This window comes from Cupressus sempervirens, chromosome 9 (assembly GCF_028749045.1).
Source record: "Cupressus sempervirens isolate cs-2001-9-10 chromosome 9, ASM2874904v1, whole genome shotgun sequence".
Classification (NCBI taxonomy): Eukaryota; Viridiplantae; Streptophyta; class Pinopsida; order Cupressales; family Cupressaceae; genus Cupressus; species Cupressus sempervirens.
Window position 1 is genome coordinate 631,690,362 of NC_143126.1, and position 72,089 is coordinate 631,762,450.

Sequence of the window (72,089 nt, forward strand, 5' to 3'; positions counted from 1 at the left end):
ATGCCCATTCTGCTTGTATTGTCTTTGCCGAATGGGCCCTGCTCTCTGAAACTATGATTTGTGGATCTAGTGACAAAAGAAAGGCCCAATTACAAGCTAAGATTGCTCTCAGCTAGAGCTTGCAACTATTGAAGATTTTTTGTTGCTGATAATCAAGAGTGATATCAGTATTGCATTCAGCCCTGGAATTGAAAACATGAGAAACATCTTTTCCATGGTCATTGCTCAAGAGTATATCAATTGTAAAATAGATGAATTTGTCGAGTAAGTTTGGCATCTGAGGAAGGAGTGGAAAAGAGCTCTAATAGTTATTGTAGCTTTAACAAGAACATAGTATCAATTGTTGCTAATATGTGGGATGAGTCTCTGGTTCACATAGAATTTGATGCAGGGTTAAGCCCAAGCAAATTTTTGGAGCTTGTAGCAATCAAGCTAGTATCTACTCGGTGTAGTCGTCATATGCTATATAAAGCTGTTCACACATATTTGATGGTAAGGAACTCTATCTGCCTCAATTATTTAAAAAATCCATTTGCAAATACCATTAGGAACACTAGTTTAATAATATTTTTTAGCAACAAGTGGAACCTAAAAACTCTCATGAGAAAGAGTCTCATGGAAAGTACCTTTAAGTCTATTGAGATATGTAATATATATCTATATGTCAAACTAATATGTTGGATAACCAGTTTTAAAGAGAAATTTTATTCCAAATATAAATCAATGAGTCCTTAGTCTATTAGTTTTTAATGAGTCTAACAGAAATCATGTTTTGTTTGGTACATGGCTCTAGCACTTATGATGAGACTATGATTGTGCTCCAAACAAATTTTAATCAAATGAATACGCCTTGATCCTTCATTCTTAAAAAAATTAAAATTAAAAAAAATCTCTCAACCTTCACAAAAAAAAAAAAATCAAACAAGTGCCACATAGTGGCTAGTACTTGTTATTATAGTTTTAGTTTTAATGATAATAACTAACATTGTCATATTTTATAAATAATTAAATAGTTGTGCAGTATCTTTTAAGAAAATTTCCCATCGCTCAAGATAAGTTTGGATTCATTTCTTCATATCAATTTCTTGTACATATCTTTTCTCTTTTAAGAAATTAATTGTCAATGTATATTCAATTTAATTAAAATATAAATTATTTTCTTGATTTAATGAATATGGTATTATTTAAATTTTAATTAAAAATTATATTGATATCACAAGAATATATTTCTAACTTTCAACTTTTTGAGTATTTTAGTATGGTAGTTGTTGAATGAAATTTTTGTAGTAAGAACTTAGTTAAATTAATATAACTTAGATAAAATTTAAAATTCCATGAGCCTTAGTAAAATCTAGTTACTTAAATAATTTAGGTAGATCATAATAATTAATAATCAAGTAATAATTATAATTATAATTATAAACATTTTCATCATATGAATCGATATCATTAAGATAGTATTTTGAACATTAAGATAGACTAAAATCTCAAAACAATATGGAGGATGTAGAAAAATTGAAGGCAATCAAGTAATATTATTTAATTTCAATATGTACATATCTTTATTTATACATAAATTTCCAATAATCTTACTGTAAAAAATGTAATATGGAGGGAGGTCCGAAAAAGGGGTCCTATAACACCTAATGAATTGAACCAATTATAATGAAGATAAATCATTTTTCATAATATATTTAATTGATATAAAAGATGTTAACTTAAGAAAAATTGAAATCAATTAACAATAATTGAATTTGATCGGTTATTATGTTCAAAACTAATCCAAAAATTGTTCAAACTGAATACAATAGTACATTGCCTATGACAAGTACAATAATAAGACATCCATACATTTATGTTTTTATTAGAAAAAATTAATTAGTATAGATATCTTAAATAAATCTATCTAAAGAAATGCTGATAGATATCCACTAAAAAATAATTATAATTTAATTTACTACAACTAAAATTATTTATATATATTTTTTATCTTTATTTATTTAGTTTTTTACTGACTTAATCTTTTTACTTTAATTGCTTAAAAAATGAATGATTTATATCTCCAAATATTATAATTTAAATGGATTGATATTTATTAAATTATATATATATATATATATAAGATTTAGACTTTTGACATGTAAATGGTTGTCAAATTGAACTTGGAAGAATAAAAGTTAACATTAACACATTCACACCATCCCACTCCCCTATTCTTCCATTGTAGAATGTCTATCGACATTAATTATTCTTTTATTCAATTAAAAATATAAATATTTAAAAAATTAATATTAACTAAGATAAAAATAAATATTACCGTCAAATCTCACATTGTCAAAAGCATGAATAAATGTGTGAAAGTGTCCATAATTCTTTCCTCTCCCGCTTTCACAAGCAATCCTTTCTTCACTTGTTCTTTGACCTCTTTACCTTGTAAATGTATATTTACCTTTGATTGTTTGTGAAGTGGAATATTATTGTGGATTTTTGAATGTTGTCTAACGATAGTTGTAGAAAAACATTTACCCTCCTCCAACTCCATAACATCATGCCATGTACCTGATCAATCACCAGCTAAATTCAATGAAGCCTTTGGATATTTGCAATGTACAAAAAATCATTAAAGAATGTGGTAGGTAGAGGATGACCATTCGAGGGATAATTGTCCGGAGTTGGTTTCCTGGTCAGCAAAGTAGAGATTAGAAAAGTCAAAGGAGTTAAGAAGTAAGGCCACTATTCTAACCATTATTGCTCTAATAGAAATTCCCTTATAAATTTAAAAATAATGAAATCAAAAAATTATGGAATCATTAAACTTCGTGGAAACAAGAATAAAACAAGGGGTGCATGTACCAAAGTTCCTGCCTTCGTGTTTTTATGGTTGACTAAAGTAGTATTGCATGAAGGGGAAATTAAGTTAGTTACAATTTTTAACAAAAACTTGTTGGCAATAAACTTTTTCAGCTACTTAAATAAAAATAAAAAATTGTCAGTTACTTAAATCCAAGTACCAAAATATGTAGTAAGTTTGAGGGGTAGTATTAATGGTATAAAACAATTGAGCAAAATTGTAAAATAGTAGCTAGTAAAACATAGTGTAAACTTTTTTTAAAAAAAAATTTACAATTGTCAAAAATAAACATCAATGCAAAGCTATTAAGAAATATATATATAATAAGAAATAAAAAATATTTAACTGTATATTTGAACTTGGTAAGATAGGTAGTAAAATATAGTGTAAACTTAAAGAAATAACATTTTACAAATTACAAAAATAAACATCAATGTAAAACTAATAGTAAATATATATAAAATAAGAAATATAAAAAATTTAAATCTATAAATTCATATGAATTAATAGTTTAAATAATAAATGTATTTAAAATAAGAAATATAAAACATTTAACTCTATATTTGATTAAAATATCTATATTTGAATAACATTTTACAAATTATAAAAATAAACATCAATGTAAAACTAATAATAAATATATCTAAAATAAGAAATGTAAAAGCTATATTTGAACTTGGTAAGGAAAATAGATAGGAATAATTATAGATTGACTAGACATTCACTTGTGAGGTGAAAGATAAAAATGTTTAAAAAAAAAAAAAAGTTAATCCACTTGTCACAAATGTGGAAAAGATAAAGTTGTAATTAATGCATTCATTAATAGAGTTGTTAGAAAATATTTTGTATTTTTGTTGGAAAAAATTGAATTATTACATTGCCCTTTTTATCATGGGCCAATACAATTTTCAAAAAATTGTATTTTTCAATTTCAAAAAAAATGCAAATTAATATAGCTTTTGCAAACATTAGTATATTTTCAAATTTTTAAATTTATATGGAATCTCATAATTCCATTTGTTTTCATTTGTTTCCTACCAAAGGCAAGAACTAATAAAGAATTGAAAACAAACTGTTTACAAAAATTGGTTGCGATTTTGATAAGTTCTAAATATGAAACATTTTTATGTTGTGCATCCCATAACCACCCACTATTCTACTTCATTGGCATCATTCAAAATTTGATGGAAATATATTGAATCTCTTAAAATTAGTGTGATTGACAACTACATTTGTTTAGATAGACATTCCCATACAAGTTCCATTTTCTTTCATTCAATTTTTAGTTTAAAATAATGTTTCTATTTCTTAAACTATTTTCTGTAAATTATTCTCCTACATTATATATGTCATTGTTGCATGCCGATGAGAAGAATGGAAAAAATCTTTTTCCAATTGTAACTACCTATTAAAATCTACCACAATGTAAGACATCTAAGGTGCACAGAATCACTTCCTGCAATAATCTTTGAGAGGATGATTATGCAAATTCAACTAACTATTTCAGAGATCTAAAGAAATGCAAAATGATATAGTCAAAATAACAATGAACATATAACACAGTGATTACCATGGGGAAACCCTTTCGAGAAGAAAAACCCCACCCTCCAAAACCCACACAAAGTTTCCTCAAATCAAGAAGATTACAATACACTTTCCATGCAAGTTCTTACAGGAGAACATTATCACAACTCGAACTCATACTTAGACTCAGCAAAATACTCCATCTAGAACAAGTCTTGCAAACTGAACTCAATGATTCAAACATTTCCTCAAGCCCTCCTTTTATAGTGATTTTCCACTTGGAAACTATTTGTGGTTGTACAAAACCATGGGCCAAAACCATGGACAAAACAACCATGCCACATGTTACCCACTTGTAATTTGTAATTCAAAGAATACCATTTTTGTCCATAATTTTGTCCTCTAGCTTAGACCCCCATAAAAGTTATATAATGAGTTGTTTACACTCTAAAAATATCCCTTCTACATTGTTCTTGAGACTAGACACATTTTTAACAACTCATACACCTTTTCCCAATTCATAAACATGTGGAAAACTACCACAAAGAAATTCTAGAAATTTTTTTAAAAAAAATCTAGAGTTTTTTCAAAAAATACTTGCACGATTAAGACACAATTCTCAACATTCTCCCACTTTTCAAACACCTTGCAAGAGTGAGGTGATCCACAGTTTCATGGACTTAATTGCCAGGGGCTAAGAGACCCATAGACTCTAAACACTATCTAAACTTTTTTGTATTCATGGGCTTAGTTAATGCATCTACAACATTCACCAAAGTCTCTACCTTCTCCAACTTCACCTTACTGTCCTCAACCATGTCTCTCACAAAATGATATTGTACATCAATGTACTTGGTCTTGACATAAAATGTCGAGTACTTCACTAGGCCAATTACACTCTGACTGTCCCTATAAATTGTCATTGCATTGTGTTGAACTCTATATCTAAACATAGTCTCTTTAACCAGATAGCTTCCTTATAGGCGTGACTAGCTACTATATACTCTACCTTTGTAGTGGACAAAGCAACCATAGCTTATCACTTGCTCATCCACTCAATTGCACCACTAAATAATGTAAACACATATGCACTAGTGGATCTTCTTCTATCGACATCATTGGCCCAAAATGAATCCACATAGCCTCGAATATCTAGGAAATTTTATTTCCCATTTCATGAAAACATATAGAGTACTCTGAGGTACCTTGCAAGTATCTAAAAACTCTTTTTACTACATCCCAATGTGCTCTTTCTAGATTAGATATATAATGTAAAGTACTCTTATTCCTTGGGAAATGTCTAGTCTTGTACATACCATAGCATACATCAAACTTCCAACAACACTCTGATATGGTACTTAACTCATCTCTTCCATCTTCAATGGGGATGAAGGACACTCTGAGCTTGAAAGCTTTGTTCCCATAGTAACAGGAATACTCTATAGTCTAGAATATAGTACCAACCTACTTACTTTGTCCTATCCAAAGCTTTCTATTTTTCCTATCTCTTATAATCTCCATTCCCAAAATGTACCTTGCTACAACAAGATCTTTAATTTCAAAATTTGCTGAGAGCTAAGATTTTAATTCTATAATCAAACCTTTTCCTTTTTCAATAAACAAAATGTCATAAACATATAAGGAAACAACCAAAAAGTAATCACCATCAGACTTTTAGTATATATAGTAATTAGATTTGAATTGGACAAATCTAAAACTCAATACATATGTATCAAACTTTTGGTACCACATCCTAGGACTTTGTTTTAGACCATATAACGATCTTTTTAATTTACAGACCAAATGAATTTTACCTTTAACCACAAAGTGCTCTAACTATATCATATAAATTGCTTCCTCCAAATCTCTATGAAGGAAAGTTATCTTCACATCCATCTGCTCAACTTCTAGATCATAAGCTACTGCAATAGAAAGTAAAAATTGAATGGATGTCATTTTTTCTATAGGAGAAAAAATTTCACCATAATCAATTCCTACAACCTAGGAGTAACATTTTGTAACCAAACATACTTTATACTTCTCAATGCTTCCATATAAACTCATGTTCCTTTTGAACACCCATTTACAACCAATAGGCTTCCATCCTTTGGGAAATACTACAAGGTCCCATGTGTCATTCCTCTTAGGAGATGCCATCTCTTCTTCCATTGCTATCTTCTAGGAATATGAATCATTCATACCAAGAGCCTCTTCTATAGGTTTTGGTTCATCAATATCACCATTCAAATAAAATATACACTTCCAATCATCAAGAGAATATCCATACTTTTCTAGTGATTTCCTTTGTCTACTAGACCTTCAAACAAGATCTGGTTTAGGTTCAAGTTTAGGATTAGGTCCTCCCTCTTCCTCTGATGATTCAAAACTCATAGAGCTCTCTTCAACAAATTATCTTTCTAAAGGCCTTGATTCAACTTTCTTAGGTGTAGCAGGAAGTTGAATCACATCATTCTTTTCTTTTATATATTCTGGCTATACTATAATAGGAGGCTCATTTTCTCTAAAAATAACACTTCTGCAATAAAATACCCTTTATGCAATAAGATCTCAAAAGCTTGTATCCTTTCACACCATAACTATATCTGATGAAGATACATTTGACAACTTTGTTGTCCAATTTTGTTTCCTTCTCCTTTGGCACATGAGCATATGTCTCACAACCAAAAACTCTCAAATGTCTAAGTAAAGGCTTGTCACCTGACAATGCTTCCATTGGTGTCTTATCAAAAAGATCTAATGTAGGAGACTTTTTTATCAAGTAGGAGGCAGTACAACTTTGGTCCAAAACATTTTTTTCAGTCTAGCTCCACTCAGTATACTCCTAGTCTTCTCCATCAAGGTCTTGTTCATTCTTTCTACAAATCCATTCTATTATGGAGAATACAGAGTTGTCTTCTCTCTTTTAATACCAAAATCTTTACAAAATGTGTGAAAAATATTGGAGCAATATTCACTAACATTATTAGTTCTCAAACACTTTATCTGTTTTCCATTCTGCAACTCAACCATTGCTTTAAATTCTTTGAAACAACTAAAAACTTCATCTTTACTTCTAAGAAAATAAACCCATGTTCTTTGACTAAAATCATCAATGAAAGAAACATAATAAACTGATCCACCAATAGAATCAATATCAACTAGGCCAAATACATCCAAATGGATTTGATCCAAAATACATGAGGACTTACGAGAAATTGAGTAAAACTAAAAGTGGTTTTTTTAACATAGATACAATGCTCACAAAACTCAAAATCAAGATTGAAGTCATTCAACTCATCAACAAGGTTTTTATTCTTTAAGGTTCATAGACCTTTCTCACCTATGCGGTGATGTCTCTACTGCCATAACATAGTCTTCTCTATAGGTAACGTTGATTCAGTAGATAGAGGACCCTTGGGTACCCAAAACCCACTACCATCTATTGAAAGATAAACCCTCTTGTTCTCTAACAAAGTAGTCATCTTCACAATCTTATTAGAAGTGCTATTACACTCAATTGTGCATGCATCAAGTTGGTACATTGTACCTAATCTACTTCCTCTTGCTATTATCATGGCACTTCTCACAATTTTCACACTTGCTTGAGAAAAGTATATATGCACACCCACATCTATTAGTTTGCTAATAGATAAAAAAAATTCCTCACTAGTCCTAGGATATGCAAGACACCATTAAATCTTCTAATTCTACCATCAAAAAATTTCACATGAATACTTCCATGACCAAAAATATCAAGAACTGAGTTGTCACCCAAACACACCTTACCACCATCAAATTTTTCATATTCACTAAACCAATTTCTATAAGGAGTCATCTGAAAAGATGCACCTGAGTCTATCAACCATGCGTTGTCACCTACACAAATGGCCAAGGATTTGATGAAAGCATCTCCATCTTCCTTCTTGGACTCAAAATCAAAATCTTGCTTCTTCTTCTTTTTTTCCTCTTTGTAGTCCTTTCGAAAGTGTCCATGTTTTCCAAAATTCCAATAGATCACCTTGGACTTACCACGAGATTTTGATCTCCCCTTTTCCATGGACTTATAATGGCCATGTTGCTTTTTATTCTTGCCTCTCTCCTTGGTCTTCCTCAAACACTCAAAGCCTTTTTGGCATTCATAGAGACCTTCCTTCTCATCTCTTCAAAAAGTAGAGAACCAACAATGTCCTCCATCTTCAAGACAACTAAAGTGTTCCCTATGGCCATGACAAGGCTATCCCATGAGTTTGGAAACAAACATAGAAATATATAGCACCTTTCTTCTTCATCCATCCACACTCCAACTAAGGTCAACTAAGTCACCAACATATTAAAACTTTTAACATGCTCAAATATCTATCCACCTTCTTCCATTCTCAAGGAATACAACTTCTTCCTCCAGAAAATCTTGTTCACAAGTGACTTTTCTTGATAGATCTCACTTGGCTTCTTCCAAAGATTCTTTGTAGTAGGTTCTTCATTGAAATTAATCAATATCAAGTTTTCTAGACACAATCTAATGAGAATTTTAGATTTTTTGTCTCTCACATCATGCTTTGTGGCTAAAGTTAGATCTGTGGGCCTTAGCTTCTTTTCACTGATTGCATCCCATAGATCCCAATCAATCAATAGATCTTCCATCTTTAGCTTCCACATTTCAAAGTTTGTGCCAAAAAACTTCTCTACATCAATCTTTCCTAATGTGCTTGTCATCTTTGCAATCTTGCAACACAGAAATAAAAACCTCTGCACAAGCTTCCACTCAAATCTTGATTAGCTCAAAAAATCCTATACCCAACAAATAGAACCAAAATCAGCCAGGCTCTAATACCACTTGTAAGGAAGAAAAGGTACATGGAATCACTTTCTACAGTAATCTTTGAGAAGATGATTAGGAAAATTCAACTAACTATTGTAGAGATCTTAAGAAATGAAAAATGATATAGTCAAAATAACAATAAACTTATAACACAATGATTACTGTGGAGAAACTCTTCCAGGAGAAAAACTTCACCCTCCAAAAATTGTACAATGTATTCTCAAATCAAGAAGATTACAATACACTTGCAATGTATTTTCTTATAGGAGTGCATCATCACAACTCAAACTTGAACTCGGACTAACAGAGATACTCCTTCTAGCACCAGTCTTGCAAACTGAACTCGATGACTCAAACATCTCCCCAAATCCTCCTTTTATAGTGGTTTTCCTCTTGGAAACTATTTATGGTTTTACAAAACCATGGGCCAAAACCATGGGAAAAATAACCATGTCACATGTTACCCACTTGTAATTTGTAACTTCAAGAATACCATTTTCATCCATAATTGTATTCTCTAGTTTAGACTCCCATAAAATTTATATGAGTTGTTTACACTCTAAAATTAGCCCTTTTACATTGTTCTCGAGACTAGACACATTTTTAATAACCCATAAACATTTTTCCAACTCATAAACATGTGGAAAACTACCACAAATAAATTCTAGAATTTTCTAAAAAAATTCTAGAGTTTTCCAAAAAAAATCTTGCAAGGTTGAGACATAATTCTCAACACGCAAAGTGTTCTCTAAAATTTTTTGTTTAAAATATGGCATGTGGGCCTTGTTTAGTTAGAACTTGCTGTACATTGTAGATAATTCAAAAATCAAAATTTTGTTATGGATTATCTGTTCAATTTTTAAATTGAAAGAAGACTATGACATCAATAATACTAGAGCCAAACTACTCATTAAAGTTTGTTCACAACCGGTAGTGATATCCAGGTGATTGTAGAAAATGGAAGATGAAGAATCAAATCAATGGGGATAATGAAGAAGGGTGTGGGAAATGGAAAAGGACATTGTTTGGAGTGGTCATGGAGGGGGGATACCATCCACATTCCAAAAGGAAAGGTCTATACTAAGCTTACTGATCAAGTGGAGATTGTACAAAATGGAAATAGAATAGAAATGTACTAGCTCCATGGGTTATTTTTCCCTAAAAATAATAATAAAATACAGTCTATAAAAGATTTGTATATTTAAGTGTTTTAATTTCAATATTGTTTATTTTCAATGAAGTTATTGAGAACATTAACAATTTGATTATCTATAAATGTGTATGTAATATATGAATTTTGTAGTTCATTCTAAATCATATTTCAAGAATTAAAGTTTTATATCTTATAGTTTTCCCCTCTATGTATATGCTATAAATAATAGAAAATTAAATTTACATACTAAAAAATGTCAAATCATTTTATCATATGTTATATAGTCCAGGCTTATCAAACTTCTAATTTAATTTCCCTTTCTTTCTCAAATATATTTAGATGAAATTTAAAAATCTCACTAATGGAGAATTTATGATTCCAATATAAAATTTAATAAAATTTAATCATTTATATTTTAAGATTTCAAAAAGATTATTTTATTTTTGTATATGTTTTAAAGTTATGATTAATAATTTTGATTTACTTTAAATGAACTTTAATTATATTTTATTTATTTAATTTTTAGTTAACGATTAATATAGTTAAATTAAAGTAATTGTGATATGAAATATATGAATATTTTATTACTTTCTATTATATAAATAAATATTTAAATTTAAAGAGTAATAAAATCTAATTGAATCCAAAAATGTTCACTATGCTATTTTTGACAAGTATCATTATACTTCATAAATATTAATAACACTGCTCGTTGAGAATTGATGTATTGACATAATATTTCATATTGCTTTTTTTTCATAGTAGTTCATACACTCACAATAATTATTAAGATTATTATAGAAGATTTAAGTATTTAAAATAATATGTGCTAGGTTAAATTGTATTGGGATGTTCTTTTAGCCGAGTTACTCATAATTTCACCAATGAATGGTATTAACATATATTTAAAATATTTGATTTAGAATCTACTGTTATTGCTTCGTGAATTAGTATTACAGTTAAGAGTGGGATTTGAACCAATTTTATATTCAAATTTTGGGGTATTTCATTACTATTAATATCCTTTTGATAATGATAAGTTAGTAATATGAGAGAACAATGTATTGCTAAGGATTTAAATAACAATTGTGTGATAAAATGTTGGGTAAATTGGATTAAAAAGAAATAACATGGATTGGAAAATTTATAGTTGCACTTATTACTTGGGTTTTGGTAAGAAGTTAAAAGTATTTTTCAACTTATCTATACTCTTTGAATTTGGAGGAAACAATATGGAAACCATCTTTATATGTGTTGATCACGTTTGTTAAAAATTCTCTAATGCCTTTTCACCAAAACTATTTTCTATGTAGCTTTAAATCATCCAATCTTATTTAGAGACATAGACCTATCTTTGCAATGATCTTCATCCTAGAAGATTATTCAAACTTGCTAAAAAAAGTGTAAAATATTTCTATTTGTAAAATTAGGGCACAACTCTACTTTATCATGGAAAACTTGAAGTCTATGTTTATAAAATAAGACAATAAAATTACTAAAATAATTCAATGTTCACTATTTCTTTCTTCCATTTTGAATTATAAGTATTTAATTTTATTCTCAAATTATGATTAAATTTATGTGTATTCTTAATATTTTAAATAAATATTTTTTTAATAATATGTATACTAGATTGCATCTCCTTTTTTGTTTGACTCATATATATTTTTTCTAAAAAGTATAAGAAAATGTATTAAAGAAATAAAATATTTTTAAAATAAAATCAACTAATTAAAATAATACAAGGCTCACCACTTCTTCCCTCTATGTTGAGTCATATACATTATATTACCTTATTTTTAAATAGTTACAAAATAATTAAGTATATTTTATAGGGAAAATAATATCTTGTACAAATCATCTAGGTAATATAAATCACTAATAGAAATATCCATTATCCACACAATGTGTACCTCCAAACTACCTTAAAACTATCTATACTTTATACTTTGCTTACATCAATATTATGTTATTACTACAAACATTTCCCATAACATTAAAAGATCTCTAGCATTGTTCATATCAATTTACATACATATCCACTATTAAACTTATTTAGAAATAACTTTTTAACTCTTCAATGTTAGAGATTTTAATTTAAAAAAATTAAGAGTGGAATTTGAGAAAACTTAATATTCAAATTTTAGGGTATTTTATTAGTATTAATATCGTTTTGATAATGATACCTGAGTAATATGGGAGAACAGGGTATTGCTAAGGACTTAAATAACAAACAATGTGATAAAATGTTCGGTAAAATGGATTAAAAAGAAATAACATGGACTAGAAAATTTATAGTTGCACCTATTACTTGGGTTTTGTTAAGAAGTTAAAAGTTTTTTTCAAATTATCCATACTCGTTGAATTTGGAGGAAACAATATGGAATCCATCTTTATATGTGTTGATCACATTTGTTAAAAATTATTTAATGTCTTTTCACCAAAACTATTTTCTATGTAGGTTTAAATCATTCGATCTCATTTAGAGACATAGACCTATCTTTGCAATCATCCTCAAAGATTATCCAAAATTTCTCAAAAACCCTAAAATATTTCTATTTGTAAAATTAGGGCACAACTCTACTTTATAATGGAGAACTTGAAGTTCATGCTTTTAAAATAAGATAATAAAATATTTTTACATAAGACAACAAAATGATTAATATATTTCAATGTTCACTTCCTTCCTTCCATGTTGAATTATAAGTATTTAATTTTATTCTCAAATTATATTAAATTTATATGTATTCTTAATACTTTAAATATAGTTTTTTTGTATAATATGTATACTAGACTACATCTCAAGTAGTATATTATAATGCACTGTTCTAATTTTTTGTTTGACTAATATAGAAATTTTTTTTTAAATTAAGTACATTTTATAGGAAAATGTATTTAAGAAATAAAATATTTTTAAAATAAAATCAACTAATTCAAATAATTCAAAGTTCACCAGTTCTTCCCTCTAAGTTTTTGAATTAAAAGCAGCCAAAACTAGGGGGCTGGCCCTTAAATAGTCAAACTAGTCAACTACCAACAGATAACCACCAAACAAAACTACCCCCTACCACTTAATAAGACAAAAACAAGGTTCAAAACCATAATTAAAAGAGTATCAGTAGGCCTAACATACATATTGTTTGTGTTAAAACTAGAAAAGCTATAGAAATATATAAACAAAGGCATAATAGCCTTGCATCACTCCAAGTCTAGCAACTAGTAGATTAACAACATGAAAAGAAAAAAGGAGGGAACCATTAAGGCTTCTTTGCCTCCTTCCTCCCTAGGAAGATGTTTGCCCAATCTTTCGCAAGGAAGTCAAACAGCATCTTTGAATCCTCCTTTGGCAGATTTCCCTCTATGTCCTTTAGTAGGTTCAATGTGGTAGCAGCTGCATGTGTCACTTTGAAAATGAACTTTGTCAATAGGTGCATTCTTTCCTCCTGTGCATAAATTCTTTCCAACACCTTACAACCATTCTTCTTTATGATTTCCATGTTGACCTCATGCATATCGCTAGGAAAACCATCCACCTAATTCATAGTAACTTCCTGCACAAGCAGGGGGTTAGAATTTTCATTAGAAAAAGCCATAATAGGGGAGGAAATCATTATGGGGGAGGGCACCCTATCCATCATATCAGGAAATTGATCCCTTGTTAAGTCCACACATCTTAACCCAATGGTTACTGAAACATGCAACACTTCCTTATTCTCCTTCATCCCCTCTCCTGAGCTAGAGCAAGAAGAGTCTAAAACCTTCTTTTCCACCTCCTCCATTCTTCCCACCCCAAAATTTGATTCTTTCTCTTTCATCCTCCATTTGGGGCAGCATGTATCTTCTGAATCTATCTCCTCCTCTTGCGCAACCCCCACTTTTAGTTTCCTCTTAACATTTAGCTTAGCTAACCTTCCTAACCTCCTCCTACCTCCTCTCCCCTCCTCATCTAAATCCTTTGATCCATTCTCTTTCCCTTTATCCTATCTCCCTCTTTTCCCCAAGGAGATGGGCTTCAATTCCTCTGGGGACCTGCTAGCCAAAGGTCGTGGGGTGGGGGCTCTAGGACCTGTAATCATAAGAGGAATCAATTGGGGCTAGGTTTTAGGATGAGCAAGAATGTCTATCTCCACAATCCTAGGGAAACCAAGGTGAGGTGAAATTGATACAACCTAAATATAAACCCTTGATGTAAAATGGTAAAATTAACCCCCTTTCTCATTTTTTCTTTTACATCAGTAACTCTATCCACAAACTCATGCAATAGAAAGAATGGTTTGGAAATAAAATCATGGTGACAAAAATGATTAAGGAGAGGAAAGTGATAGTAATAAAAAACACCATACCTCCCTTCCAGAGTTAGGTACTTCATTAGCATCAAATAGACCTCATTTCATGGATCAAGGAGCTTCTCCCACATAAAACCACCTCTTGGTCGAGTAGTTTCCTCCTATCCAAGAAGAAGCATTGTAGACTCACTTCATTGGCCACCCTTGTTACCTTCTGCCATTTCCTACCCTTCATGGCCAAACTCGTCGCTAGAGAAATCACTTCCTCTGAGATATGGAATGAAATTCCATTTATCATAACTCTGTGGTCCTCCTAGGAATTGTCAAATTGCATGGAACAATTTTTGTCCCTCCATAAATGAAACAAAATTGACTTCCTTCATCAAATACCACACTAAAGGCTTCCTTGTATTCTCCTCAATCTCGAATAGCTCAATGCACATATGCTCACCACATATCTTTGCAATTTTCTCACTCCTCTCTTCTCCTTTGGGTCCTAGAAACACTTGCCAAGAATGACTTCACACTTAGGTAGAAAAACCCGAAGGAAAAAATAATGACCATAGTTAATAGTAATTATAGTAGTGTCCTTATTAGCAATTGAAATCACATGTTGACTGCCTCTATATTTTTCCCAATCATTTCCATCATTCCCAATACACACTAAGAATTTAAAATTTAAACCTTTTCTCTTCTCAGTGTACGAGAACACACATAGGAAAATCATTAAAAAACCTTTCTTCTCAAAATTCAAAATTCTTTCTTTTTTGGGCCATGCGAATTTATTTTTACCTATACCATTTCCATCACTCCTTGCCATTTGTACTTCATGGGCTTGTCCTTTTTTCCAACTCAACAACATGATACAAAAAATTAAAAAGTATCTCCAACTAGGATTCATCATTCTTAACTTCTTGGTTCACTAACTCTCTTACCAAATTTGGCAAGGCATTAAATTCCCTCCAACATCTTAGTCCCTTCACCTTTAGACCTAACACTGCCATACCATCTGCCAACTATTTCCCTCCTGAAATATGTGATTTAGATCAAACCTATATAAAATAGTTAATAGGTGTCTGATGTATTATTTCCCATGTTTGATGGCCCATGAGTACCTTTAACAGTTTCTATGATGATTTTAGAATCTCTTTTAATTTTCACATTCTCCATCCCATGCTTATCACCAAATTTTAAACCCCAATAAAGAACCATCACCTCCACGAAATTTTTTGACACTTTCCCTAGTTGTCCAAAATACGCCAACAACATCCTACCCTTACTATCCCTAACCATTCCTCCCCCTCCTGAGCCCTCCTTTTTGGCAGCACCATCAAAATTGAGCTTAACCCAATTGGCAGGTTGGGGTTCCCATAGTGTCATTTTCCTAGCCAATAGATTGTAATTATTAGTCTCCATTATCCCCTCCTCCAAGTTTCATTCCTTGGCCACTCTAACCTCTAGCATAGAAGGGGGGAAAGCCATTTTTCTCCACTTTTTGCAACTCATATTCTCAACCATAAGTTTGCAAATCTTTTCTACCACAAATTTCTCATCTCTCTCTTCATTCTTGAACACCCTGTTGTTTCTCTCCTTCCAAATACCACAATATGCATGGGGGAGGATAACCTTCAATAAACTGACAAGGAAGGGATGAGTAAAGGGACCTTGCCAATTCTTTATGAACTGCACTAGATCCATGTTAAACAATAAGTTCATCTCTAGCTTCTATAAAAGCCTCCCCCACAACATTAGAAGCATAAATATAGTGCAAGAACAAATGGGTAATACTCTCTCCCTCCTTACACATGTAGCATCTATTGGATAATTGAAAACCGTATTGCATAATGTTATCTATAGTGAGAATTTTTCCATGAATGGTGGTCCGCCAAAAAATATTAATGTTTAGGATTAAATAATTAAACCATATATTCCCCTAGTCATTAGGTTCTAAAATTTTATCAAACATTAATTTATAAGTATATTTAGTAGAGAACTACCCCATTGAAGTTGCCTTCCATATGAATTCATCATTCTAGTCCCTTCTCAAGATTTTGTATGCTTCTAGTAGAGTCTTTAGCTCTTCTATCAGGTCCCCTCTAGCCATAGCATTCTATTGTAGCTCTTCCTTTTTCCACTTCCTCCCTAGACAAATAAAATCAGCAACCATTCCTCCCTCTTGCTCTTAGATGTGGTTCCAAAGAGACCTAAACTTCATTTTTACTAAAGATTTATTTGTAAGCCACAGATCCTCCCAAAAATTAATCCCAGAAATTAATCAGATCATTTCTACAAGTGCAATGTGAGAACTTCAGATTTCCAAGGTAGTTTGCTTTCATAATATTGCACCAATTGGATTTCTCCTTCATCAGGTTCCACCGGATCTTGGTTAGAAGAACATTTTTCAAATCATTTATCTTCCTTACTCCCAAGCCTCCTCTACTTTTAGGTTTACAAACCATATCCCAGTTTACCAAACTTAGCCTTATCTTCTCACTTCCTCCCAACCAAAGGAAGTTACATTTTATTTTCTCCAATTTATTAGACATACACTAAGTAATTTTAAAATTTTATAAGAAGTAAATAGGTAACCGCTATAGGAAGGGAATCAAAAGTTTCATCTTACCCACACTACTCAGAGTTTTACCTTTCCACCCAATCAGCTTTTTTTCCCATCCTCTCCAAAATGCAATTCCAAAAGTTGTTACATCTTTCACCGTCAAAGAGAGGCCCAGATAAGTATCAATTAACTCAACAGTATTACACCCTAAAATATTTACAATCCTTCATTGTATATAAGGGGGTTGTTAAAGAAGAACACTTTACTTTTGTCCAAATTATTTTTTTGTCCCACATTAACCACATATATCTCTAGCACTGACTTCCAAGCTCTAGCTTCTCCCACTGAAGACTCCTCACTTAGGAAGGTCTCATCCAAAAATTGTTGTATCACTTCGGGTGGAAGCATGGATGTAGGTTTAATACCTTTAATTAGCCCCCTTCCATCTTAATCAACAATGCCCTCCCCAGGATGATAATGACCATGATAAATAGATAGGGAGAGTTAGGGTCACCCTGCCTTAGTTCGCTCTCCCTGCTAAAATTACCCAAGATGAACCATTCAACATCACCAAATAGTTGATAGTTTCTACCATTGATTTCACCATTCTTATAATTTTTTGACTAAAACCAATTTTACCCATAACTTCATACAAGAAAATCCAATTAATCCTATCATAAGCTTTAGAGATGTTGAGTTTCAACGCCATACCTAGATTACTACTATTCTTCATTGAGTGCAAAACTTCATGAGTTGTTATGGAAGCATCTAGGATTTGGTATCCCAAGACAAACCCATTCTGGGTTTTCCTAATGAATTTATGGGGCACAAGTTTTAATCTAATCACAAAATTTTGAGAGAAAACATTATAACTAGTGTTACAAAGGCTAATCAGCCTAAAGTTGGAAAGGACATCTGGGTCTTTAACCTTCAGAACCAAGGAAATAAACATTTTATTAAGTTGTTTGAGAAGTTTCCCAATTCTAAAAATGTCACGGGCTACCCGAAAGAGATCCAATATAATAACATCGCAAAAGTGCTAGAAGAATGTGAGGGGGAAACCATAAGGTCCCAGGGATTTATATGCTTTCATAGAGAAGAGAGCTATATAGACTTCCTTCTCAGTGACCACTTGAGCAGGTTCCTCATTCTCTTCAACCGAGATTAGTGTAGGCATGGAATTAATCAGCCATCACCTATCCTCTTCACTGATATTTCTTTGCTCTTCCAAATAAGAGCTCTTGAAATAAGAAGTTGCCCAATTTTACATCTCTTCAGTTTTTGTAAGCTTCACGTTATCATCATCTTTGATATTGTCAATATTATTTATCCTTTTATGAATTGAGGCTTATCTATGAAAAACTACAGTACTCCTATCGCCCATCCTGATCCATTACACCTTGGATCTCTACTTCTAGAAGGTCTCCTCTCTAATCATTGTATCCTTCTAGACCTTTCTACACTTATCCTCCTCATGAATAATATTTTCTATGGCAAGGCCTTCCCCCATTGCTTTCTAAAGTTCTTCTAACTTTCCTTCCACCTCTGCCTTAGGCTTAAAGATATCGCCAAAATATCTTCTCGTCCAGGGTTGCACATTTATTCTAACATTCTCCAATTTAACAAAAAGTCTATACATAGTAGTCCCTTTGACATAAATCCCCCACCACTCCACTACCCTAGTACTAAAATCAGAATGGGATTGCCACATAATTTCATATATAAAAGGTCTTGGCCCCCCCTGGCATTCTTCTTTCCAATAAAAAAAAGATGGGAGCATGATCTAAGACTATCCTAGGTAATCCTATGAGAGAGGAGGAAGTTAAGCCCTCCTAACCAGCCAAAACCAAAATTCTATCTAGTTTGACTTGGATAAGGTCAAATCCCTCCCTATTGTTTGACCATGTGAACTTCACTCCATGCATCTCCATATCCATTAAATCATTATTATTAATGAATTTAGCCAAATCCTTTATGTTGTCATTAAAATCTACCACTTCTCCAACTTTCTCGGACGGGTATAGAGACAAGTTGAGATCTCCCATACAAAATGTATTATTATTTTTAGAGAGAAAAATAGACAGCTCCTCCTAAAGACAATATATTCCTTGTCTAGTAGTAGAAGCATACACATTAACAATATTACATATCTTATCACCCTTCTTGTGTTCTATTATAAGATAGTATTTACAACATTGAATTAAATTTCCTTTACCAACACTTGGGTTCCAAAAAGTAGCCACACCTCCTGATGCCCCCTCTGCTTCACTATAAAAAAAATTAGCCACTGGCCAAACATAACTATCTATACTCTTCAAATTAAACATTATCATTTTAACTTCCTTTATTTGAAGGATATAAATTTTTAGGTTAGATAGATACTACTTGAGAGTAAACTACTTTTGAGGGCTATTCAACCCCCTCATATTCCATGATATAATGATCATTTTGTACCCTATTTCAGGGAATCCAAAGTGGGCTTCTTGCCACTTGCCACCTCCCTTACCATCTGCTTCATTCTTCTGCTCTATTTCCCAAACTTCCCTACATCCATCTTTAATTCCACTACCACCTCAAATTTCTTTGACACCCTTGTTTGTCTTCTTTGAGTTTGAAACTTCCCTTCCTCTTCCTCCAGCAAGGCCAAAAAATCCACCTTTTTAGGAATTGGCAGCTCCTCTTCAATCCAGAAAAGATCTCTAGCAACCTCCCCCTCTACTATGTCTTTTTCTTCTCCTCTCTCAAAAAGCCTTATAAACATCCTCCCTAAAAACCTCCTTAATCACCAAGTTTCTTGAAGGGTTACTAAGGAGGTCTTCGATTCCTTACAGAAATGGTAGAGACTCTTCACAAAGGAAATTTCCCCTTCGTCCAACCCTCCTAGCTACCCTTTTAGTTCACAAGACTTCTTAGAAACCTTTTCCATATAAGACTCCCCCATACTCTAGTGGGACTCCAACTCTTCTATCCTAAGCCTCATCATCTCTACATGAGGGAAAACATTCTTATCTTCTAGCTCCTTCCTAGGTAAGGAAGTCACCCCTTTCACTATCTCTACTTGAAGGTCAACATTATTATCTACTAGCAACTTCCTAGGTAAGGAAGTCACCCCCTTTCCTTCCAATTCTCTATCTCCTTTAATTAGTAGCCCAACTCTCTCTTCCCCTGAGTCCAAAGGAGAAACCACCACTTCGATCTCCCCATATGCCTCTTCCTTAGCCTTCTTATTTATCTTCTTGCAATCTACAATCAAATGCCCAAATGCCCAAATGACAAGCATTTATGAAAAAATAGCCTTGCATTTTCATAAATGATGGGTTGTACTTTTTTACCCCACTTCGATATCAGAGTAATTGACTCAAGTAAGGAAGTACCCACAACCAGATTCACACTAAATCTCACAAACACCAACCTAGACCTTTGTAAGATAATCATATCCATAGTAACAAAATAACCAAAGGATTTACCAATAGATTTCAGGATCCTGTCATCTGAAAACTCGAGTGGGAGTCCCAGAAGCTTGACCCAAACTAGTGCCATCCTGTTTAGTTCTTTCACTGGATCTAATGTTAGGTGCCACTTAGCCACAACTAGGCTATGTTTTACAAATGACCAAGATGTAAACATCACCATTTCCATAGCTCCATCTATTTAAATTTAAAGTAGAATTGGCCCCACAAAATGGTCAAAACCATCACACTCCCCTTCAACTTCAATCTCTAACTTACCCACTACTTGACCATCTCAATTGATGGGAAAAAGTAAACAAATCTACCAATCAAGTAGAGCTTTAGGTTGGTAGACACACTGTCAACCAAGTTGTCTAGGACAAAAATTTGTACCCCCTCATCCCTATTGATCACCCTAGGAGCTTCCAATGGGATATGAGTCACCTTCTCTCCAAGGACCACTTCCTTCCATCCAAGAGCCACTATATGACTCTTTTGATCCTCTTGGTCCACCAATGGTGCCACTATTTACTCCACTGGCACCCTCCCATCAGAATGATCAACATCAACACTTCCCTGGGTTACTCCAAATGCTGTCAAAATAAGTTGCAAGTCTGGGCAGGTATCTAAGACTAGGCCCAACCCCTCAGGGCCATCCCAAAACTTCCAAATTTAAATTACCAAATGAGCAAGAACATTCCAAAAGTTGTAGAGCCAAATCTTGTTTTTCTACCAGTGTAAAATATAATTGATTTATATTGAGTCATATACATTATTTTACTTTATTTTTTAAATAGTGAATAAAATAATTAAGTATATTTTATAGGGAAAATAATATCTTGTAGAAACCATCTAGGTAATATAAATCACCTATAGAAATTTCCATTATCCAGACAATGTGTACCTCCAAACTACCTTAAAACCATATATACTTTAAATACTTTGCTTACATCAATATTATGTTATTACTACACATGTTTCTCATAGTATTAAAAGATCTCTAACATTGTTCATCTCGATTTACATACATATCCACTATTAAACCTATTTAGAAATTACTTTTTTACTCTTCAATGTTAGAGTTTTTAATTTTAAAAAATTGAGAGTGCAATTTGAGAAAATTTTATACTCAAATTTTAGGATATTTTATTAGTATTAATATCTTTTTGATAATGATAGTGTATTGCTAAGGATTTAAATAACAATCACTGTGATAAAATGTTGGGTAAAATGGATTAAAAACAAATAACATGGACTAGAAAATTTATAGTTGCATCTATTACTTATCCATACTATTTGAAATTGGAGGAAAAAATATGTAAACAATCTTTATATGTGTTGATCATAACTGTTAAAAATTCTCTAACTCCTTTCCACCAAAACTATTTTCTATGTAGCTTTATATCATTCAATCTCATTTAGAGACATGGACCTATCTTTGCAATGATCTTCATCCTGGTAGATTATCTAAACTTGCTCAAAAACCCTAAAATATTTATATTTGTAAAATTAGGGCACAACTCTACTTTATCATGGAGAACTTGAAGTCTATGTTTTTAAAAAAAGACAATAAAAAAATTTTACATAAGAAAATAAAATGATTAAAATAATTCAATATTCACTACTTCTTCCTTCCATGTTGAATTATAAGTATTTTATTTTACTCTCAAATTATGATTAAATTTATATGTATTCTTAATATTTTAATTATAGATTTTATGTAATATGTATACTAGATTACATCTCCAATACTATATTATAATGGATTGTCCTCATTTTTATTTTGACTAATATTTTTTTAAAATGTAAGTACATTTTATAGGAAAATATCTTTAATAAATAAAAAAAATTTAAAATAAATTCAACTAATTCAAACAATTCAAAGCTCACCACTTCGTCCCTCTATGTTGAGTCATATATATCATGTTACTTTACTTAAGTACATTTTATAGGGAAAATAATATCTTGTAGGAATCCTCTAGGTACTATAAATCACCTATAGAAATTTCTATTATCCAGACAATGTATACCTCCAAACTACCTTAAAACCATCTATACTTTATACTTTGCCTACATCAATATTATGTTATTACTGCACACATTTTCCATAGTATTAAAAAATCTCTAACATTGGTCATCTCAATTTACATACATATCCAATATTAAAATTATTTAGAAATTACTTTATTACTCTTCAATGTTAGAGATTTTAATTTTTAGAAAAATCATTCAACTCCAATATTACTCTTTGTACCCTTTAGATGAAATGGTGTTAGATAAACAAAGGGGTGGTTTTGGCCTCCATGATCTTGCAATCCGTAATAAAGCATATCGAGGTAAGTTGGCTTGGAACATGATTAAAAAGCCAAATACTATTTGGTGTAGGATTATGCAAATGAAGTATTTGGATACCATGGAACCTATCCACATTATTTCTACATCTACTCTTCCAGATGGTTCTGAGGTGTGCAATTTTATTGTTGATTTGAGAGAAATTATTGATCACTTTGTATCTTGGAAAATTAGTAATGGTTAGAGGGCCTAGTTTTGGTAAGACCCTTGGAATGGCTTCCCCCCACTTATAAGATCCCTAACCAGCTAGGAGGAATTTTTTTATTATGTTGATCATGTGGAGCCTCACTCTCAACTAGTCATATGGAAAGATCTTGGATTTCTCCCTATCCCTATGTCCATTGCTAAACTCTTTAAGGAAATTATGAAAGATAGACTAGTCTTCTTCCAAAATAAGGAGAACAATGTATTTTGGGCCCCAATACATTATGGAAAATATTCAATCAAGGTAGGGTTCATTGCCCTTAGTAGAATGGTGGATTTTAGGATGAAAAGGAGAGCCTTTTTGTTTTTCTAGAGTAATTACACACTGCCTAAAGTTTGTTTTTTTTCATGGCTTGCCCTTAGAAAGAGATTGTTGACAAGTGATAGGCTAGAAATTTTTAATATTTCCAAAAGATTTAAGTTCTTTCTTTGTCAACAATTTATTGAGGATGTTGATCGTTTGTTCCTTCAATGTGATTTTGCACAGTTGTGTTGGAAGTTTGTTCTAAGAAAGTTGAACTTTGTTATGTCACTTCCGAACTTGTTGTGGGACCTCTTCAAGTCATGGAGAATTTTGTACTCAAATTACCTCCTAGCCTCTATTTGGAAATGCTCACCATCTATTATTGTTTGGGCAATTTGATGGGAAAGAAATGAGCACATTTTTAGACAACCCTCCTCTTCAGTGGATGCTATTGTTGTAAACATTGAAAAGTCAATTTAAGAATTGGTTTTAGTTAATATTAAGAATAACTCTCCACATATCCTATTTTCTAGTAGGGATGATTCTATGCTTAAGGAATGGAAATTTATTTCTATCCCAACCTTCATTCATCTCAGTGGTAATGTGCAACCTACAGATAGGACTAAGATCAAATGGCTACCCCCTAAAGCATAGAGTTATTCAAATTAATTTTGATGGAGCTTTGAGAGAAAATCCAGGGAAATATGGTATTGGTATTTGTTTTAGAAATCATTTTGGGATTCCAATTTCTTTGGAATCCTTAACTATTTCACTAGGCACAAATAATATTGTTGAAGCCACTACTTTATTGCATGGGTTAATCTTGGTCGGCTCCTTGAAGATCTCCCAAGTTCATGTCGAGGGTGACTCGTTGGTTATTATTCAAGCATGTATTAAGAGGATAACTTCTAATTGTAAGCTGACATATATTTTTGTCCAAATATGGAGACTTTTGGATACTTTGGACATCTATACAATATCTCATACATATCGAGAAGGCAATTGTGTTGTTGATTTCCTTTCAAATTTGGGGTGTGATTGTATTAATTTGGAAGCCCATTCTATAAAAATTATTTTAGTTTGAATAAGGGCCTCATTGATCTTCTAAAAAGTTAGTAATATTTAGGTGAGAAAAGATGATCTTGTTGTTCAATAATGGTGATTATTTGGATTCATCATTTTTATAATTGGGCAGCGAAATGAGGCTTTCTTCCTAGTTCTTTCCATGTGGATCCCTTGAACTAGGTTTTTATTTTATATATTTATATATGGTAGCTTTGACTACATTTTCCCCCAAATTTTTTTTTATTACAAGTAAAACATTTTAGGTTAACAAAGAAATGAAAAACCTTCACTAGCTTAGACACTAATTATATGTATAGTTAGCGATTTAAATAGAAAATAATTTGGGATAGAAAGATAATTAGGTAGAAAAATTAATAATTAGGGAATCAAATAGATAGAGATATAATGTAAGGAGGGGGGTAGAGAGAGAGGGGGGAGGGTTAAGTTTCATATATATATATATATATATATATATATATATATATATATATATATAGAGAGAGAGAGAGAGAGAGAGAGATTTTATTTAAGATAAAAGTGGAATTTGAGCAATTTTTTATATTCAAATATTAGGTTATTTTATTAGTATTAATATCCTTTTGATTATTATACATTAGTAATATGGGAGAACAATGTATTGCTAAGGATTTATATAACAATAAATGTGATAAAAGGTTGGGTAAAATGGATTTAAAAGAAATATTTTTTTTTGTTTTACTAATATTTTTAAAATAAATTCAACTAATTAAACTTCTTCCCTCTATGTTGAATCATATACATTATTTTACTGTATTTTGTAAATAATGAATAAAATAATTAAGTACATTTTATAGGGAAAATAATATCTTTTAGAAACCATCTAGGTAATATTAATGACATATACTATTAAAAGATCTCTAGCATTGTTCATCTCAATTTACATACATATCTACTGTTAAACTTATTTAGAGATTTTTTTTTACTCTTCATTAGAGATTTTAATTTTTAGAAAAATCATTTAAATGAAATATTAATCCTTGTACATTTTACATTTAATTATTATTATTACAAGTGAAGCATTTTAGGTTAACAAAGAAATGGAAATCCCTAACTAGCTTAGAAACTAATTATATGTATAGTTCTAGTGTTTTAAATAGAAAATAAGCTGGGGTAGAAAGAAAAAAAAAAGGGAATCAAATAGATAGGTATATATTGTAGAGGGAGGGGTGGGGGGTGGCGGGGGTGGGTGGTGTGGGGGGTGTAAATATGTTGGGTAAATAAGGTAAGAGATAGTGAGATGAGGTAGAGGAGAGAATGAGAGATAGTGATTACTTGGAAGAGAGACAAACACACATGAGATTTAGTGGGAAAATAAATAGTGACAATCTATAGGGGACAAATTGTTAGAGGGAAATTACAAAAATGAGAATATAGATGAGGTATAGTGAAAAAGAAAAAGAAAATGTTATAGAATTAGATAGGCATGGTGATGTGTGTGTGTGTGTGTGTGTGTGTGTGTGTGTGTGTGTGTGCATATGTGTGTGTGTGTGTGTGTGTGTGTGTGTGAGAGAGAGAGAGGGGGGGGGGGGGGGGGGGGTGGTGTTAAATAAGGGATAAGAGATAGTGAGATGACATAGAGGATAGAATGAGAGATAGTGATTAGTTCAAAGAGAGAGACACACATGAGATTAAATGGGAAAAGAAATAGTGACAACCTTTAGGGAAAAAGTGATAAAGGGTAGTTATGAAAACACAAGGTATCATAAGATATAATATCACTAATGGGAAGATAGATGAAGTATAGTGAAAAATAAATTGAATATGACATAAAATAGATAGACATGGTAATATGGAGAGAGGGGGTGGGGTAGGCTGAGCTTGAGACGTAAGTTAGATACTAAAAGAGGGGGTTAGAAATAAAGATACATGAGAGAGAGGTAGAGAGAGTATGTGATAATATCGAGAGAGAGAGAGAGGGGGGGGGGGGGATTATGCTGGGTAAATAAGGCGTAAGAGATACAAAGATGAGGTAGAGGAGCGAATGAGAGATAGTGATTAGTTGGAAGAGAGAGAGAGAGACACACACACATGAGATTTAATGGGAGAAGAAATAGTGACAATCTGTAGGGGACAAAGTGTCAGAGAGTAATTAGTAATACACAAGGTATCATAAGATAAAATATCACTAATGGCAAGATATATGAGGTATAGAAAAAAAAAATGTATATGACATAAAATAGATAGTCATGGGAGAGGGAGGGAGGGAGGCAGGGAGGCAGGGAGAGGGGGGGAGGGGAGACGGGGGAGAGGGAGGGGGGGGCAAGGTGGTCCAAGCTTGACACACAAGTTAGATACTAAAAGAGGAAGTTAGAAATAAACATAAATAAGAGAGAGGTACAGTGAGTATGTGATAATATGGAGGGAGGGAGGGAGAGGGAGAGAGGGAGGGAGATTATGTTGGGTAAATAAGGGGTAAGAGATACAAAGATGAGGTAGAGGAGAGAATGAGAGATAGTGATTAGTTGGAAGAATAAATAGTGACAATCTGTAGGGGACAAAGTGTAGAAGGGTAATTAGGAATACATAAGGTATCATAAGATAAAATATCACTAATGACAAGATATATGAGGTATAGAAAAAAGAAAATGTATATGACATAAAATAGATAGTCATGGAGAGAGGGAGGGATGGAAGGAGGGAGGGAGGGAGGGAGAGAGAGAGAGAGAGAGAGAGAGAGAGAGAGAGAGAGGAGAGAGAGAGAGAGAGAGAGAGAGAGAGAGAGAGAGAGAGAGAGAGGGCGGGGGGGGGGGGTCTAAGCTTGACACACAAGTTAGATACTAAAAGAGGAAGAGGGAAATAAAGATAAATGAGAGAGAGGTAGAGTGAGTATGTAATAATATGGATGGAGGGAGGAGGGAGAGAGAGAGAGAGAGAGAGAGAGAGAGAGAGAGAGAGAGAGAGAGAGAGGAGAGAGAGAGAGAGAGAGAGAGAGGGGCAAGGGAGAGTGAGGGGGGGGGGGGGAGAGAGAGAGAGAGAGAGAGAGAGAGAGAGAGAGAGAGAGAGAGAGAGAGAGAGAGAGAGAGAGATGAGGTTAAACAAGAGGTAAGAGATAGTGAGATGAGGTAGAGGAGAGAATGAGAGGTACTGATTAGTTCAAAGAGAGACACACACATGAGATTAAATGGGAGAAGACATAGTGACAATCTATAGGGTACAAAGTGGCAGAGGGTAGTTAGGAAGACACAATGTATCTTAAGATAAAATATCACTAATGGGATATCACTAATGGGAAGATAGATGAGGTATACTGAAAAATAAATTGAATATTACATAAAATAGATAGACATGATGATATGGAGAGGGGGGTGGGGTGGGGCGGAGCTTGAGACATGAATTAGATACTAAAAGAGGGGGTTAGAAATAAAGATACATGAGAGAGAGGTAGAGAGAGAGAGAGAGGGAGACGGAGAGGGAGAGAGAGAGAGAGAGAGAGAGAGAGAGAGAGAGAGAGAGAGAGAGAGAGAGAGAGAGAGAGAGAGAGAGAGAGAGAGAGAGAGAGAGATTATGTTGGGAAAATAAGGGGTGAGAGATACTAGAGAGATACTGAGATGGGGTAGAGGAGAGAATGAGAGATAGTGATTAGTTGGAAGAGAGAGACACAGGCATGAGATTTCATGGGAAAATAAATAGTGACAATAGATAGGGGACAATGTATCAGAGGGCAATTAGGAAAACACAAGGTATCATAACATAAAATATCACCAATAGGAAGATATATGAGGTATAGCAAAAAAAATGTATATCACATAAAATAGATAGGCATGAGAGAGGGAGAGAGACGGGGGGGGGGGGCTGATCTTGACACACAAGTTAGATACTAAAAGAGGGGGTTAGAAATAAAGATAAATGAGAGAGGGGTAGAGTGAGTATGTGATAATATCAAGGGAGGAGGGAGAGAGAGAGAGAGAGAGAGAGAGAGAGAGAGAGAGAGAGAGCAGGGAGGAGGGGGGGTAATATATGGCAATAGGGGAGGGGAGGGAGAGTGTGAAAGTCATTAGAAGGAAGACATATTAGTAGATATTTAGTTGGGGGAAGGGAGAGAGAAGATGAGATGAAAACCTAAAAAATGAAGAGAAAGAGAGAGAATATAATAAAATAGAATAAAAGAGGGGGTGTGTGTGTGTGTGTGTGTGTGTGTATGGATCAAGGAGGAGAGGGGGGACAAGAGATGGGCAGAGGGTATGATAATATTTATGGTTTGCTTATGTTGAAGTTGATAAACTATCAACCCCACAACTCCCATGAATCACCTACATTCAAACACATGTCACAGAAGAGATAGGCAAGAAGCTATGGAAGCAAGAATTGTCAAATCCATAGCTGAGACATTCTTGATGAGAAAAAAAAATGAAATTCTATATAAAAATGAATTATCTCAAGTTCATGTTTACAATGAGACTTCGTCCTTATAAAGAAGATCAAAACCTAAAAAGGTAACATAAAACTCTTTAGGGTATTTAATAATTACAAGATAATTATTAAATACATGAAGAGTATTTAATCTAGGTATTTAATAATTACAAGATAATTATTGAATATATGGAAAAGTATTTAATCTAGGTAGTTAATGATTACAAGATAATTATAAAACATAGGAAGATTATTTAATCTAGGGTTTTAATAATTATAAGATAATTACTAAATACAAGAAGAGAATTTAATCTAGTTTGTATCATAATAATTAATAAAAATATATTATTTATTAGATACCTAAAGTTTATCTTAAGAAAACTAGAGTTAATTAGAAAATATCTAATTACTCTAACACCCCCCCTTAAGATAAACTTTAGGAAGTAACTAAAAACCTAGAAACTACTACTAAAAGTAGATTTGGATCCCAACAAATAAGGCCTGATGAGGACCCAAGCACAACCAAATCTCTGAAACGAGAAGAAATAGAGAAAACCACACGGGAGAAACCCTACTCCAAAATGAGATGGAAAAAATGTTGAAAAACTAGTGAAGGATTGAAGATGCCTCCAAACTAGTGAATGTCCCAAAAGATAGGAACAAGAGATGATCATGAAGAATATCACTGAAGCATGAAGAAGCTACAAAAACTGTCAAAAGGAAACTATTGATCTATAGAAACTCCTCTAAAATAGAAGGCTACAACCAAAGTAGGAACGAAAATAAGAGTGTTTATATGGTAAATGATCAATCTCACCAAAACGCATAGGTATCTAGCCACTGCAATTACATAGTACATAGGATCAAATACTAAATACATAGCTCACTCCATCAAACCAAGGAAGCATTAGAAATAATAGAAGAACCCCCCCCCCCCCCCCCCCCTAATGTAGATAGGGTGAGGTGATAGACAACTTAGAAAGTGGGCCAAAATTCTCCTACAAAAAGAACCAAGAACATCAACAGTGAGCAAGAGGTACAAACACTTATAAAGGTACGTGTCATCAACACATCATGGGGCTAATGTCATGGAAGGTACACTCACTTGACAAATGAAGAGAGCACCAAAAAATAAACAACTACCCCTCCATGGCACTTTATAATGTAGTGAGAGTATAATAAGTCACAATGATGAAAAAGATCTCGAAAAGTAAGGAGTGGCACTTTATCTCAATGTATTTGCATTAAAAATGCTTATAAATGATATCAACAATGATCATAAAGGGAAAGAGCTAATAGAATAGATAGTACAACCTAGAAGAAGAGATCCCATGCCATGAAAATGATCCCTAGACCTAAAACACTCAAGATATCCACCATAGTGAAAAAAAGAGAAAAATACAATAGAAAGTGCATGGAGTAGAATCTAGAAGAAGTTACAAGATTTCTGAAAAGTAGATAGAACCAGCTTTCCAAAAATATAACATTTTCAAAAAATGGAGAAGGGATGCTCAAGATATGCCCATTAGAGTGAAAAATAGAACATCTAGCTTTGACTACCGAAACAGGCAACCAAACTACATCAAATTTTTAAAAAACTCCTACACCATTGTCTCCATATTGGAACCAACCTTTTGGTGATTATTTTTGGATCGAAAAATTTGTCGCTATGCTCAAGTTATGACCGAAAAACCAACAATAGGTTAAAAAAGGACCTAAAGGGCTCACAAGAGGGTTGATGTACCACTAAAAGCACAGATATAAAAATGAATGTTAGATTTGATGCCAAATCTCTCATGAATAGAATGAGGGCATGAAGATGTGAAGCTTTGACAACCCATAGCTCCCAAGAATCACCTACATGCAAACACCTATCACAGAAGAGAGAGGTAAAAAGCTATGGAGGCAGAAATTGCCAGATCCATAGATGAGACTTTCTTGATGAGCAAAAAAAATGAATTGTTACATAAAAATAAATTATCTCAAGTTCATACTTACAATGAGAGATCATCCTTATAAAGGAGATCAAAACCTAAAAAGGTAACATAAAACTCTTTAAGGTATTCAATAATTACAAGATAATTCTTAAATATAGGAAGATTATTTAATCTAGGTATTTAATAATTACAAGATAATTATTAAATATAGGAAGAGTATTTAATAATTATAAGATAATTATTAAATACAGGAAGAGTATTTAATCAAGGTATTTAATAATTACAAGATAATTATTAAATACAAGAAGAGAATTTAATGTAGATTGTATCATAATAATTAATAAAAGATATTAATTATTAGATACCTAAAGTTTAGCTTAAGTGAACTAGAGTTAATTAGAAAATATCTAATTACTCTAACAACTTATTCAAATCATGCATTCAATCTAAATAGATCCCTAACATTAATAGGAATAATTATAATAATAACCAAAGCTTAGTATAACATTCAAACAAATTAAATCCAATTCACTTTATGTGCAAATCCAATTACTCTTAAGTACAAAAATGAAACCTTTCTCTAAATTTAATTAAAAATCAACCATAACCCTAGACTAAGCTTTATTGAATACAAAACTAATAAAACAAAAATAAAAATCATAACACCAAACAAAATTAAAACCTACTCATAAAGCATATAAAACCTAACTTTCTAAAAAATAACTATTAGTATTAACATTGATACTAGACTAGATTCAATAAGAGTCCATAGCATTAAATAAATTTGAAATCTAGCCTTAAACCCAAGCATATCCTAATTCAAAAATTAATTTAACATATTCTATAGGGGACAAAGTGTTAGAGGGTAATTACAAAAAATGAGAAGATAGATGAGGTATAGTGAAAAAGAAATGGAATATGACACAGAATAGATAGGCATGGTGATGTGTGTGTGTGTGTGTGAGAGAGAGAGAGAGAGAGATTATGTGGGGTAAATAAGGGTTAAGAGATATTGAGATGAGGTAGAGGAGAGAATGAGATATAGTGATTAGTTCGAAGAGAGAGACATGCGCATGAGATTTGATGGGAGAAGAAATAGTGATAATCTATTGGGGACAAAGTATTAGAGATTAATTAGGAAAACACAAGGTATCATAAGATAACATATCACTATTGGGAAGAAATATGAGGCATAGAGCAAAAAAGAAAATGTATATGACATAAAATAGATAGGCATGGAGAGAGTGGGGGTGGGGTTAATAGATATTTAGTTGGGGGAAAAGATGGTAGAGAGAGAGAGCGTGAGATGAAAACCTAAAAATTAAAAGAAAGAGAGAGGACATAATTACATAGATAAACAAAGAAGGAATGCCAATAGAACGCATTATATATAATGCGCTCTATTGGCATTCCTTCTTTGTTTATGATTCAAGGTTTGGGCTCACTATGATAAATTGAAAAGTTTTATTGGTACATCTGTGCCTTGAATAACTGATTCACCCCCCCTCTTAGTTATTCTAAATAATTCTAACACACCTAGCCTGATATAAGTGAACTTTGGGAACTATATGAAAACACTCCCATACTTTTTTACTTTTGATGTTGCTTCTAGTGAAATTATGAGTCCCATATTTCCCTAAATTTATCTTACAGTAAACATTGTGAATGCATCATTTACTCTTCTTAAAAGGTTCAAGCTATTATCATACTATAGCTATGAAAGATGATTGTAAATAACAGTCACATCATCATATATATCTTGTCAGTTAAGCCCTAGCCAACTTTTGGTGCTTGTAATAGCATAGAAAAAAAAAGAAGTCATGTAGAAATAATCATTTGCTTGGAGTTCTATGAGTTTCCTATGCAGTGAGTCACTGATAATTTTAGCCCAGTCAATGTGTTGCTTCCATTTGCAAACCGTGTTAATAAATAACAACATCCAACCTTTGAACTCATGTGAATCCCATTGTCCTATTATCCTACTTAATAGAGTTACTAAATTTTCTTTATCTTCTTTTAACAATGATCTGTGGATGGACTTGGCTAGTTGAGATTACCCTTTCCTTGGTTGCAAAGCCATGATCTGGCAACAGTGTTCAAACATTGAGTCTAATTTTTCATATAGTACTCCTTGGTAGTTGTTAAATTGATGTTGGCATATTGCACTCTAGTAGGTAATCAAAAAGTAATGGCAATAGAAATAGGATCCAGATGAAAAATCACTTCATTATTTGATGAAATGACTTCTTTGGTATTTCGATGATAGGCTTTCATGCATTCCAACATTAGATCAGGGTACTCTTCTAAGATGGGCTTTCCTCCTACTCGAGCTATGTTGCTTTCCAATACATTTTTGGCTAAAGGGGTCCTATCTTTGCTCTCAAGAGATGACCAAAAATCTTGAAGGAAAACACTTCCTAAGATAGTATGACCAATGTCAGGAAGTGTATCTTTTAAAATGGGAGCTCTAGCCTTTGATATTTATCCTTCATACTTTGACTATTTATCATTCCCTTGATCACATTGAATGTCTTCAACTCCCGCACTGCTTTATCTTGGGAATGATATCCAATATCAAAAGATGTTAATGAAAAATCAATGCAAAGAGATTTCAAAGATTCAGTGTGATGATTTTTAGACAAACATAGGTTATTTTATATGCTCATAAAGATTTTGTTATAGATTTTATAGTGGCATTTTGTCAAGCAACACATATTCCCATTATTGCATATATAAGATATATGTGTGCTCAAGCTTTCTTCTTGTTTTGGCACTATCAAAAATTAGGGTGTGTTTACAAAGAGGTTGTATTTAGACATCCATATCCACCACCTTTCTATATATATCAGACATTCTATCAAATAGTTAGGAGACCCTCATGTTCCATACTATCTTTTCAATGATTGTATATATAACCATTAACTTGTTGAAATGGAAGTAAACACCATCAATTGAATGTTGACTTGTCATTTGCAAAGAGCTCCATGTTTGGGAATTCCCTTCAATGTATCATTGCATGTGACAGTATCAGTGTGAGAGCATATAGTCAAAAACTTTATACCCAATACCGTGGCTGTGTATCTTGAGAATGCATATGTAATCCACACCTAGGCTATATGGATTAACCACTTAATGCTTGAGACAGCTTGTTTTTTCATGTGATTCTCCCTTTTTTTTGAAGGAATTATGTCAAATAGCTCATGTGTCTATGTTAGGGTCTTTCCAATTGCTGAGTTAAATCACAAAGCCACAAGTTGAGGGAGTCTAGTATTTGGTCAAACAAATGATAGTATCACTAAGTAGATACCATGTCGCACCCTTCCTTTGGGTGACGTTAGATTTTATCTTTGAGGAATTCAGTGTAGACCTATCATGGGTTGAGAAGAGATATTTTGCCAAATAGTTCACATTGTTAGGCATGTTCTAGTTGAGGGTGAAAACTTGGATCAAACTTGTTCCTATGACTTGTTTATTACCATGAATCCATACACCTGGACAATATGATCTTCAAGTGGGTAGGCTAGAGACTAAAATCATGATTCCTGCATCATCTTCTACCATTTCAAAATCTCCACATTGACTACCATAATGCAGGACCTTTACCAAACAACTCCCATGCATTGCCTATCTACTCGCAGGATAGAATATGGAGAGAAGGTAGTAAAACAAATAATGTGCTTTGTTTATGCTCAAACTGTAGTGTGATAAGCAAGTGTTTTGAGAGTTTCTTCCACTGGGTATGTGCTTTCAAAGGAGTTGCTACTTTAACCACTCAAACAATTGTCATTGTAGATAGAAATCACAAAGGATGGTCACCTTATCATCAAGATCGAGTTCCCCTCATATTTTTTGCTGCCTTGTCAAATTCGTTCCTTATTTGAAAATATATCAACCTATGACATAAAATTAAATGGTTGGAGACATTTTATCAACTATTTTGTATGCATTCTCCATATAGTGTAGCCTCTCACTTTGGCATTCTGTCAAATGATAGGTAGTGACCATTATGAAAATCCTTTGAGTATCTTGTAATCAACAATTTTCATGGAGAGGAATCTCTACAATATATCTATAGTAAGTGAATTGAGAACTTGTCGAACCCAGATGCCTTGTCTTTGACTCCATACTTTACCCATTGTCTCTACCTTTCATTTCCTTTACTTTTATCAACTAAAAGGTTAATAACCATCTCAAACATATGTGTTTTGAGCTTCTACCCTTAACCTTTTTGGACAAGAGGTTAAGGTTACTAGTTTGAAATAGGTGTTTTGGAAATTTATCTTAACCAACTTTTGATGGAGACATTAAGATTTCAAAGTGAAACACACATTTTGAAGCTTGAACCTTAACCTTTTTAAAGATTAATGGTTCAGAATACATGTTTTGGCTCCCGAACCTTAACCTTTTTAAAGGTTAATGGTTAATTATTTGATTGAAAATATGTATTTCAGTGTCTTTCATTATCCATTGATAATTTGAGAATCAAGAAGTAGAATTCAAAAATTTGAAATGTGGAACGGAGATGGGAACAAGCCAAAGATATTGTGATGTCCCCATTTTGGTCATTAATTTAAATAATAATAAATACTTTATATAAAATAATATCGATAAATAATATTAAAATAATAATATTATGCTATAAGTAATATTATAATTATATTATGTATGTCGTATTATAATAGTAATACGAATGAAATAATAAATAATGATAAAGATATGTTTTAATATAGCAATACTATATTAGTAAAGTATTATAATAATAATAATATTAAAATAATATTTATAAGTAATACTATTATAATCCTATAATACTTTATAATCATATTATATTATATTATAATCATATAATAATATCATATTATGTATAACGTATTATAATATAATCAATGAAATAATAATAATCTAATATAATGATATTATGATTTTTAATATATATTTTAATGTAACAATACTATATTAATAATGTATTATAATAATGTATAGTTGATATATTATTAAATTAATATATATTACAATATAATTATTAATATAATATATTAACTAAGCTTATTAATATAATAATATTATTATTATTATTAGGAAAAGACGTGTCTCTTACTATTAATATGTATGTATGTGGAATAATAACATTGAAAGGAGATATTAGATGAAAATATTAAAAAGCTCATACAAATAAAATAAAAACAAATAAATGTTTTCAAAAGGAACATTACAAGTGGTATCAAAGCATGATCCTGCCATCTTGATAGATTTAATAATTATTCAACATCAACTACGTAATCAAGAACAATAAAAGTTTTAATGGAATTTAAAACATCAAGATTGAAAAAGGTTTCATAAAATGGAATCACTGCATCAATATACACTGAGAAATAATCAAAGGAAAAACTAGTCATCTTTAAATATATTGAAAAAATTATGGACAATAGACTGACGACTATGCCAAAGTATAAAATAATAAAGGATATAAGCATATCGTCCAAAATGCAGGCAATACCAAAAGCACGTTATCCAGGGCCAATCTTACATAGTTAGCGTCAATGGTAAATGCAAGTAAAAAGTCAAGATAAGGAGTTAAAAACATATCCATACAATGGAGAAGCTATTTTTACTATCGAAAAACTCCCTTGTCTACTCAGTTTCATTAATAACAATCAAACATATAATGTCAATATTTAAAGATTATTACGCCGACAGGCGTTCTATACAATGGCAGCACAAATGCCCAGCACAGGAATATGCCAAGATTCCTTGTCAATAAAAAAGAATTGGGAGCAGTTACAAACTTCCAAATTAAATATTAAAAGAGAATTCCCGAAATAATAGCTGGCCGAAATAATAGGAAGCCAAATGGAGGCCGAAATAATAGGCTCGAAAAAGTAGGCCCCGAAATAATAGGGCCTGAAAAAATAGGGGCGAAATAATTTCAATATGATTTTTTTTTTTGTTAAATATAATTTTGCATGCACATTCATGCTTTTTTTTTGCGGGGAGTGGGGGAATTTGAAACAAATTCGTGGAATGTGAAGAGACGTTTGTTGGGGGATATGAGGAGCCTCTCAGAAGTTATAAAACCAAGGCTCCTCATTTCATTTTCATTTTATGTTTTTGCAGGAAGGAAGAAGTGGAGGTTATTGGAGGATTAGATTGGAGTTTTTGAATAGGAGTAAATTGAAGTTTTGGAGTAACATTTTTGCAGGTGAGATTTCTATTTTTTATTTACATTTTCATTTAGATTTAGATGTAGAAGTAAATTGAAATTCAAAATTAGTTATAATATTCTACTTTGATTTATATTTCAATTTTAATTAATTTCATTTAGATTTAGAATTCTATTCATATGACCGAAATTGAGGCCACTAGAGGACCTGTGCAGAGTTTTTCGTGGAGATAAGCATGTGGATACTGAATCAAGGCACATTAGGCCTCTTGGAGATGTAATTGCGGTGACTTCCATGGCTTTTTGAATCGAATAGGGCAATCTAAACAATCTCAGATCTGAAATTCTTTTTTTCCTTTTCAGCCGAAGACAGAACAAAGATTGCTTGCAAGAAATTTTGCAGAGTTTAAGATTTGATTGCTTATGGCTGACCATTCTTGGTAACTGATATTTCTATTGTATATTCTCGTGCCCAGCACAGGAAGTTTTAATCTATACAATTTATTTTGTGCATTTAGTGCACAAACTAAAGAATGCATATGCAATCAATTTTTTTATCAATCTTTATGATAGCTTTTTTTTTAAATAGAAAATAGAAATTATTCTTTTATGTATGTAGAAAAAAATTAGAAAGATTTTATGTATGTAAAAAATTAAAAGAATTCTATATACATCTAGATTTATTGAAAAGAATTCTATTTACATCTAGATATTTTGATTGAAATAACCATAATGTAAAAACAAAATATAAAATAGAAATGTTAATATATGTATGTAGAAAAAATTAGAAAGATTGCATGCATCTAAAAAAATTCTATTTACATCTAGATTTTTTTAGAATGGAAAAAAATGGATAATAGAAATATCAGTTGTATGTTTGTAGAAATAAATTAGAAAAACATGTATCTAGAAATTAAAAAGATTCTATATGTGTCTAATTTTTAGATTTTACTTTATTCTAAACTAATTATTGATGGATATATATTTTAAAAATATTTATGTAGTTTAAAGTTTAGATTTTAATTAATTTGTATGCAAATAGGAAAAAGAATAAATATTTTATATATATGTAGATTAATTTCTATTTTTAAAATTTACAAGTAAATGAGTACTTTATTCATTTAAAGTAAACAAGTTTTTAAGTAATATTTTTATTTTAGAAATATATTAATCATAATGTTCATTTATTATTACTTATTTAATATACTTACTCTCAAATCTAAGACAATAGAAATGATATTTTATTAACTTTGAAATAGGGAAGTGTTGAGCAAGTTCATTTACAAAAATACCAAAAATATATTTGGTCTTTGATCAAATTGGAGTTAATATTAGAAATATAAATATGATCATTAACAATTAAGCTAAATTCAGTTCAAAACAATAATGTTATTTAAATTTAAATAATTTTTTTTGAAAAGAATTCTATTTACATCTACATATTTTGATTGAAATAACCATAATGTAAAAACAAAATATAAAATAGAAATGCTAATATATGTATGTAGAAAAAATTAGAAAGATTGCATGCATCTAAAAAAATTCTATTTACATCTAGATTTTTTTAGAATGGAAAAAAATGGATAATAGAAATATCAGTTGCATGTTTGTAGAAATAAATTAGAAAAACATGTATATAGAAATTAAAAAGATTCTATATGTGTCTAATTTTTAGATTTTACTTTATTCTAAACTATTTATTGATGCATATATATTTTAAAAATATTTATGTAGTTTAAAGTTTAGATTTTAATTAATTTGTATGCAAATAGGAAAAAGAATAAATATTTTATATATATGTAGATTAATTTCTATTTTTAAAATTTACAAGTAAATGAGTACTTTATTCATTTAAAGTAAACAAGTTTTTAAGTAATATATTTTTATTTTAGAAATATATTAATCATAATGTTCATTTATTATTACTTATTTAATATACTTACTCTCAAATCTAAGACAATAGAAATGATATTTTATTAACTTTGAAATAGGGAAGTGTTAAGCAAGTTCGTTTACAAAAATACCAAAAATATATTTGGTCTTTGATCAAATTGGAGTTAATATTAGAAATATAAATATGATCATTAACAATTAAGCTAAATTCAATTCAAAACAATAATATTATTTAAATTTAAATAAAATAAGCCATGTTTACTTTGAAACATCAAACAACTAATTAACTAATACAATAATTAAAATAAATGAATCTATTATGACATAGAAAAATATTTTCAAAGTATAATTTCTTTGTTTTTGAATCAATATGAGTTTTTTTTTCTACTTGAAAAGATAAACCATCCTAATTGTCATCCTTAGTTAACCCTAACAACAACCCCTACCTTAGCCCTAGCCCCAACAATGATGTACAATATAACTATAATCCAACATTAAACTATAATTATAGCACTAAAACATATCCCTATTGATATAACGAAAATCTCAGTCCAAATAATAATCTAAACCAAAAACCTACACACTAATATTGGTTATAGTCCTAACCCTAAAATCTAACCCTTAACCATAATGTAAAAAAAAACTCCAAAATATTGATCAAAATCTTAAACCTACCTATATGGATAACCATGATATTACACGCTAAATCCAGTCCCAAGGTCCTAACCATGGTGTAAACCTATAACCGAACTCTTAAAAAATTTACTAATCCTTGATCCTAATCACATTCCCAACTTTAAACTTGAACCATAAACCATAGTTGTAACCATAATCATAAACTTAAACAAAACCCTAACCCTAAAGGTACAATCATAAAATTAATCATAGCTTAGACCCTAATCCTAGCACAAACCACAATCATGACCAAATATAAACCTTCACCTTACCCCTAATCATAATTTCAATGTTAACCCTAACATTAGTTTCAATCCTACCATGATATGAACCCTAATATAGACTTCACCTTGATCCTCACCCTAATCTTAAGTCTAATTAAACCCTGACTAAAACCTAATCTAAATGATATATCTAACTATAATCCTAACTGTAATTATCATACAACCCAATGCTAACCCTCATGTATATTTAATCCCTAATCTTAACTCTAAATATTCTATAAACTCTAGAATTGACCTTGATTCTAACCATAACCCTAAAATCTAAATTGTAACCATAGCACGAAAGGTGGGGACCCCCGCTACATGGCACAATTCTAGGTCTTGGAGCCTTGCAAAAGCACTACAGAGTGAGGAAATGTCATAAAGGTGACATGTAGTAGCATGATGCAATTTTGGGCTTTAGAGCATTGCAGAAACAATGCAGCTTAAGGAGGCGCTAGAATGGAGACTCATGGAAAGAAGAGGAAAGACATTCATGTCGCTGGCAAAAAACTATGAAAAGAGATAACATGATGTCTTAACCTCCCACAAAAAATGCAAGGTTGATCCCAAGGGGGAATTTGGTTTCCCCAAAAATGAATGATGGTCATCGATGAAGGTCTTCCTCTCGAAATAGACGGCATAGATGCATCGTGAATCCTCACCAATGAAGGATTAAGTCGCAACCGTCGATGTAGATTCTCCCCTCAAAAAGGATGACTAAGATGCAACGAGGAAACTCCTCCCAATGAAGGATTAAGTCACATTCATCGATCAAGATTGGCTTTATTTCCAATGGATGACTAAGATGTAGTGAAGAGATTCCTCCCAACAAATGAAGCAGATAGCATAAAAGGTGTGAACCCCCTCCATGTGGCACAATTTTGGGTCTTAAAGACTCATGAAAGCATTGTGGAGTGAGGAAATGTTGGAAAGGCAATGCGTGGTAGCATGATGCAATTTTGGGCTTCAGAGAATTGAAGAAACAATGTAGCATGACGATGCATCAAAATGGAGATGCATGGCAGCATCTTGTGCAATTCTAGGCTTTAGAGTGTTTCAAAGACACTAGCATATAAAGAAACGTTAGAATGGGAATGCATGGCGACATCTTGCACTTTTGGGAAGATGGGAAGATAGCTCGCAAAGAAATAAGAGTTATCGAATCTCGCAGCATGAATCAACCCGACCAAGAAAAAATGATCCAGCATGGTCAATGAAGAAATCGAGCCAACACAAAATGTTAGCCGCCAACTTTAGCGATGTTAACCCTCTGCAAAGAACCTATCCCATTTAAGGTCTCTCAGATCAGACATCAGTGATGGGTTGAATAGGGGGAAAAAATAGCACACAATGCCCTCCTAAATGAAATTCTAAATGTAACACTAATAACCACAGTCCTACTTCTTTCCCTAACCTTATCCATGAGTGTGGAAATATACATATTATTATATAGGGCACCTTATATAATAATAAATATAATCTAAAATCTCAACCCTTACTCCCCTCCTAACTATAATTGTGACCATAAGAAAACTTCTAAATATAACCCTTCCTCTAACTCTAACCCTAACCCTAACCCTAACTATAATTGTAACCCTATCCCTACCACTAACTGTAACCCTGAATCTAACTCTACCATAATTGGACTTTAACCCTAACTATAACTATAACCCTAAACCTAACTCTAACCTTAACCGTAACCATAACCGTAACCCAAAACCTAATCCTAATCGTAGCTAGGATTCTAATACTCTGTCTACCCCTAACTCAAACTATAGCCCTAACTATACCTCAAACTCTAATCGTAACTCATATTCTAACCCTAAACCTAACCCTAACCTTGACCCTAACCCTAACCCTAAGCCTAAGCCTAACCCTTTGTCTACCCCTAACCCTAACCCTAACCCTACCCCTAACTCTAACCCTAAATCTAACTCTTTCTGTAATCTAACTCTACCATAATTAGACTCTAACCCTAACCCTAACTTTAATCATGACTGAAATCGTAACCCTAACCCTAACTCTAACCTTAACCCTGACTCAATCCCCTTACCCTAACCTTAACATTGATATAACTCTCTCTATATATAACCCTAACTCTAAATATAAACCTAACCCTAACCCTAACCCTAACCCTAAATCTAACTCTAACCCTAACTGTAAGCGTAACCCTACCCCTACCCATAACTCTAACTGTAAATCTAACTCTACCATAATTGGATTTTAATTTTAACCCTAACCCTAACTCTAACCCTAACCTTGACTCAAAACTCTAACCCTAACCCTAACTCTAACATTAACCCAACTGTAAAATTAACTCTATTGGTAACTCAAACCCTAAAACTAACCCTAATTCTAACCCTAACTCTAACTCTAGCTCTAGCTCTAACCCTAACTCTAACCATAACTCAAACTCAAACCCTAAACCTAACCCTAATCCTAACCCAAATTATAATGCTCTGTCTACCCCTAACTCAAACTATAACCCTAACCCTAACTCTAACTCTAACCCTAACTCATACTCTAACCCTAAACCTTACCCTAGCCCTAACCCTAACCTAGAACCTTACCCTAACCCTAACCCTATCTATAACCCTAATCCTAACCCTAACTCTAATCCTAATCTTAACCCTAATTCTAATCCTAACACTAACCTTAACCCTACCCCTAACTCTAACCATAAATCTAACTCTACCATAATTAGAATCTAACCCTACCCTAACCTTAACCCTAGCTCAAACCCTTACCCTAACTTTGTCCCTAACCATATATCTACGTATGACTATAACATTTTACATTACAATATCCCAAAAATAAAATATATATTTTTATCTAAATTAAACTCCTTATATTAAATTTAAAATAATATTTGACTCAAACCTTAACCGTAACCCTAACCTTAACCATGAGCATTACTCTAACCCTAACCTTAACCATAAACATAACTCTACACCTAACTCTAACCCTAATTCTAACTCTACCATAATTGGACTCTAATCCTATCCCTAACCCTAACTATAAGCATAACTCTAACCCTAGCCTTAACCATGAGCATAACTCTAACGTTAGCCTTACTATAACCCTAACACTAACCCTAATCATAACCATAACCATAACTCTAACCCTAACCTTAACCATGACCATAACATTAACCCTAACCTTAACCATAAACATAACTCTAATCTAAACCATAACCATAACTCTAACAATAACCATAACCATAACTCTATCCCTAACCTTAACCATAGCTCAAACCCTAACCCTAACTCCAACCCTAACTCTAATGCTAACCCTAACCCTAATTCTATCCCTAAGGTTAACATTAACTATAATGGTAACTTTGTCCCTAACCATATATCTATGTATGACTATAACATTTTACATTACAATATCCCAAAAATAAAAAATATATTTTTAATCTATATTAAACTCCTTATATTAAATTTTTAAAAATATTTTGAAGCATAATTTTATACTAACTTCATACAACTCTAATTAAAAATTAATTAACAATTTTATAGTAACCTTATCAAAATAAAAAATAAAAAGTAAATATTTTTCCTATTGCGCCGCGACTGCCACTAGCTATATATACCTCTATATATATTACGCCGAGAGTAATCGTTCTCGAGGCGCCTATTTTTATTTTCATTAATCCCAACTTCGATTAAAATAACTTTGGGATTAAATAAAAATAGGCGCCTCGAGAACGATTACTCTCGGCGTAATATATATAGAGGTATATATTATTAATAATATCATATTATGTATAACGTATTATAATATAATCAATGAAATAATAATAATCTAATATAATGATATTATGATTTTTAAGATATATTTTAATGTAACAATACTATATTAATAATGTATTATAATAATGTATAGTTGATATATTATTAAATTAATATATATTACAATATAATTATTAATATAATATATTAACTAAGCTTATTAATATAATATTATTATTATTATTAGGAAAAGTCTCTTACTATTAATATGTATGTATGTGGAATAATAACATTGAAAGGAGATATTAGATGAAAATATTAAAAAGTTCATACAAATAAAATAAAAACAAATAAATGTTTTCAAAAGGAACATTACAAGTGGTATCAAAGCATGATCCTGCCATCTTGATAGATTTAATAATTATTCAACATCAACTACATAATCAAAAACAATAAAAGTTTCAATGGAATTTAAAACATCAAGATTGAAAAAGGTTTCATAAAATGGAATCACAGCATCAATATACACTGAGAAATAATCAAAGGAAAAACTAGTCATCTTTAAATATATTGAAAAAATTATGGACAATAGACTGACGACTATGCCAAAGTATAAAATAATAAAGGATATAAGCATATCGTCCAAAATGCAGGCAATACCAAAAGCACGTTATCCAGGGCCAATCTTACATAGTTAGCGTCGATGGTAAATGCAAGTAAAAAGTCAAGATAAGGAGTTAAAAACATATCCATACAATGGAGAAGCTATTTTTACTATCGAAAAACTCCCTTGTCTACTCAGTTTCATTAATAACAATCAAACATATAATGTCAATATTTAAAGATTATATAGTTGCAAATGGAAGCTATATAAATCCCCTATTTGAGTCCCTGTCGTTTTTCAGTACTTGTATCTCTCGATTAGTGGCTGCAAAGATAACACAAAGTTTGATAGAGTCCCCTCCTTGACATTCAATAGTTCAACTATAATATATAAACTTCAACTACAAAATCTTATCTTCATTTACAAACCATATGGGAACCAATTCTAATGGAAAATTAATAGTATGTATAAACTAGTATCAAATATATTTGAAACTTGCTTGTGAGTGACATTGCAAGTATGAATCCCTTATTGTGAGAGGCATGTGTCAAATAATTATTCACTACACGAAAAGATTTTACAATCATTTAATTCTGAGGCACTTAATTGTTCAAAAATAAAGATGTAACTACAAAGTACAAAGGTGAGATAAGACTACCAAGGCACCGTGTAAATCATCAATGATAACTAAATAATCAGAACAAATATAAAGATTGATAGAAGCAAAATAAAATAAAATAAACAAATGCCTGACGTGGAGTACGTAAGGAAAGTTCAATACAATAAGACTGAAAACATAGGGAAAAAAAAAGTTTCAACCTTATTTTAAATGTGTTAAGGAAAAAAGGGTAAAGACCACGAATATGCAGCCTTCAAACCCGAAATTATAGGGAGTATGACATGAAAGGTATTTTATTCTAAGGTAAGTAATTTTATTACTTAAAAGTGTTCCTTTTATTCATTAAAGAATTTTACTATATGAATTTGCTTTTATATTGTTATATACATTTATAAATATGAATATATTTATGCATAGAAATTTATAAAACATATTATGTGTTGATCTTGTTAATGCTAAAAACACATTATTTTTTGATGATTAAAGATGTGATATTATAAGAATAATTAATATAATTTTTATGGAGAGATAATTGATCAAGTTCTATAGCACCAGTGTAGGAACCACACTCATCGCTATATGAATGCTTACATTTCACTATAAAGGTAATGAGGTAAGTGTTGTCACTTAGGTTTGCACCTTTGTCCAAGGCCTATGCGCGAGGACAACCTAGTGAAACATGGAAACAACCTCCAAGCTGTGGGACTTGAACTGCGAGGTTGAGTCTCTGGAGAAAGCCAGCTTCCTCTTACTGTCAGGGCGCACCTATCTATTCTTAGAAGGAAAAGGGAGAAAGAGAGCACTAAAGAAAATCTACCTAGTCTAATCGAAGGCGGTGATGCACCAAAACAGAGTGTTCAGACTCATTTCTGCCCATATATGCACTACAGAACTACGGTAACATCCAAAGTCATACATTCATTCAAACTTATATCGATCAACAACCACATACAGATCAGGAGACCAACTGAATAACACCAGGAACAGAAGATTTCACTTGTATATTATTCAATAGGCCAAAGATAGATACAGTATGCAGACCACTGATCTCAACAATACATCAATAAGAGGCAAAACGATACACATACACGTTGATGGCTGAAAGAGATGATACAGGATGCTTATCTAGCTCGGAGACAAAGGGATTTTACACTGCAAGTCTACAAGCAGTAGCAGAGAAAATCAGGGAGAGTCGACCCTAAGAACAGATCACCAAACTGCCTTTATAGATTAGGCATAACTGAAGATTTCTGCATTACATTCACTTCTCACCTACTGGCATTAACTTTCCATCCTGAGAATCCAATCAAAGATTTGATTGAGCATGGCCTGCATACCAAGAAATCTGATATCCCTCTGAGAAAGAGCTTGGAGAAGACAGGAATGGTGCCACAACATTCCCTGACATGGTAGATGGATCGACCGGATGGATGGAGTGTCTTCCTGCACTTGGCATTCATTCCGAGTTGGTGGCAATTAATCCCACCATCGAATTTGTGGCAAAACCCTGATTTCTCATCATTCATGATTCGTGCATCCATCGAATCGATCAATCAACAGGCTCGGTGAACCAACTGGGTCATGCAGGCCAATCACACCTTCGATCTCGCCACCCTGGCAGTCCCTTTACGTTTGACTGGGCCCTTACCACCCTTTTCGTGCAACTGGGCGCTATGTCACTATCGGAAAAGTCTTTGAAGATCGCGATAGCGCCATAGCGCCTAAGGGTTTCAACTTGACTGCGCCACCTTTCATCATCTTGCCATAACCTCACGTTAACTGCCACATCGACTGCGACGATCACAATGACTGCCAACCGCCAACCGTCCTACTTACTGCACTTCAAAAACTGGACCCATGAGGACACGTGGCGCAAGGGCACCAAGTCGCTATGCTAAAAACCCTGTAGCTTCACCATGGCGAGATGGCGCCTGCCGCCGATCCATTTCCAATCCGATGGTCACAAAACTTGACCTCCTGCGACCCTCCTTCTCTATTGATTTGTTGGGCTCACTGATATGTGACGTCTCCTCGTTGGTCTGTTGGTTACTTAAATCTAACTACACCGGTGGCACGAAATGTGGCCCCACCAGGACACGTGGCGCATGGGCGCTATGTCGTTGATGCTAACTCTCGAGCAGTTCTCGATAGCGAGACAACACCAGTTGTAGATCCTTGCGGATTTGATGATCGTGAAGACTCGCCATTCCTTCTGAGACTACTGGGCCCGCTGTACACTATGCACTGACTCATACACACATGGCACTTCCCTATTTGGTTCGATGAAACATCAGCTGGCAACCCAAGACCTAATCCACAGAGTGACCACGTGTCGGCTAGGTGCCATGTCGCTATGCAAAAATTGAGAACAAGTTCTCATAGCGCCATAGCGCCCACTGATAGCGTGCCTTGAGATTTACACGTGTCCCCATCCGATTCGCTATCCTGACGCTGGACTGACAAATTGCGCTGCAGAGTACCGACGGGACCCATCTACCTGATCCTTCCTCGCCACGGTGAACTTTTCGTTTGGGCGCTATGTTGCCATCAGAAAATGCATTGGTTTTCCGTTGGCGCCATGGCACCTCGCCATTTTTTGAAACCTCTGGGCCGTGAAACATGTTTTCTCGCCGCCGTGAAGCTTCTGACCTGCCGTACTCTACGATCTGGGACCGGACTCTAAATGACACCTGGAAATCCTTGGTGAGACCTGGCCCATGTCGATCCACGTGGTGGATGGTCGCTATGTCACCATGATAAAATTTGTGCATCTCCGCCATAGCGAGATGCCGCCATCCGTCGATGCGACCCAATCTGACGATCGTGAGGATTCGTCATACCTCGTGCTTCCGCCCTCCATGTCGATACACCTGGCATCGCCTTGAGACACGGCCCCACCTGACATGTGTCACCAGGGCGCGATGTCGCTATCATAACCCTCGCGCAACTCCTCCATAGCGCAATGGTGCTTACCGTTGATTCGAGCTGATCCGACGGTGGTGATCATAAACCTCGACTGTGTTAGCCGTGCCGACAAAAACTCTAACCTGGCACACGTGGTTCCTTTTGATTTGTCACCGCGACACCCGATTCTGCCGGTCGTTGGAACTCGTCGCCATGAATATTTCCGTCGGGCGCTATGTTGCTATGGAGATTTTCCGGTCGATATGCGATAGCGACATAGCGCCAAGGGCATCAAAGAACTTTTTTGACTCGCCGAACGCCGGACCCACCCCTACAACGTGTCGACAGGGCGTCATCGTGCTATCATAAATATCGTGCATTTCCTTTATAGCGCGATGGCGCCAACCGTCGGTATCGCTTAGATCTGACAGCCAAAAACTCATGGGTCGTAGCATTAAATACTAATTCGAGACTAACCGTTGCATGAGCCACGCATTCAAATTTAAATCCTTGGCGGTAAAACCAGAGGTAACAGTAAGTTATTTATTTTTCTCATATATTTTAATATGAAATAATTTTTAGTGTCTTTGTTATTGTTGACACATTTTGTTATTGTGATGAATATTGAATAGTTTAAATGCTTACTATCAATGATTCTCATCAAATAATTACAAGAAAATGATAGTGATTTCTAAGTTGATAATAATCAAATAATGTTGTTAAATAAAATTAAATTATCTAAGATCATCATCTTCCGAGACAAGATAAGGCCTATGGTGGAATGGGTTGGGTGACACCACTCGAGGTACTAGATAAAGCCTACAAGTACTAGATAAGGCCTACGGTAGAGCGAATACCCTAAGGTACATCATACAAAGGCACCATCTTGGGAATGATGATCGGAGAGAGAGATAACGATAATGAGGGAGAACAGTGAGGCCCACTAATTAGGTAACAGGGCACCCCATTATGGTTTCTCTTCCTATAATTGAATGATAAGATTAAGTATTTGATATTTCAAAAGTTCTGCTTTAAAAGACTTATTATTGAAAAACAGTTAATAGAATTACCTTAAGATCACAATTCTCCAATGATGAGATAAGGCCTACAATGGAATGGGCTAGGTGACACCACTCGGGGTACTAGATAAAGCCTACAGATACCAGGTAAGGCCTACAGTGGAATGGATATCCCAGGGTACATCATACAAAGGCACCATCTTGGGGGATGATGATCAGAGAGAGATAACAATAATAAGGCAGAATGGTGAGGCCCACTGGTTGGGTAACAGGCACCCTATTATAGTTTCTCCTCCCACATTCAGAAAATGATGAGTTAATTAATGGATTATACTTTTGATTGACAAGACACTAAAATTGAGACTATAAACATCTTGTTAGGAGATTGATTTATATATAATATATGCTAATGATTTGATTGAAAATATGTATTTTAGTATTTTTCATTAACCATTGATAATTTGAGAATCAAGAACTAGAATTTAAAAATTTGAAATGTGGAATGGAGCTAGGAACAAGCCAAAGATATTGTGATGTCCCCATTTTGGTCATTAATTTAAATAATAATAAATACTTTATATAAAATAATATTAATAAATTAAAATAAAATAATAATAATATGCTATAAGTAATATTATAATTATATTACGTATGTCATATTATAATAGTAATACAAATGAAATAATAAATAATGATAAAGATATGTTTTTATATAGCAATACTATATTAGTAAAGTATTATAATAATATTATTATTAAAATAATATTTGTAAGTAATACTATTATAATCCTATAATAGTTTATAATCATATTAGATTTATAAATACAATATTATATTATAATAATATAATAATATCATATTATGTATAACGTATTATAATATAATCAATGAAATAATAATAATAATCTAATATAATGATATTATGATTATTAAGATATATTTTAATGTAACAATACTATATTAATAATGTATAGTTGACATACTATTAAATTAATATATATTACAATATAATTATTAATATAATATATTAACTAAGGTTATTAATATAAATATATTATTAATATAATATAATTATTATTATGAAAAGACGTGTCTCTTACTATTAATATGTATATATGTGGAATAATAACATTGGAAGGAGATATTAGATGAAAATATTAAAAAGCTCTTACAAATAAAAGACAAACAAATAAATGTTCCAAAGGGGGCATTACATATATTTAAAAGGCGAAATTTATTTAAAACTCTGAGGGGAAGTGACCATTTTAAAGCTTAAAATGAGGCATATTCAAAAAATAACCATAGCTCAAAAAGGTGGGGATTGAGAAAATTTTGATGTCAGAGAAATAGATATAAAAGATATAATATTTGTTAGTTCAATAATAATACCAATAAATCATTTATTAAAAGAACATTTTTCAATTTCATGTATTTTACAACAATTATTTTATTTTAATTTCTTATTACTATTTAAAATAAAATAGAAATATTTGTCTTAAAAATTGGGTTTGTTGAATGTAGTAAGTAAGATATAAGATTTCCATAATTCATAAGTTTTTTTTTTAAAAAATTCACAATCAATACTAAAAACATTATTGATTAGTAGTAATTGGCTAAAAATTTAATAAATATCAGCTTTTAGTGTAGTTGAGGCAATAATTAGTTATGTTAATATAAGGTTCAAAAATTGGTTTAAAAAAAGTTTCCATTTCAATATAGTTAAGATTAGAATAACCATCGCAATTAATCTAGAGTTAATTATTAGTCCCCACTATTTATAGGTGGAGACTATAGTTTTCACTTGGTTCATTACAATTAGCTTGTGCTTTGAGAACTAAGCTCAATTCATTTAACCTAAGGTCTTCTAAAATAATTCTGTTAAAATATATTTTAATATATTTATTCCTATTTTATGATTGGTGGTGGCTACTTTTACTAGTAGTCTTTTTTATTTTTAACTTAAAATTGTAAAAAATATTAATAATCCACCTATCTAGGATCATGAACAGGTGGAAACCTTAAAACAATTAATGTGTCTATCTGTGCTAAACTACATTCTACATGTATGCATGCAAGTTAGTTAATCTTATTTATCTGTGATGCATAAGAAGAAACCACATTAATAGTATTTTCATTTTTCTTACAAAATCTGCATGAATGTGATATATATGGGTATTCTATAGCCATGGTTGTTGCAAAAGAGGGACATACTAAGGCAAGTTCTTATATTTGCAGTAGCTGAGGTAAAGTTGAGGAATAAGAAGGATGAAACGGTTCTTATCCTATCTCAAGTGGAAGAAAAGACCATTTAGAAGGAGTTCTCCTAGATGCAGTTTTGGCAAATGTATTGAAGGAAGATGAACTTAAAGCCCTTTATTATGTAGCTCAAAGGGGTAATATTGATGCACTAGGGTGACTATTGAAGAAGGGTTTTGCAATCAATGTCTTCAATGAGGACGACTACACTCCTCTAGTGCTTGCTACAAGAGAAGGGCATGCAGATGCTAGTACAATTCTAATTCAACAAGGATATGATTGTCATCTGCTAAATGTCAGAGGGGAAATAGCTTTGGCACTTGCCAGGAGAAATAAATCATCAAAAAATGCAGAGTAAAATATTGGATCATATTGGATCCTTTGTTTCAGGAATTTCAATAGAAAGTTATCCAACACAAGAATTTGAAGCCTCATGTTGTATTTATCCTGAGTTAATGTATACTATAATTGATTGTGAATCTTATTTAGAGCTTTGGAATGCCTAGATAAATCAGGTGCCTAGCTGTGCACCGAATGAATGAAATTGTGAAGTAGGAATTTTAGTGTATGCTTATCTTTTTCACATAGAGCATGTGAGGGCCAACATGCAATTCAAATGGAGACAAATTCACAAACAAAGACCGGGGTCTCACTCATGTATTTGAACAACTTTTTGCCTAAATTAAAGAGGAAATTCAGACTTTGTATTGGTGCTAGAACTAATTGATAGAAGTAGATCATTAGTTGCATTCTTTGCTGGTCTTTGTTTTCCTAGTTTAGGAAGAGAGAAAGAACTTTGATATGCAACTTTTCTATCAGTTTCACTATTCTTTCTTAGAGGTGGGCTTATCATTCAAACAAAAAAAAGTAAATGACTTTTCTCATGGGTTTTCTGATAAGAATATATAGTTGTTTTCTATTGAATAAAAACTTGTGTTGTATGTCTATTTGACTCATAATGAACAAATTATAGATCTCTTGGAGCCAAATCTAAGGAATCTCCATGTAGAAGTGACATTTCAATTGGAATGTCTTTCAAATCTTTTTTTTTAAGAATTATAAACCATATTAGCTTGAAAGCTAGGTGGATTTTTTAAAGAATTTTTTCTTTGTTTTCTTTTATCATCTTCTCATTTTTATAAATCATAGGAAGCACTTGTTCAGATCCACAAACTATATATTTGACTTTAGATTTTTATTTTTTATTTTGTTTTTATAAAAAAATTTGCTTGTATAAAAGCAATAGCTGATTTATAAAGAGAGTATTTTTCTTAATTAATGTTGCATACAATGTAATTATTATTTTATTTACAATTTTTTATAACTTTTTAGCTATTATATTTTATTTATTCAATGGTATGTATCATAAAATTAAAATGAAAAATAAAAATTAGTAATATTGTTCTATTTTTCTTATATCTAATACAATAATTGAGATCCACACAATTAATATTCTTAAAAATATTTTACATAATATTAATGTTCTTAAGAATCTTTTGCATAATCAAACTTGACGACAAAAATTTGTTTCTAGTTTTAGTTGTGTCTTTTTAAAACATCAACCCTTTAATTGATAAGATCATTAAAGTGTCTAAAAATAAACGATAAAATCCCAAAAAAAAGAAAAAAAAAAAAAAAACTTTCAAAATCAAATTCAATTTGAAATCAAAGTATCCTAAATGGTTGTCTTGATGTTTTAACTTTAACATTTATATTGACAAGATCGCACAATGTGCTTCTTAAAATAAGCAATAGAATCCAAAAAAAAAAAAAAAAAAACTTTGCAAATTAAATTCAATTTTAAATCAAAATCTCTTTAAAGTTTTCCTTTTTTTTTTTATGTTGTTTTTGTTTATAGATATTTTCAAAGATGAACTAAGATTTTATAGTGTTGTCATTTTAGATTACACTACTTAATAGAATAAAAATCATTATACAAGTGACCTTCAAAACTTTTGTTTTAGATTATGGTAAAAGTAGGTTTTGAAGGGGTCCCAAACCCTTTAACAAGAAAAAAAAAAAAGATAAAACATTTAAGTCTACTAGGTTTTACAAGGACCTAAAACCTACTGAAACAATAGAATCAAAATCAAGTTTTACAAGGACCTCAAACCACATAAAGTATCCAATAAAAGAACCTAAGTTTTACAAAGACCTCAAACCTAGTTCAAAATATCATATAAAATATCATATAAAAAGGTGCATAAATTGACACAAATTTTTGGGTTAGCCACTTGATAAGAAAGGACTAGAAGACTATAATCTTAATATCTTTAAGTTTTACAAGATCTATAAAAGTTTTTATCAATTACATTAAGATATCATCAAAAAAATTAATTTTGTGCTTCTTATTTATCAAAATCCCCAACTCAAGAAGGGTATGATTTTCAATTACCTACCTAGGAGAATTGGTATTCTCAATCCTTATTTTTAGGTCATCATATAGATCCAACTAATAAACATAAATATTTATTTGTGTATAAATAAAAGGGAGAAGTTGAGAGTGTTAACTAGCCCATGCATTAGCAAATAAAGAAGATATCAACTGAGCAAAAAGTGGTTAGGAATCATCTTTAAATAGAAAGGAGAAAATTCTTCATTGATTTTGTGATGTCATTTGAACAGGTAAAACCTTCAAGACACAAGGAACACTATTCAATAATATTTTCTCAACTAACCATAAAAGATTCTTGGTCTTGGTTGGATTCAAATGGACTTTAGAGGTACAGAAAAAGTAATTGGATTTTGCATGCTACTTTGTAGTGTTTACAAATGTGATACTTTGAGTTTATTTTCATGCCCTTGTTGAGGGAAGTTGATAAGATTAGTTGCATAATTATATTAGAGATCTTCAAATTCAACAAAATAAAATAAATGAATATTTAGTTTAATATGTAAGCCAAATAAATTTATTTTTCTAGTAAGGAAAAGCAAACCATGGATTTATAATTAATCCATTTACTCATTTTAAACTATGATTTTTATTTGAGATTAGCTTGACATTTAATTCACTTTTTTTATAGTTGAAATTAAAATATAACCAAATATCCATTTTACTTTAAATAAAGAGTAAAAAAGAAAGAAATATCTTTAATAGCCATAGATCAAAGGAATTAAGAACTCTATCTTAAAGATATTATAGAGCTCTAGATAATCTTGACACACTTGAGAAGAAAAATGTACATAATGTTGAAAAATATTATGAAAAATTAAATGATACTAGTAATATTACAAAAAAATATGCATTGATTTGTGTGCCATTGACTCCTAATATTAGAGTTGCTCCTCTTTCAGTGTGTTTAGCTATCATTATTTTAAATCACTTACAACTTGATTTATTATACTTATTCATTTTTATATAAGATGTGACTCTAGCTATATAGAGCTCCTATTATATATATACATATATTTGTATTAATAAATATAAAATTAAAGAAATATGAAATATATCATTTTTGGACAAATATCATTCACCATCCTATCATAAAAGAAGCAAGTTTTATCATATTGACCACAAAATATTATTAAGATTTAAATTTAAAAATATTTGATAAAATTGAACTTATTATGTAGTTTAATGTTAAAGTGGATGACATGAAGAAAGAGTAAAAATGAAAAAAATAGGAGAAGGAAAAAGAAAAGAGGGGAAAGGAGGAGGTGAAGACAAAGAAAAGAGAAAAAGTGGAAGGATAAGACATAGAAGTAGGAGGCAACAAATAGTAAGATCAAAAAGGAGGGGAAAGGGAATAAGAAGTGGAAGAAGAAGAACACTAAATAGATGAAGAAGAATTTATGAAGAGGAGTCACAAAATAAGATGGAAAAGGAATGAGGTAAAAGAGATTGAAAAGAATAAGCAAGAAAAGAATGAAAAAGAAGAGATTTAAATTTTTCTGGCAGCTAGATTAAACATAAGTGCCCACATAATACTAAAAGATGGCAAGAGAATATTTAAATTTTTATGCCAACCAAATTAACACATATTTATTGTATACTAGAAGGATATTTATCAACAAGAATGAAGCTTAGTCTAGGCTACAAAATTCCATAGAAGCTTAAATACATATATTGTGTTGCTGCCAGCACTCATGAATCTACAAAATGTATGCATTACAATTGTTAAAGAATTATTGTACTAGAAAAGCATAATATGTCAATTTACCAAAGTATAAAATGATAAAAGAAATATCATGTGTTGCAAAGATTTGTGAATAATGCTAGAAATTTGGAAAAGATCAATGATGATTACTTGGACAAATTTGGACAATATAAACTCAATTCTTCAAAATATGGCTCAAGCAATTGCAGGCAAAGAAGAAATCTCAAAACCATGAATCTTTGTTTCACATAAACATGGTATAATGAATAATCAAATTAGATTTCTTGTTTAACACATTTTATTGTTTCAAAAATGCACAATTAAATATCACAGTGAAGAAAAGTTTCTTCTCTTTTTCAACTTTTTGAAACCCCAAAGTTTTCCTCTAACTGTTGTCAGGATTGGCAAGACTCAAGCACACGTCTTCATTAAGCTTCAAGTGCTAATCTCATTGAGAATCAATCGGCCTCTTGGCCTATTGAGTCAAACAAACCTCTCTCTAGTCAATATCTCATAGTTCAACCTTCTAAAGAAATGAAAGTTTATCAAAGTACTTATCACAACTTTTGTTATATGCATTTAACTCCTCCAATAAACCTTTCTACTCTTTGAATTATCCGTAGGCATTCCTTGATTTGTCAAGTATGTTGAGCTTTCATTTTTTACTTATGTGGTCAAGTAATGCATCCTTGTTTTTTCCTAAGCCATTTGGGCTTCTTTTAGAATTGGGATCTACAAACTTTGTTATCTTCACTTGCTCCCTAGAAAATTGAGGAAATTCACTAACCTACAATAATCAAATTCAAAGATATCCTAATATGGTAAATTCAAAGAGGCTTGTTGGAAAACAAGAAACACCAAGAACAAAAGTAAACATAAAAGAGAAGTGATTGATATTGTATCAACCCAAGAGAACTTTGAAAAAAAAAATGAGTCAACTTTTTACTAGCAAATTAGAACTGATAAATAATGGCACAAATTATATCCAAGACAATGATTTTTAGCACCTAATATTTCATGATTAATGTTGCTGTAATGCCCCGCCAAGGGATCCAAAAGAATTAACCTAAAGTTTTACTAAGTTTGCCAAACATTTTTTTTTTTAAAACAAGAAAGTATAATGTACACATCAAACACATAGTAGCGGAAGCAGTAACATGTAATAATCAACAAACATACCTAACAGGTTACATTCCTTAAGGATCCCAAGACGTTGAGTCACATTTAAATTTAATTAATTCTAAGTCTAACAACTACCACATCCACGTGAAAGAATAATAAGAAAGTCCAATGTCCACTTAATATACATTTGTTCCGAAAGCCTCTTGGCAAATTAATTCAGAATGCTCAATCATTCACTGTACATATCACAGGGTATGAAAGGATTAAAAGAATATACATAAGTAGAAATAAGGTTGCATCATCCTCCAAGAATCCATGATACTAAGTACAGTAAAATAAATGAAACCATATACCATACACGATACATCCATCCATCATAAAAGATATAAACATCCAATCATGAAATACAACTAATCTAAGTGTGTGGTTCCTCCCAATTGTCAATAGCATCATTAGACCATCATGGGCCCTAGCCATCCCCCATGCGTAACATCCCAAGTCACCCAAGAGTTCATCGGCAGTATAGTAATAGGGACATCACTCCTAAAACATACTACATTATATGCATAAAGAAATCTAACATGCTACCACATACGCATAAAGAATTCTAACATGCAAGAATAAAGCATAAGATGATCCTCCAAAGTAGAACACATCACCTAAACATGATGAACAAGCATCCCAAGAAGCTCCAACCACGGTAGCAATGGACGAATCTCAAATGGTAAGAGTGAAAAAGCACTACCACCTGACCTCGTGGAGCCTAAATGGTCCATTCCCACCGCGCTAAGGAGATAGTCTCAAGTCTCATATAGGATATCAAATCACATAATCAAAAATACTCTCTAAGTCTAGGAAATCTTAGTAGTATACTAACTCAAAGGTTCCAACACATAGATCAACATATAGACCCAGAGGCACCACAAAGACATGTAGGGAATCTACTATGCAAGCGGGAAAGTGTCATCGCAAAAGTCACGTAGAAGTTACCCGAGCAATCCCTTAGGAATCCCGAGTCCCTAGTGATCCCTGCAGCCACTAGTATCCTCTCATATTGACGAGGCATACTACGAAATGCAAGGTCGTAACCAAGCATTCTCTCTACCCCATCCTAGTCTGTACTAGCACTCAAGGCATGGGAGAGAACATACAATTAATCTTGTTAGGTTCATTTTACTCTCACTTAATGTAAATGTTATGACTTATTAAAACAACTTACAATGAGTTACCCTGGCAGCCACTTAGGACCCCGGCCCCCATTGCAAGCCACTTCTCGACACTACACATAGATAACCTCCCCTAGGCACATGAAATCACAAATCACAAAATCACCTCAGCCCTATACAAGCGACTGGAAAGCATCATAAAGATAATCATAATAATCACATTAGTTCTCCATGAGCAATTGAAAAGCATCAAATAATAATCATAATTATCACAACAAATCTCTATTAGCATCTGAAGGCATCAATGATAAATCACAATATCCAATGGTTCTCCAATGAGCAACCAAAATGTATCCCAATAATAGATCATAATACTGATCGAAGACTCCAAAATGGTCAAGTCAAAACATGTCACACAATGACATCATCAATAACAAATCATACACTTCAGTCCTCCCAAAGCGACTAGAAGGTAATCCAAGTATAACTGATCGATGACTCAAAAATGGTTAAGTCAGGTATCACATAAACATACACCTCTGCTTCACACAAGGAAACTAGAAAGCAATAACAATCAATAATCCATACACATCATAGAGCATGCCATCGCATTACCATGGTTGGGTAAAAAGATCGAGATCAAATCATCATATCATCACAATTGCATAACCTCCGAGCCTCTGGTAACAACCTATAACTGGTCAACATCTAATCAACCCCGAAACACCCCAAAGCATAGACAATAAATAGAAAACATAATAGTCTAACAGTTTGGATTTGAAAACATGCAGTTCAGTTAAACATTAGACTTTCAGTTTTTGTTTCAAGGTATGATTCAAGTTCAAAAGATTTCTAAATTACCCTACAGGTTGACTCATTCACTTGTTCGAATGAAACTAGAATTACCCTCCCATCATGTTTTAAATCAATAATATAATTCTACAATTTTATCAAATAATATCTATTATTAATTAACTTTAATTAAACTACTTTTAATTAAATTAATTAATAATTATTGATCTCAATACTTGTATTAATATCTTTATCAATTTATTAATATTTAACCAAAAACTATTAATAAATTAATAATTACAAAAACTATATTAAAATGCATTAATATTTATATTGACAAATAATAATAAAAACTATCAATTAAATATTATTAAATAATAATAAGTTTACATTATAAAACTTGTTAATAAAGTATTATTAATTAATAATATATTTAATATTAAAATCTATTAAAAATTATTAAATAATAATAAATTTATTTATAAATCATCTTAATTAAAAATTTATCTAATTATAATAACTTTATATCATTTAACTTTTTATACCATTAATAATACGTAACCTTATAAATTTAAAAAAAGAAACTTTAAACATATCTTTTAATGAAAGTTTAGAATAACTTAAAACATTCCAAAAACGTGAAAAGCACATTTGCAAAACAATTGCAATTTAATGAAATTGCAAGCCGCCGGTTTATTAATTTTGTCGTGTGGCCATTTCATTCTCTTGGTATTGCGCACTGCGATTTCGCAGGCAGTGTACCGCCAATAAAAAAAGGGCAAGTGGGGCATGGGTAATTCCCCACTAATTAATATTAAATCTTGGTTTTTTTTTTCATTTTTTTATTAATTTAAAAACCTTTTAAAATGTTTTCCCAAGTTAATGAGTTATATAATTATTATTTTTTTTTTTTAAATTGAAACATTGAAACCACCCTTCCCAAAGGATATATATAATAGAATTTTATTATTTTAAATTTTATTTATTATAGAAAACAAATTCTTCTCAATAAAAAAAATGTGTATTTAATTTTATTTTCAATTTCTATAATAATATTTTAAATACATAAATAGTGCTTATTTTATTTTATTTTAAATTCTCAATAGTAATAATAAAATAAACTCATTTTTAAAATTTTATTTTAATTAATTCTAATTTTTTTTTAATTTTTTTTTTAAATTTTTTTTATAACATTACAACTATAATCTGATAGAGAAAATCTATTAACCATTTGAATTTTTCAATCTAAAATCTTCATTTTTATTTCAAACCCCTTCCCGAAACAAATTATAATTTCTTCCAGTTGTTAAATGAGGTTTTTTAAATAGGTTTCCAATCTAGATTTATATATGAAATTTAATAGCAACAGATCTAGAACGAAGGGTGGCAAGATTCATGCAACAAGATTTGAGAAAACAATTTCCTTACAAGCACGAAGTAGACAGAACATATTGAATTTTATGAATCATTTAGTTGTCAAATGCAAGACCCTACCTGAACCTGATGCTAACACATAACCAACCGAGAATTGTGAGAAGATTCGCTTCTAAAATTCACATCCAAATTCCTCTCCAAAATTTGCATCCAAACTTTTTTTCCCAAAATTCATGTCTCCAAAATTCACAATCCCTCACAAATGAACCCCCAATGTTGTGATAAGGAGTTTTCTCCTCAAATCAGGGCATTAATTGTGCGTTCACCTGAGAGAACTCTTGCTCAACTGAGTTAACTCTAAAATTAACTTGTATTAATCTTTTCATGCACATTAAGTTGAATTATTAAATAACTTTATTTAATATTCCACTTGACTTCTATTTTAATCTTTATTACTTTTAAACCCATGTGCACTTTATGAAACTATAATAACATTATTATTATTTTTCTTTTAAATAATTTCTTTTATTTTCAACTCATGCTCGCATCATGCGATCTAGAAACTTTAATAATTTAATATCTGTCACCTTTTAATTTATTTTAGAAACTTAATTAATAAATATTTAATTAACTTAAATAACAATACTATTTAGCATTTATTTAAAAATGAACTCTAAATATATTATTATTAAAGTACATAAATATTATCACGTTCTAAATTTGTCCTTAAACTTTTATCTCCAAATTCAATTCTTTTTATTTAATTAATTTCTTAATTAATTAAATATTAAAAATATCATATTAATTTTCTATTAAATTAAATCATTAATTAATCTTTTTAATTAAACTTAATTAATAGAAAATACACCAAGAACTCATGAAGACAACATACGAAAACCCAACATAGCAAAACACATACTAAATCAACAAAGGCTTATAATCACGAAATTACATCATTTGATGCATTCAGAGGGTACTTAACTTAGATACTTGTCCTAATTATCAATTAGGACAAATGGCCAAAGGGTTTAGGATTTGGACTTAAGAGTTTATCTCCCCTCTCTTACCATTGAGATAATGCGATAGGGTACACTCATCCTAGCAATTCAGGGATGTCGATACCCAGTACTATCAACCTACATAAAATCCATGCATGTACAACCACAATATTCTAAGCTAAACAGGAAATGGCAAGAAGTGGTGCATCGTGTAGATCTCGACTAGCAGGTGACTATGACTCCCTTCCTTAACCACATCAGAAATGCCATACATAAAGATAATAAACACGCACACCATACACATGCAAGTATGGGGTAAGTATCCATAAGAAAACACATGTGATAATAAACCATCAATATTTGAAAACATTGTATAATCATCATGTATATATGAAATATAGAGTAAAAATCAACTGAATCTAAGACAATATCTGATAATCACCAAACAATACTACTAATCATTAAACATAAAATTAGCCTAAAAGAGTTTGACAAAAATAACAGAAATGCGAACTAGGGGCAGGCACTACATCCAACCCCCCTAGACTTAGGCTTACTCCTAGAAGCCTACAAGAAAAGTAAAGCTAAGGACTCACTGTGCGGGTCCCATTGGACCCTTTCCCTTTGTAGGAGGATATGACTCCACTGAGAACACTACAACACAGTTAGAGCAATATGATTATGGTTTAGTAGTAAACCGAAAACCATATTGATCCAACATTCATCCTTTTAACAAGTATTGAAATAGATCCCCTAAACACTCTAAAAAAAGGATCAACATAATGCTCACAAGGATAATAAAAGGCATACTTACTTAAAATTTAGATAGAAGATACATGTTTTGAAAACAATAAGTTTAGTTTTCAGTTTTACCTATGTTTAGGTTTACGTATAATTTCAGTTTTGAAGTTTAAGTGTTGAAGTATAAAAAAAAATATACCACTAACAGTTTAAGTTCTATTTTAGTTTGACTAGTTCAAATTTTCAGTTTGAAAGAGATACACATGATAGTTTAAAGTCTTCATTCTTGTTCAACTAGTTAACACTAGTGGTGTTCTAATAAACCCAGAGCTCCCAATGTAGAAACTCGGGCTCTGATACCAGATGTAACACCCCGCCAAGGGATCCAAAAGAATTAACCTAAAGTTTTACTAAGTTTGCCAAAAAAAAAAAAAAAAATTAAACAAGAAAGTATAATGTACACATCAAACACATAGTAGCGGAAGCAGTAACATGTAATCATCAACAAACATACCTAACAGGTTACATTCCTTAAGGATCCCAAGATGTTGAGTCACATTTAAATTTAATTAATTCTAAGTCTAACAACTACCACATCCACGTGAAAGAATAATAAGAAAGTCCAATGTCCATTTAATATACATTTGTTCTGAATGCTCTTGGAAAATTAATTCAGAATGCTCAATCATCCACTGTACATATCACAGGGTATGAAAGGCTTAAAAGAATATAAATTAGTAGAAATAAAGATGCATCATCCTCCAAGAATCCATGATACTAAGTACAGTAAAATAAATGAAACCATATACCATACATGATACATCCATCCATCATAAAAGATATAAACATCCAATCATGAAATACAACTAATCTAAGTGTGTGGTTCCTCCCAACCATCAATAGCATCATTATACCATCGTGAGCCCTAGCCATCCCCCACGCGTAACATCCCAAGTCACCGAAGAGTTCATCAGTAGTATAGTAATAGAGACATCACTCCTAAAACATACTAAATTATATGCATAAAGAAATCTAACATGCTACCACATACGAATAAAGAATTCTAACACGCAAGAATAAAACATAAGATGATCCTCCAAAGTAGAACACATCACCTAAACATGATAAACAAGCATCCCAAGAAACTTCAGCCACGGTAGCAATGGACGAATCTCAAATGGTAAAAGTGAAAAAGCACTACCACCCGACCTCGTGGAGCCTAAATGGTCCACTCCCACCGTGCTGAGGAGATAGTCTCAAGTCTCATATAGGATATCAAATCACATAATCACAAATACTCTCTAAGTCTAGGAAATCTTAGAAGTATACTAACTCAAAGGTTCCAACACATAGATCAACATATAGACCCAGAGGCACCACAAAGACATGTAGGGAATCTACTATGCAAGTGGGAAAGTGTCATCGCAAAAGTCACGTAGAAGTTACTCGAGCAATCCCTTAGGAATCTCAGGTCCCTAGTGATCCCTACGGCCGCTAGTATCCTCTCATATTGATGAGGCATACTATGGCATGCAAGGTCATAACCAAGCGTTCTCTCTACCCCATCCTAGTCTGTACTAGAACTCAAGGCATGGGAGAGAACATACAATTAATCTTGTTAGGTTCATTTTACTCTCATTTAGTGTAAATGTTATCACTTATTTAAAAAACTTACAATGAGTTACCCTGGCAGCCACTTAGGGCCCCAGCCCCCATTGCAAGCCACTTCTCGACACTACACATAGATAACTTACCCTAGGCACATGAAATCACAAAATCACCTCAGCCCTATACAAGTGACTGGAAAGCATCATAAAGATAATCATAATAATCACATCAGTTCTCCACGAGCAACTAAAAAGCATCAAATAATAATCATAATGATCACAACAAATCTCTATCAACATCTGAAGGCATCAATGATAAATCACAATATCCAATGGTTCTCCAATGAGCAACCAAAATGTATCCCAATAATAGATCATAATACTGATCGAAGGCTCCAAAATGGTCATGTCAAAACATGTCACACAATGACATCATCAAGAACAAATCATACACTTCAGTCCTCCCAAAGCGACTAGAAGGTAATCCAAGTATAACTGATCGATGACTCAAAAATGGTTAAGTCAGGTATCACATAAACATACACCTTTGCTTCACACAAGGAAACTAGAAAGCAATAACAGTCAATAATCCATACACATCATAGACCATGCCATCGCATTACCATGGTTGGGTAAAAAGATCGAGATCAAATCATCATATCATCACAATTGCATAACCCTCGAGCCTCTAGTAACAACCTATAACTAGTCAACATCTAATCAACCCCGAAACACCCCAAAGCATAGACAATAAATAGAAAACATAATAGTCTAATAGTTTGGATTTGAAAACATGCAGTTGAGTTAAACATTAGACTTTCAGTTTTCGTTTCAAGGTATGATTCAAGTTCAAAAGATTTCTAAATTACCCTACAGGTTGACTCATTCACTTGTTCGAATGAAACTAGAATTACCCTCCCATCATGTTTTAAATCAATAATATAATTCTACAATTTTATCAAATAATATCTATTATTAATTAACTTTAATTAAACTACTTTTAATTAAATTAATTAATAATTATTGATCTCAATACTTGTATTAATATCTTTATCAATTTATTAATATTTAACCAAAAACTATTAATAAATTAATAATTACAAAAATTATATTAAAATGCATTAATATTTATATTGACAAATAATAATAAAAACTATCAATTAAATATTATTAAATAATAATAAGTTTACATTATAAAACTTGTTAATAAAGTATTATTAATTAATAATATATTTAATATTAAAATCTATTAAAAATTATTAAATAATAAAAAATTTATTTATAAATCATCTTAATTAAAAATTTATCTAATTATAATAACTTTATATCATTTAACTTTTTATACCATTAATAATACGTAAGCTTATAAATTTTAAAAAAAAACTTTAAACATATCTTTTAATGAAAGTTTAGAATAACTTAAAACATTCCAAAAACGTGAAAAGCACATTTGCAAAACAATTGCAATTTAATGAAATTGCAGGCTGCCAGTTTATTAATTTTGTCGTGTGGCCATTTCATTCTCTTGGTACTGTGCACTGCGATTTCGCAGGCAGCGTACCGCCAATAAAATAAGGGCAGGTGGGGCACGGGTAATTCCCCACTAATTAATATTAAATCTTAGTTTTTTTTTCATTTTTTTATTACTTTAAAAACTTTTTAAAACGTTTTCCCAAGTTAATGAGTTATATAATTATTATATTATTATTATTTTTAAATTGAAACATTGAAACCATCCTTCCCAAAGGATATATATAATAGAATTTTATTATTTTAAATTTTATTTATTATAGAAAACAAATTCTTCTCAATAAAACAAATGTGTATTTAATTTTATTTTCAATTTCTATAATAATATTTTAAATACATAAATAATGCTTATTTTATTTTATTTTAAATTCTCAATAGTAATAATAAAATAAACTCATTTTTTTAATTTTATTTTAATTAATTCTAATTTTTTATTAATTTTTTTTTTATAACATTACAACTATAATTTGATAGAGAAAATCTATTAACCATTTGAATTTTTCAATCTAAAATCTTCATTTTTATTTCAAACCCCTTCCCGAAAAAATTCTAATTTCTTCCAGTTGTTGAACGAGGTTTTTTAAATAGGTTTCCAATCTAGATTTATATATGAAATTGAATAGCAACAGATCTAGAATGAAGGGTGGCAAGATTCATGCAACAAGATTTGAGAAAACAATTTCCTTACAAGCACGAAGTACACAGAACATATTGAATTTTATGAATCATTTAGTTGTCAAATGCAAGACCCTACCTGAACCTGATGTTAGCACATAACCAACTGAGAATTGTGAGAAGATTCACTTCTAAAATTCACATCCAAATTCCTCTCCAAAATTCGCATCCAAACTTTTTTTCCCAAAATTCATGTCTCCAAAATTCATTGTCCCTCAAAAATGAACCCCCAATGTTGTGATAAGGAGTTTTCTCCTCAAATCAGGGCACTAATTGTGCATTCACCCAAGAGAACTCTTGCTCAACTGAGTTAACTCTAAAATTAACTTGTATTAATCTTTTCATGCACATTAAGTTGAATTATTAAATAACTTTATTTAATATTCCACTTGACTTCTATTTTAATCTTTATTACTTTTAAACCCATGTGCACTTTATGAAACTAAAATAACATTATTATTATTTTTCTTTTAAATAATTTCTTTTATTTTCAACTCATGCTCGCATCATGCGATCTAGAAACTTTAATAATTTAATATCTTTCAACTTTTAATTTATTTTAGAAACTTAATTAATAAATATTTAATTAACGTAAATAACAATACTATTTAGCATTTCCTTAAAAATGAACTGTAAATATATTATTATTAAAGTACATAAATATTATCACGTTCTAAATTTCTCCTTAAACTTTTATCTCCAAATTCAATTCTTTTTATTTAATTAATTTCTTAATTAATTAAATATTAAAAATATCATATTAATTTTCTATTAAATTAAATCATTAATTAATCTTTTTAATTAAACTTAATTAATAGAAAATATGCCAAGAACTCATGAAGACAACATACGAAAACCCAACATAGCAAAACACATACTAAATCAACAAAGGCTTATAATCACGAAATTACATCATTTGATGCATTCGGAGGGTACTTAACTTAGATACTTGTCCTAATTATCAACTAGGACAAATGGCTGAAGGGTTTAGGATTTGGACTTAAGAGTTTATCTCCCCTCTCTTACCATTGAGATAATGCGGTAGGGTACGCTCATCCTGGCAATTCAGGGAAGTCGATACCCGGTACCTGCAAGCTACATAAAATCCATGCATGTACAACCACAATATTCTAAGCTAAACAGGCAATGGCAAGAAGTGGTGCATCGTGTAGATCTCGACTAGCAGGTGACTATGACTCCCTTCCTTAACCACATCAGAAATGCCATACATAAAGAAAATAAACACGCACACCATACACATGCAAGTATGGGATAAGTATCCATAAGAAAATAAATGTGATAATAAACCATCAATATCTGAAAACATTGTATAATCATCATGCATATATGAAATATAGAGTAAAAATGAACTGAATCTAAGACAATATCTGATAATCACCAAACAATACTACTAATCATTAAACATAAAATTAGCCTAAAAGAGTTCGACAAAAATAACAAAAATGCGAACTAGGGGCAGGCACTATAGCTGCATAATATAAAACATTATACAAAATAGAAACCATTACAATCAATCCAAGAAAATAAAAACTAGATATGCATATCTTGATTCTATTGTACATCAAGATAGAAGTTATGGGTTGCAATATACAAAATCCCAAATAAACTTAAATTACAAAAATATCAAGGTTCATCAGCATAATGAAATTTCCCTATATGTTATTTAAATATAAAATTATTGAAAACCGTATGCATTTCTTATATATCAAATTGAAAAAATAGAATGATTAGTTCTAATGTAATCAGAATGCACCTCTAGTTTTCCTTCTTTATCAATTGCATTAGCTTGCTTCACTATTGTCATAGCTACAACACCAATGTTCTTGGGCTCTTCACTTAGTTCAGCAGATTCTTTGGACTGTGCTTCTAGTTGCATCTATATAGATTCTATGCTCAAGAAGATATAATATTTTTTTATAATAATAATGAATAGTTATTTTTGCATTTTATCTTACATGTTTGATTATCATTCTAGACTATCATTCCATAGAGATAATAATTATTAAAGGAGCAACATAGAGGAATAATAATAGGAAGAATACAAAAAATCATTTAAATAGTTATTGTTAAATGTTGATTGTCTAGAGCGTATTACCAATACTTGGAGGATCAATAAACCTTGGTCCTATTATAGAGGGTTGACTGTAGAACAAGAAACATAAAAGTTTTGATTCGGTATAAGAAGAAGCACAACAAAATTATAAAGAACACATAATCACCATCCAAATCAAATAAGAAGCTACATTTTTCTTATGCAGATGTGGTATTTTGTTTTGTTAATACAAATTTTTTTAATAAACTACTCTAAAATTCAAGCACCATTAGCTCTTAACTATTAAGGAAAAATATGAATGAGAGAAAATTTACCATTAGATTATAAATTCAAATCTAAGTCTAAACCTTTATGAATTCTTCAAAAAGTTTATAGAATAAATTATGGCTTTGAGAATTTCTATAAAGTAAACTATAGATAATGTTTGGCTTGCACTGGGCTTTATGAAAACAAAGAATATGTAAGATGATTTACCTTATAATAGAATAAAGTACCATTCTTCAGAACTAAGCAGAAACTAGCTCTAGAAATACGCAACTCACTTCTTGAATAGAGGGTGTCATTAGAATTGGAGGAATGAGATCAAGAGAAGAGGCAATTTGTGAAAAATTAAAAAAAAAACTTATTTCAACTTACACAGACATTTTTAAGAAAAGCAATGTGAAGTTTCTATATAAACAAGACTATTTAATAGTGATCATTTAAAGTTTCTTCTACAATTTCAAGAAGCATGCACACCAATTGATGCACCATCTTATTCATTCTACTAGCAAATCAACACATGCAAAAAAAAATTCATTGTTTCTCTAAGCATTATATAGATTAGAGCTATAAACTAACAAGTGGATAAAATGAAAATCCCATATTGTGCATGACATGGGCATTGTCTAGCTAGAAAATGTCAACTGTAACCTTATTATTTTTTATGCAATTCTTTATGAATTAAGAGAAAAGACTCCCACACAAAATAGTTTCAGTCAATAGATATAACACAATTTCTAAAAATACAACATTATTAAACAACTATAAATAGAGAAAAAATAATAATAATTTAGTGCTATTTCCAAGAATCCAACTAATAAAAAGAAACACAGCGAAAATTATAGTCTCGACAACAAGATGAATAATAATAAATATCATGTAAAGAAATGAATATCACTATATGAATTTATATAGATGAAATTTGCAATAAATATCACCATTACGTAACACTTTCACGTTCCTCGACAAGAATAATGTATGTATATATTAATAATATGAGAGAAACATGCACAACCGTGTGGAAGCCTACACAAGTCTCTCCTCTTCTCCTGTCACAACCACTCCTCTCTGTATATATTAATAATATGAGAGAAACATGCACAACCGTGTGGAAGCCTCCACAAGTCTCTCCTCTTCTCCTGTCAAAACCACTCCTCTCCCCACTTGTGCAATAGAAGGACAGTGTAGAGTTATTTCTACCTTTGATTGTGTGTGAGATAGAAAATTATTATTGTAGATTTTGTAATGTTGTACGATGACAGTTGTAAATACCCATTTGCCCTCCTCCAGCTGCATTGGATGATGCAAGATCTGTGATCCATCGTAATATAAATCAAGTAATGAAACATTTGGAGATTCACAATTCACAATAAATCATAGAAGAATGCAGCGGGCAGAGGGTGCCCATGAGAGCGGTTTCCAAAAGTTGATGTTATCGATGGATCCAACGATCGAGAGTTGGTTGGAAAACTCAGAGTAAAGAAGTGAGGCCGCACCAGGGACCACTGGCATACATATTCCTACCCTCCCCGGCCATCTCTGTCGATTCTTTAATGGCAATTCAACACACGCAGTAAATTGAAAATGGCTATAGTTCTATTTACCAATAAACTATAATTAATTACTCGCATGCTCTGAATGCAACCTTTAACACCTGCTTTGCTATTTGCACTAAGATCCACTTCCTCCAATCTTTCCATGTGCTCCACCCCCCTCGTTTGCACATTCAGCACCTCCAATGCAGTGCAATTTCAAAGTGTTGGAGACGAGCTAATTGTGCAAAACTGGGAAGCGGATCCAACTCAGGGCACCCACTTATAACCAGCATCTGAATTTTCAGAAGACCATCAATACTCCTTATCTTTCTCACCATTTTACAATCTCACAATACCATTGTCTTCAGTGTAGTTGTCAAACATCTATCTCTGTTGGACAGTGATTTCCTTCCAGGTTGAGAGATTCAAGACCTAGACAACAGTCTTGGGAGTTGCAAGTCTTTCACTCCTGAACTTTTTATATGTAACTCCTTTAAGTGATTAAGACGCCCCAAAGATTCCGGTAGACATCCCAGTTTAGGACAATTATTAATTTGAAGATGAGTCAAGGAAGACAAATCTCCAATAGATGTTGGCAGGCTCTCCAACAACTTACTTCCGATTCTCATCTCTTGCAGCTTGCTCAGTTGGCCGATGTTCACTGGCATCTCCCTCAACCTCTCTGCATCCTCTAAATGTAGCTCTTTCAAGGAGGCCTGATTTGTAATGTGACGAGACAACTCTTCCAATTTGCTGCAACCCTCTGTTTATGTTAAAACTCAACTATGACCTCTACACCCCAGAACATCGAGGAATCTGCTCAACCTCAGTTCTTGATTTGGCTCTTTCAACCATTATTACTCGAATAATATTCCCTTTTAGATACATAAAAATGAAAAAAGTGATAGGGGTGGATGGATTGGATCCACAAAAATAATTAAACACAAAATACACAATACATGTACTTGTAGAAATTATAGAATCATTTCATTGTTTGATCGATAAAAAAGCATTACATTGTGCCTCTTTTATAGAGGTCTTTGATTGTTTACAAAAACATCTAAATTGGCCGACATAAGACAAATAGACTTTTCTAGAATTATCTAAACATAAATGTCTTTTAAAACCTAACCCTATTTGGTAATCCAACAATTTCTAGAATCCTCTATTATAAGTTCAGGAAGGCACTCTATGGATTGAAGCAAGCTCCAAGAGCCTAGTACGATAGAATAGATTCATACATGATGGAGAATGGATTCATGAGAAGCACTAATGAACCTACATTATATACCAAGATCAATGAACCAGGTCAGATTTTGATTATTTGTTTATATGTTGATGATTTAAATTGATAAATATGCAGTCCAATTTCTACACCTGTGCTAGTAGGTAGTAAACTAAACAGAAGAGATACTAAGAAAGGTTTTGACTCAACTATATTGAGAAGATTGGTTTGTAGTTTGATGTATCTCACTATTACTAGACTAGATATTATGTATGGGGTGAGTTTAATCTCTAGATTCATGGACTCACCTAAGATCTCACTTTGGTAGGTAGGAAAAAGAATTTTGAGATATATTACAGGACCTATGAATCATGGAAATTTGTATTCTACTTCAGATGATTTTCAATTAGTTGGATAAATAGATAGTGATTTTTAGGGAATATTGAGGATAAAAGGAGCATATCTGGATATGTATTTCATCTTGGGACAGGTGTTGTAACCTGGGAATCAAAGAAGCAACCTATAGTAACTCTTTCATCAGATGAAGTAGAATATGTAGCGGGAACAATAACAACATGTTAAGCAATATGGATGTGAAGGATTTTGAAAGACTCAATACAAGCTCAAGATGGAACTATTACAATCTATTTTGATAAGAAGTTAGTTATTGCACTTTCAAAAAACTATGTGTTTCACAAGAGGACAAAGCACATTGACACAAGGTATCACTTCATTAGAGAGCTAGTTTGTAACAAAGAAATTAATCTACAATATTGCAAATCAGAGGAGTAACTTGCAGACATCTTCACCAAGGATTTAACATAAGAACAATTTGATATTTGAGAGAAGCATTGAAAATAATAAATATCAATGATGTAGATAGTAGAAATTAGGGGGGAGTGTTAGAAACGCTAATTTTTACTTAGAATTAATTGTCCATCATTACATGTTTCTAGATTATTAGGTTTAGGTTATGTCGACTAAAGTATTTTCCAGAAGTTTGTATTGACTATAGTATTTTTCAGAAGTTTGTAGATGTTTTGTCTTGTTGGCTAATGCTAGATTTCTCTAGATTATTATACACTTGTCTATAAAAAGGGCATTATGTATTCATTTGATATCACGGTGAATGGAATACAATATTTTTTTTTAGTTCTGTAGCACATTGTGCTTAATTTTTTTCATTTTCCTATGCCTTTGCCCATTCATCAAATTGGTATCAAAGCCAAAAGAACAAAATTGTTGATTAAAGAGGAAGTGATTTTTTGGTGCTACTAAATTGTGGAGGATTGATTTGTGTTATAGAAAATATAATTGTTTTTAAAAAGACCACACAGGAAGTGTTGACTAGCTATGAGAAAAAGGAAAGAGGGAAAGTTGGCAAGAAAGCACATTATTAAAAACAATAGAATTAGTATCAGTCAAAATAAGAATTTTCATGAAGATTATGAAGGAACCAAAGTGTTTGTAAAGCATGAAAGAAAGGACAAAGGAAAGAATAAAACATATGGTAATTTGAGAAATTCTCCTATTACCATTAAAAAAAAAAGAATATGACATGGAATCAAGTTTGATATTTATGTAGGGTTTGTTTCAAGTTGTTTAAAGATTTAATTAAAAATCTAGAAGTAAAAAGGCATTTAGAATTATCTAAAAGAAAAAATAAGGTATGTTAACTGTTGATTTCAATGGGAAAAGCTGGTAGAGTTCAAAAAGAGAAGACAAATAAGTTAGAAGAAGAATTAGTGATGGTGAAGAAAGAAAATGCAAGATTATTCTATGAAAAAAGATATTTTGCAAAAGGAATTGGAAAAAGTAAGAAATGAAATGGGAGAAAAAAATTCTTAATTGTTAAATGAAATTAGTGTCTACATAAAGGAAATTGAAAAGCTGGAAAATAGGTTAAAATTTGTGGAAGAAGTACATAATTGG